This window comes from Lycium ferocissimum, chromosome 8, assembly GCF_029784015.1.
Source record: "Lycium ferocissimum isolate CSIRO_LF1 chromosome 8, AGI_CSIRO_Lferr_CH_V1, whole genome shotgun sequence".
NCBI classification, from domain to species: domain Eukaryota; kingdom Viridiplantae; phylum Streptophyta; class Magnoliopsida; order Solanales; family Solanaceae; genus Lycium; species Lycium ferocissimum.
Genome location: NC_081349.1, coordinates 15,978,106 through 16,050,194, shown reverse-complemented (window position 1 = coordinate 16,050,194; position 72,089 = coordinate 15,978,106). Strand labels below are relative to the sequence as shown.

The 72,089-nt window shown below is 35.1% G+C and overlaps 3 protein-coding genes across 3 annotated transcripts; 2 read left to right on the top strand and 1 right to left on the bottom strand.

Annotated features, from left to right (window-relative positions):
- Positions 1 to 3,841: 3,841 nt before the first annotated feature.
- Positions 3,842 to 6,353, top strand: LOC132067350 (U-box domain-containing protein 18-like). Its single transcript, XM_059460554.1, has one exon. It carries the CDS (start codon positions 4,036 to 4,038, stop codon positions 6,094 to 6,096), a length of 2,061 nt encoding a protein of 686 aa, XP_059316537.1. The 5' UTR covers positions 3,842 to 4,035; the 3' UTR covers positions 6,097 to 6,353.
- Positions 6,354 to 6,434: 81 nt separating this feature from the next.
- Positions 6,435 to 9,144, bottom strand: LOC132067351 (probable LRR receptor-like serine/threonine-protein kinase At1g07550). The gene is made up of 8 exons (XM_059460555.1): positions 8,400 to 9,144; positions 8,259 to 8,315; positions 8,057 to 8,167; positions 7,866 to 7,973; positions 7,496 to 7,714; positions 7,295 to 7,410; positions 6,948 to 7,208; positions 6,435 to 6,872 (listed from the first exon to the last, which is right to left on the bottom strand). Exons 1-8 carry the CDS (start codon positions 9,127 to 9,129, stop codon positions 6,663 to 6,665), a joined length of 1,812 nt encoding a protein of 603 aa, XP_059316538.1. The 5' UTR covers positions 9,130 to 9,144; the 3' UTR covers positions 6,435 to 6,662.
- Positions 9,145 to 20,901: 11,757 nt separating this feature from the next.
- On the top strand, positions 20,902 to 40,122 carry LOC132067349 (methyl-CpG-binding domain-containing protein 9). The gene is made up of 10 exons (XM_059460553.1): positions 20,902 to 21,664; positions 28,712 to 29,342; positions 29,482 to 30,534; positions 30,644 to 31,237; positions 32,529 to 32,822; positions 32,909 to 33,241; positions 33,529 to 33,627; positions 34,602 to 35,042; positions 35,747 to 37,951; positions 39,252 to 40,122. The coding sequence occupies exons 1-10, from the start codon at positions 21,216 to 21,218 to the stop codon at positions 39,594 to 39,596; spliced, it is 6,444 nt and encodes a 2,147-aa protein (XP_059316536.1). The 5' UTR covers positions 20,902 to 21,215; the 3' UTR covers positions 39,597 to 40,122.
- Positions 40,123 to 72,089: the final 31,967 nt, after the last annotated feature.

Here is a 72,089-nt window from a genome sequence, read left to right as displayed (position 1 = left end):
TTAGTCAAGGCCACGAGTCCGTTCGTAATTATAAAGGTACTAGGAAAGGCGTTCCAAACGTATTAAAATAGACTGACCCAAGTCAAATATGAGATTAAGCATGAATAAAAATTACGCCTACCTATCCAATAAACAACTCTTATATTTTACAAAACAATATATTATCCTTATATATAAAGAAAACTATTTGTATCCGGATATCATAAATCCGAACCTAGGTATCCTATATATATAAGGGATATATTCAATTCTTCTCAAAACCAAATGATATGCAGATGACAGATTTTGAATACGGGAATAGCTACTAAATAAACGGTTCATGCAAATACTCATACATTGGAATTCGAAGTTCAACTGTATAGTACAGATCCTTAATACTGTGATGCCTAACACCTTCCCCAGGGGATCATCAGAACCCTTACCTGGAAATCTGGATTACGAAGGATTTTTCATTGTATTTGAATAATCCCTTCACCCCTGATTTTCCTAATTTCATAAAAATTAGCTGGCTACTCTTTTCAAAAAACAAAGTCCGAAAGAGCACCAACGAGTTCGTAGTAGCTTTTATGCCTTAACCAGCGTAAAAAGCAAACTGTAACACCTACTACCAACCACCTCCGCCATCAGAACTAGCACCATCGCCAACTATCCCCAGCACCATTGTCAACCACCACACATCTTCAGCCATCGCACTAACAACGCAAACTACTAATATCAAACAACTCCACCATCACAATCACAGCCACCACCACCACTACCAATATCCACTATTACGCCAGTCACTATAACACCAACCATCTCCACTATCACAACTATCACCACCACCCTTACTAGCGACTAGCACCAACCCTTATCACTACAAACCATCTCCACTATCACTAGCGAACATAGATGTTTTATTTTTTATTAAATAATAATTTCATTTTATTAAATTTTTATTTTTTTAATATTTCATTACTTTTAGTTTGAATTGTTTATTTATTATGTATAATAATAAATAAATTATACACATTCAAATGTTGAAAACAAATAATCTTAATCATTCAGTGTTCAGATCTAGAGACAACATCTTAATCATTCAGATGTGCATTCAAATTCAGATCTCTTAATCTTAATACATACAAATGGACCTAAGACTTTGTTATAGATCTTAATCATTCAGATCTATTTAGATCCATTAAGTGATTGTAAAATTATAAAAACAAAAGCACTTAATGATTAGGATCTGAATAATTAAGATTCAGATCTATAAACAAACACTTAATATCTGAGATCTAAATAATTAAGATTAAGACATTCATTAAGTGCAAACAAATATGGCTTTACTTTTGTCCGGACACTTATTGACATTGTTATAATCATAATTAACATGAGTTAGCAAGTCTACAGCCAATAAGAATCAACCCTTTCACCAAAAAAAAAAAAAAAAATACTCCCTCTGTTCCATAATAAGTGGTGTTTTTAGCTTATGCACATCCATTAAGAAATTGCTCACTCCTAGAAAATTATGAGTGTTTTTACTAACATACCCCTAATTAATGCCTAAGAAAAGGAAAAACTACTTAATGATTCTTGATTATAAATAATGGTAAGTTTGGAAGAACAAGATCAATTTCTTCTTGAAATTCTAAAACACTACTTATTTTGAAACAAAATGAAAAGCCTAAAACACTATTTATTATGGAACGGAGAGAGTATAATTTTCATAGAGCTCCTCGAAAATGGAATATAAATTCCAACATATCACAAGATCATATATTCACATTAAACGAAGCCTCCAACTTCGATGCATTATACAATTTTCATAGTACATCTATAAATTTTAATAATATGTACATCGAGTGATTTAATGCTGAAATTTTGCCGGTGCCTCTTATCTGTCCTAGTAATTGCTGACTTGTTTTTATTCCCATTCCATTATTAAATTTCATAACATGCATAATGCCAACTCATATAATACGTACTATTCCAGAATCTGAAGAAATAAAACTGTTCTAAGACCAAATTTTAAGTCATTGACCCTTCAAAGCACTCAAGAGTATAGCCTAATAATTAATGAAATTGAATAAAAAATATAAAAAATACTAAGTAGGTGATTTTTCTAATCGCTGAAATTTTGGTAGTCAGAGTAACTCAATTACATGTGCTAGTGATAGGTGATAAATACCTATAAAATAATTAAGGTACGTATGTATAAATTGATTGTTATTACGGCATTACATATAAAAGGAAAACGATCTAGATTAGCCTTTATACTTTACAGAAAGGTCTAACTTTACCTTCCGTTAGAAGTTTGGCTCATCCATGTTCTCATGGTTACAATTTTGGCTCGAAATTACCCTTAGTTACCAACGGCGGGGTAATGATTGAACCAAACTTTTAACCGCAAGGAAAAATTCGGACCTTTTCCTTATTATATACTTTTTTCGTTTCAATTTATGTGGCTTATTTCCAAATTCAAACTAACTAATGCTCTGTGTGAATTCAGACATAGAATCGTCATTATTTTTTAAATAAAATTTACATATATAGAAACTACATAAAAATACTATAAAGTCACAACACTTAACAATTCAAAATATTTAGAAAATATTTGAAAAAATGATGGTCAAAGAAAATATCTTTTGGCTCTTCAAATAGTAATTAAGACACATAAATTGTAACGGAGGGCGGGGGGATATTTATTAGTCTTTAAATTATCATATAAACTTGCCACGTGGCTACAATGTCGCTACAACCCGAAGAAATTCAGCTAAAATGCGTCTTGGCTAAAGAAAAGAGAAAAAAAAAATCTCCTTTTCTGGTTCTTTGTCAGCTCCATTTTGGCGAATTCGTTTTGAAGTTTTGGAGTTATTTTAAAGATGAAGACTGATGATGTTCTTCTGAAGAAACTATCATGCATGGATGAGTGGTAATGAAAGTTGTGATTTGTGGTGATGAATGGTGAATGGAGGAGCGGATTTCATATATATATATGAGATTAATAGAGAAGATCAGGGCGCAATTGCTAACGACTAATTAAAAGTGATGGAAATGTAGTAGACATGAGTTGTGAGGGCAAATTGGTTGAGGGATGGTAGAATCGGTACCGTGGTTGATGTTGGAATGGTCGGTGGTAGCATGGTTAAAGTAAAAGAAAGAATGTGCAGTGAAAATAAGTGGATTCTTTGTATAGTCTATTTCGTCGAAGGGCAAAGTTAATAGCTTTCACATATACCATATATAGAAGCCAATATGGACTTTTTCCCTACATAATATTGGTATGTTAGTAACTAAGGGCCATTTCAAGCCAAAATTATAATGACAAGGAGACGGATGAGCCAAACTTCTTACGGAGTGCAAAATTAGACCTTTTTGCAAAATATAAAGGCGAATTTGGACCTTTATTATTTATAACATAGAATCATAATATATTAATTGGACAATAATCAATCTCCTCGCAACCTTTGATTTACACCAAATAAACCTCTCATCAAGTCACTTGCCTTCTTTCTTCCTTTTCAAGGCTACTTGACTTCAAACATAAACTATAGCAAAAATTTGCTTAACTACACATTAATTAGCATGTCAATAATGTCTTTTCTTTCAACATGATAATAATGTCACTACTACGTTAATAATTCTAAAGCGTCGGCAACGTCCCTTCACGTACCCTTCTTCCTCCACGAGGTTCCCCATACTACGTGCTGTACTTTTATTATTTTATGGAAGTCTCCATGAACCATCCTTTATAAATATCCTAGTCAACTCTCCATCTCAAGTAAATTGTCGAAATCTAAACCATTCGATCTCCAAACACCCCTTGATCCTGTAACACGTGTCCTTCCATAAATTTTTTCAACTAACAACCTATATATATAGAGCCAACTACTTTAACAATCTCATACACAAACCTACTAAAAGTTTGTTCACATAAATCCATATACACACTTTTCCCTTTTGTTCATATATACTTTATCTTGTATAGTTCCTTAGATTTGATCTTTCTTTTTGTTTTCTTGATCTCCTTTCTTGATCTTTTTTTCATTTTCCTCAATGATCAACAAGTCTAACGAATTCACTCGCCGGATTTTGAATTTTCCGGCTATTCGTCCTAGTGAAACTGTATCTTTTTCTAGCCTTGTTACATCTTTGATCCAACTAGGCCAAACAATATGTGAATACAAGTCAAAAACTTTCTTTACCAATAAGAAGAATGCTCGAAATTCGATTCGTTTGATTGAGGATATTCTCATTGTTCTTAAAGAAATCCCAAATGGGGTTTCAAGATTTGCATATTCTAGCATTTTGAGCTTATCAGAGATCCATTTTATCTTCCAAAAGTTTCAGTTCTTGTTGGAAGATTGTAGCAGAGAAGACTCTAGAATATGGATGTTAGCCAAATCCGAGGATGTTTCTTGCCAGTTTCAAATGCTGGCAAGAGCTGTTGCTGTGGCACTTGATGTTCTTCCTTTAGATGAAATGGATGTTTCTGTTGAAGTTAAAGAAGTGGTGGAGTTTGTGAGAAATCAAGCTTTTAAGTTGAAGTTTGATGTGGAAATGGATGATAGGAGAATGGAGGGGAATGTTTTGAAGATTTTGGATCAACTTGGAGATGGAATTATTCCAGAATCAAGTGATCTAAAAAGGGTTCTTGATTATTTAGGGATTAAACATTGGGGTGAGGGCAATAGAGAAGTTAAGTTCTTGGATAATGAGATTTTGTTAGAGGGAAATACAAAGGAGAAAAGAGATATGGGGATTCTTAGTAGCTTAATGGGGTTCATGATTTACTGCAGGGGAACTCTGTTTGAAGTTTTGGATAATGCAGCCACTAGACAAATCAATGGAGGGAGTACAAATGGAGATCAAGTCATCAGGTTCTTGAATCTTGATGATTTTAGGTGTCCAATTACTCTTGAAATCATGAGTGATCCAGTGACAATAGCCTCAGGTCACACGTATGATCGGTCTTCGATCCTCAGATGGTTTAGAGCTGGAAATTCCACTTGTCCAAAGACAGGTGAGAGGTTAACGAGCATTGATTTGGTTCCTAATTTGGCTTTGAAGGTGTTGATCAAACAGTATCGTTCCGCGAATGGCGTTCTGTTTGTGGAAACTGCGAGGCGAAATCGCGATGCTTTTGAATCTGCTGCTACAAGTAGTGTGGCTAATGAGCAGGCTATGAAGTTGCTTGCAAGTTTTCTAGTAGGCAGGCTAGTTGCTGGAACATTTGAAAAGCAAAATAAGGCTGCTTTCGAGATTCGTTTGCTCACCAAAACAAGCATTTTTAACAGGTCTTGTTTGGTGGAAGCTGGTGCAATACCACCTCTTCTGAATCTTATTACTTCAAGGGATTCCTCTTGTCAAGAAAATGCAATGGCTGCTTTACTGAACCTCTCAAAGAACACTAAGAGCAAAAGCATAATCGTTGGAAATGGTGGTTTGTTCTTGATACTTGATGTGTTGAAGGAAGGGCTAAAGATGGAAGCTAGACAGCATGCTGCTGGTACATTATTCTACCTTACATCAGTAGAAGAGTACCGTAAAATGATCGGAGAAAATCCGCAGTTTATTCCATCACTTTTGGAGCTGCTAAGAAATGGCACTGACCGTGGAAAAAAGAATGCCTTGGTCACCATTTTTGGCCTCCTAATGCGACCCGAAAACCACTGGAGAGTAATTGCTGCTGGATTAGTCCCCTTGGTGGTTAATCTGTTGAAATCTTTCGAAAGGGAAGATCTCATTACAGATTCTTTAGCAGTTTTATCGACTCTTTCTGAAAGGCTTGATGGAGCAATGGCTGTTCTTTATGCTGGAGCTTTGCCTATTATTGTCAATGTTCTAAATTCTTGCAATTCAAGGGCAGCAAAGGAGCACTGTGTCTCATTGTTGCTGGCTTTGTGTATCAATGGTGGGGCAGATGCAGTTCCTGTTTTAGTAAAGAACTCATCTGTGATGGGACCTTTATATTCCCTACTCACTGAAGGTAACTCAAAAGCAAGCAAGAAAGCTAGTACACTCATCAGATTATTGCATGAGTACAATGAGAAGACCTACTCTTCTGGATTGATCACTCCAGTTTTTATAGAGGATCAATTCATTAATGTGTGGTAATTATTTTTTTATAAGCATCCATCATGTATATATATACACCATGGTGTAGGATGCTTTATTTTCCTTGAATGGTGATTTGGCTCAAGTTTTTAAGAGCTAGTCACTACACTGCTGCAGCTTCTGTTTTTTGAATGAAGCTTTTGTATACTTGTATCTCTATAGTTTCTGATGTTAATGTGAATTGTTGTTATGTAAACATCAATCCTTGTACTCTTCAAGTGAATAAGAAATCTTGTACTCTTGGACTACTTGTTTTATCTGATTCAGTTGGTACAATCAGTATACTTGTTTTATCTTTGATTGTTCAGCTACATTCCCCCGGTTGGCACCTAATTGAGATCAAACTGTGTATAAAAGGAAACTTAAGTAATTGTATACAATCTTGGACGGAGGCGGATGGGTCCAACGAAAATCATTGCTTTCTGCTTGATCCATAAGTACATATGTGGGGGGGGGGGGGGGGGGGGAATTATACTTGTGTATTAAACTCTTTTTGAACCCACTGACTATAAATTCTGGATTCGCCTCTGATCTCGGGTAGGAAAAAAACAGAAGTGGACTGTACATTAAGGATGGACAGACTCAACTCTTGTTGATATATCAAGAGCCTCTTCGAGCTTAACAACCACCTGTTCCATAGATGGTCTTTGCTGCTTAAGCCCAATGCTAGTCAAAGCTAGCTTAAGTACAAGTTCAAAAGCCTCCATTGAGAATTTCCCCTCCATTTTGGAATCAGCAAATTCTTTGATGTTCCCACCTTTAGTCAAGTTTTTCGCCTATGATTCGAAAAAGGGGCGTTAAAAAAAAGAACTTGAAAAGAATGCAAGAGAAAATGGAGTTAGTACGTATACCATTTTACTTAGAGGCATTGGATTGTTCAAATCCAAGTTGATAACCCTTTGTCCAGATAAAAGCTGTAGTAGCACTATCCCAAAGCTATAGACATCACCATAAGAATTAACGTGCCGGTTCTTTTGGTACTCAGGATCAACATAACCAAAGGTTCCTCTCACTTCGGAGCTAGCATATGAGTGGCCAATGTTAATAATTTTGGACAAACCAAAGTCTGAGAGTTTGGCTTCAAAGCTCGCAGATAGAAGAATGTTTGCTGGCTGCAAATTTCACCAAAAAAGAGAAACATAAACTGAGAACTTTTAGAAAATGAAGAGCAGATAATGGATGTAAAATAAGATTTAACCTTGATATCCCGGTGAACAATTGATCCTTGAGGATACGAGTGGAGAAAGAGGAGACCGTGGGCACAATCAAGTGCAATTTCTAGTCTTCGTCTCCACGAGAGATATTTACTTTTACCTGCTCATCCGGGGTATAGAAATCAGGACAGTATACAATCTAGGTCAACAAAAAGATCAGAAATTTCCAAAGACAAAAAACATACCAAATAGCCATTCGGAAAGATTTCCATTGTGGCATAGCTCATAAACTAGAAAACACTCGTTTGGTCCATCATAGTGGCCTAGCAAGGATACAAGGTTCGGATGTTTGATATGCGAGAGACTTGTAACTTCTCTAACAAATGTTTCCATCTGTTCATCCTTAATTATGTGCTTAATTGCCACATGTTGTCTGTCTGCCAGAATGCCTTTGTATACTTTTCCTGTAAAACATGATCATTTCAATATCCAACTTTCAAAAGGAACCAATCCATAAAGAGGAGAATTGGAAATTCTAATTTAAATTGAGGATCTTTTATACTTAAAACAATAAGGAGACTAGGCCAACTAGTACATCATTCGATTTCGTCTTACCAGCTATGCCTTGACCTATGAAGTTAGACATGTTAAGATTGTCAGTCGCGGAGTAAATTTCTTTAAGGGATAGTCCACGATAACTTGATTCTCCGGATTCATCTGATACTGTCAACAAGAATCAGAATTACTATGAGCTAAAACATTCAGAACAATAATCTAGTCAATGATTGTTGATGTAGAGGGCTTACTATATCTTCCACTTGATGGTTTAACTTCAGTCTTCCTTTTCAGTAAGATCAACAACGCAACGATTATTATTACCACAAGCCCCACTATACCACCAATTAGAATCCAAAGATCTGCATATTTAACCAATGCTTAGCCAAAATAACACTCTTTTTGTCCTGAAACCCAGTGGTAATTTTTATGAATATAAATTTCAAGATTTACCAGTTTTAAACTTAGTTCTACGTCTAGTTTCATTTCCACTCTCATCTGCAAAAGATGCTGCACAGTACAATGATCAATCAAGAATCAAGATCACAGTTAAATATAAAGCTTAAATATGTTTATAACAAGAAGTAGACTTACCTAAAGGGAGAGAATTATCTCCTAGGCAATGAAAGATTTTGTCAATCCAACCCTCATCAGAAACTCTTTGGCTTGTTAACAAAATCAGCACACTAAATCTACAAATGTCATCTTCAAGTTTCATTGAATCATATTTCGACGTGGAAGCTATTTCTCTCCATGTCCTCAAACACTGATTGCATCCTCCTTCTGGATCCATTAGCTTACAGTCATCTCTTAGACTTTTCAATTTGCTTCCTAACTCGTTCACAACATCGACATCTGAATAATCAGAGCAGCCTCCTGCACCACTTGTCAACTTTTCAATGCCACAGCTAAAATTATCAGTACTATTGTTATTCATCAAAGTTAAGCAGTCCATCTGTTGTGTGGAATTGAGAAAGATAAGTCTCGTTTGGTTGGTCCAAAGCGACAATGCGCGTAAATATCTGTTGAAAGGTAATCCACAACAAGGTTGAGTTAAAAAACCATCCCAATTGCTGTCTAAAGTTGTACAGGTCTCCCCCGGTGATGATGATGAGGAAATGTTAATATCCAGGACACACTTGTTGGTGGTGGTTTGAGAAAAAACTAAGTCCCAAGATATGGAGAAAACCATGATGAACATGATTAATATGAGTGGTGCTTTGAAGCAATTCATTTTCTGAAATGCTAATGGGTACTCTACCTTAAGGGTGGAACCATAAAACCATAAACACAACCAAATAGAGGCTATGTCTATTTTCTTCATAAGAGAAAAGAATAAGTCAAGTAGATGAAGAAGTAATAAAGAGAAGGCATTTGGCTAAAGAGGGTATTTTTCTTGTTTCCCGTTGTAGAGGGTATTTTTCTCTAAACACATGATAAAATATTCCTATTAGACGCTTGCTGTTCAAATTTTGGAAAAAAATTTGTGCGTGTTCTCAGGCGATTATTACGTAGATAAGTTAACCACATAAAATATGCTTGCACCATCCTGTATACATCTACCTCAATTGGAATAGGTCTGAGATCTTACGGCTTATTGACCCTAATGTATATAACTAAAAGTGGTTAACTTATCTACGTAATGAGTTCTTGAGAACATGCACATAAACTTTTCCAAAATTGAAATTGTCTAATAGAAATATTTTATCATATGTTCAGGCGCTCAATCCGAATAAACTATAGCTCGAGTGTCTAAATGAATTCTTGACAAGTTTAAAGGGTTGTCAGGTGTATTCCGCCTTATTTAATCCATGATATGACATAAGACAACAACTTTATTTCTGCGCAAAGTTCATTTAAAATCTAAGATAATCTACTGATTTAACATTTGTAGATTCGTAACTTAAGTAAGATGACATAAAAGACAAATGCCGGACATGTCAAAATTAGAAAAATATTGAAATTTGATGTCACCTTGTGTTGTAGTGTTTGGTTGACGAAGGACTCGATCTTACACAAATAGAAAATACCAATTTATTTAATCAACGACTCAACTAATTAACCATTTGTGATAAAGTTAGAATCAATGCAATCATTAGTTTGCATTTAAAGGAATAAAAGCAATAAAATAAAATTCAAAATGAAAATAATCGACCTTCTTTTCTTTGTCCTTGTGTTGCCAAAGGGAAATAAAAATTATAAACCCCAAGAAAATAAAATAAAAACGGGAGTCAACCCTCTTGGTAAATACGGGTATACGGCAGAAACAAGTAACGCCAACTAGTACATCGTTCGTTTTATGTTTGCATTCCTATTTTAAAGTGAAAAATACATTAAACCACCCTAAAATAATCTATTCAGTTACTTTCATATTCAAATTATTGAACTATAATTTTCTTAATTAAAATCTCTCTAGAGGGTCAAGTGACATGGAAATCCCACATGGCTGCTGTTTTTTCGATAATTTTTGGCTCTCAAGTGTATAATTAAGAGAGTGAGCCACTTTTCGTGCCACTTGATTATAATTCACGATATTGAGAACACCTAAAACAAGTAGTATAGTTTAGAGGGGTTTAAATGTATTTTGCCTATTTTAAATATGTGGAAATAGGATGTAGTAATTAGCGTAACATACTAGTGGTAATTAAGTAGCCGAGCTAGAAATTTATATACGGGAATTAAAAAATAATAGATTGTCATACCTGAGATTTAAACATGAGACTTAGAGTAATTTGTCAACTCTTTTCACTAGACTTTTTTCTACATATCGAGAGAATTCAACAGTTTATATATAATCAATTTTTTTTATTTGCACAGAATAATATTTTTAGTGAAGAGAATTCAATTGGATTAAATTTCCTCCATTTAATTAGCTCCGGTATTGGTACATATAGTATATTGGAGGATCAGAGTGTCATGGGACATTCTTTGGGAGAAATAAAGAAGCTTAAGGAGTAATCCGTGCTACTTGGTATAATATTTTCTGGATTTAAAAAAAAAAAAAAAAAAAATTCGTTTGTGTAATTTACGATGAAACGAATGTTTAATACATGAACCTGTATTTGTCTTGCATATAGCAACTTTCTGCAGAATAATTCATCATCTACATTGCTCTATTCCGGCATTAACACTGGAATATTATAATATCTTCCATTATTTTTATCTCTTAGTTTGGGGCCTAAATAGAAAATAGTGAATCGTGGTCCTTCAAATGGGCTGGTCTTGCCCACCAAATGGGTTGGTCTTTAAATTTGAGCCTTTTGATAATCGAACTTATGCCCAGCGGGGTAAAGTTCTTTAAGAGCAAATGTCATGCGGGACATAACTCGTGGAATGCCGAAATATAAAGTTATAGCCCACAAAAAAACTGTTTGTTACGAGGGCGAAAAATTAAAGACCAAGCACAAAATAGGTACATAAGTGCCAATGACCCCCTGATAGTAAAGAGGTGGCCTTTTACCTAATTTATTTGAGAATTTTACATTTTAGAAGCTCTAATTATTATTTTATCCGGTCACTTTCAAATAATTACTTTACATACTCAGAGGTGGATGCACAATATTTGTGCCGATTTCATCTGAGCTCAGTACTTTCGACGAGGAATATAAATTCATGTGTAAAAATTCATGAAATTGCAATAAATAGTAGATATAAACCATAACTCAAAAAATACAATGGGTTCTGTGCTAAAAACCATATTAATATTGAATGCATAAAGCTTAAATCATGAATCCGCCGCGGTATAGAGCAAGATTTTTTTAATTTTATTTTGTAGCAAATTAAGGGAATATGTCATGTGTCTCTTGATTTTAATCTTCCATTTTGATAAAAGAAAACTTAAGAATTTGATGAAAACAAAGAACAAAGAAAATGGTGGTATACATGACATACACGTGATACACATATGACTATATGATATACAAGTGAAATATTGCGTATGTTATATGTATATCACTGCATGTATATGTATGTTGTTCCTTTTATAGATTGTTTTTTTTTTTTTCCCCACATAGACAGTTTGTTGAACTAGCTAGTATTCTTAGCACATCAGTTAATTTTACTTCTTCTAATATGCGTGCAGATTATCTCTTCCTGAGCAAAAAGCAGTCTTAATTGTTATTACTATTGGTGCCATATTTCTATCTGAATTTTATCTTCAAAGTCTTTTAGTGCCCGGCCATGGACAATTTTCACTTTTTTCCAAAATTCTATTCGAGAAAACTGTTTGGACATAGAAATGTTACAATTTTCCGGAATTTAACTTGAAGTTGTTTTCATAGTTTTCACTCCATATCTCTCATAAAAATTCAAAAAATAACTCCACTTTGTATATATCCAAACACAACTCCAATTTCTAAGTACCATTTTCAACTTGAAACCAAATACTCCTTCCGTCCTAATTTGTTTGAAGGTTGACTTAATTTTAAACATAGATTCTTCGAGTATTTTATAATAAAATTTACATATTTGAAAACTACATAAAAAGTATTATAAGTTTGCATAATTAATAATTCACAATATATAAAAAGAGTTGGAGAAAATTGTAGTCAAAGAAAAAGCTGTTTAACTCCCCAAAAGTACTACTCTTTGCAAATTTCACAATTTTTGTATCCAAACGCCACTTAGAAAGCGTTCTGTGCGGCTCAATGGCCTATGTTTATCTTCAATATTTTTCTTGTTTCTTCTTTATCCGTCAAGTTAAGTGGCTTAGCTAATGATGAAGCATGAGAAAGATCTCTGTGGGAACTGAATTGACATATCTCATTATATTGTGAGTGGAGAGCTCTTAGGAAGACAAACTATGAAAAGACAATCATCACCGTTCGTAGTAAATGACAATTACAACTATATACTAGGTACAATTAGAAGGTGTGAAGAATTTGGCAGATAATACTTGAGACTATAGTGGACGGATGTCGAATGGCGAGTCTAGAAATTTCGCTAATTAAGAGCGGCGTTGAAGATTAAATAAATAAAGAGAGAGTAATGTTTTATTTATTTTTACAGTATATTTTTTTTTATAATAGGTATTCAACAGACAACTCTTCGATTTATGTGGCTTCGCCATTAGGAGAAGGGAATGAAGTTCAAGGTACGAGGGTTCATTGAATTCCTTCGTCAAAAAATTATATGGTACAATTATGATTACATAAAATTTTGGTTGTATACACGATTTTACTATATACTATGGTTTAATATGACTGTATTAAGATTTTTGAGTGTCAACGGGTTGGACTGAATTCGGGCATGTCAAAATGGGATGAGTTAATAAAATAGGTTACTTGGGCTGAAACGGATTGGATTGAAATGGGCTAAAAGCGAGTCATAAACCAACCCGCCCAATTTTTATTAAGTTTTAAATTCTTTGTTTGTTTTCTTATATAATTTGTTTCAGTGCCTAATAAAACTTTTTTCCTTATATTGTGACTATATATAACATATCAAACCAAAAAATATCTTTTTAAAAATATTTAGACAAAGTTTCTCATGGCTCAATATAGACTCCATATCAGCCCAGTTTTTAAATGAACTGAATTATGTGGGTCAAAATAGACTGAACCAATAACTAAAATAAAGGGGTCATTAACCCGCCCAAACCTAAACATGTTGGGGTCATGATTTTATGAGTTAATTTTGTCACCCCTATATTATATATATGTCGTTGAATTCTATTGATATGGAAGAAACTTTTAGTATAATGGTAAAAGGGGTTCAAAATTATTTTAGGTCACAAGTTCATTCTTCAGATCTCAACTATGATATTCTTTCTAAAAAAAAAAATCCCTAAATAAATTTTCGGTTCCGTTATGTAAATATGGCATGGGATCCATCGAGTCACGACATGTGCTCTTCTAGCACGACATAAATATTTACTTGGCTTGTTTTATACGGCAGTGCTCTTCCATTGAAAAATATTTTTCAAGATATTTAGTGCAACCAAACAAGAAAAAATAGGAAAACATTTTCCACCATACCAAACACACCCTAAATTACTCTTATTTAATAAAAGTAGATTGATTGTTTCCTCTTAACATTGTACATTCTTCATTAATATTAAAAGTGTAAGTAAAAGTAATAATTAAATTTAGTCTTAAATTCAAATAATAATTCTTCTGAGATACTCCTTAAATACCAATTTATATGGCGCTTTTCTTTTCTTCGATCTAAAAAAGATTGACACATTTTTATTCGCAACAATTTAACTTTAATCTTTACGTTTTACGCTTAACAAGATGATTTATAACCACACAAATATCTTTGGCTTGTTTTAGACTATAAGATTCAAAAGTCTTCCTTTATTCCATAAATATCATATCCAGTCAAATTATATCACATAAATTAAAACTGAAAAAATAATTTTTTAAATTAAAGCGACAATTAAAACGAGACACATGCAAATTTTCAGATATTACTATGTGGTAGGACAAACCCGTAGCGCACGGCGAGCGTGGGAAAGAAGTGCGGCATTATAGTTCGAAAGAGTCACGAGGAAAGAGAGTAGACCGCAAAGCAGTCTTCCTACGTGCTGTGGGACCCACACTTTACCCATTGTTGTTGTCACTCTCACGCCTCTCCCCTTCATTTTTTAGCCTAAATCCATCACCTAACCATTTGGACCCCCCCTTTCTCTCATTTTACCATTTTAACACTTTGCGTTTTTCAATTTTTTTAGGGGAGCAAATACTAGGTAAATATTGAATTTATTATTTGTATCGGGTGTTTATATCAAACTGCGTCAATTTATCATAGTTAGGTGTTTAATGAGGTGCTAATTTATATTAGTTAACCATGATTAAATTTTAAAAAGTAAATATTAACAAACATATGACGTGCATCTATTGATTTGGTATAAAATTTTAGCAATTTGGTAACTATTAATTATTTGTCATTTTACTATTTATTATATCGGCGGAAGAGGAGCGGATACTAGGTACATATTAGTTATTCGTAACGGGTATTTATACTAAATCACATAAATTTATCATGGTTAAGTGAGATAATAAGCTACTAGCTATTTATATTAATTAATCATGATTAAATAAGAGAAAGTAATTATACAAATACATGACATGCATCTATTGATTTGGTGTAAAATCCCAGCAATTTTGACCCTCTTTCTGTCATGCATTTATTGGTTTAATGAATTTGAACTCTCAAACTCAATAACCAAGTGTGTCAGCCCTCAACTCCTTAGTTTCATTTATGCTCTTATGGTATACTTTTCTTTTCTTTCACTGGTTAGGGGTGTTCATAATTCAATTGAGTCATTTTTTCTAAATTGGAACTAAATCAATTTAGTCGATTTTTTGGCTATTAAAATCAAAACCAAGATTTTTCGAGATCGATTTTTGTAATAATGGTAACATTTTTTCTTTATCATATTATAACATATGACCTAGAGTATCACTTAAGAGAAAGAAAAAAATAACTAGAAAGGTATTGAGATTACATGGTATTATGCCATTTTTGTCTAGAGAGATTAGGATAACCTAATCTTTTTATAGTATCAAAAAATTTCATTTATCTACCCTAGGTATCTTGAATGCATGTGATTTATTGTTCAAAGTGTGCATGTGTCAGTAAACTAATGCACTTAACAATTCATTCCGATTAGATTAACAAGTTTACAAGTTTTTATCTTATTTAACTTACAACAAATTCGCTCTTTTTAAAAAAAGAAAACATGTCTCTTTTCATTCTTAAACATATTAGCTTCTGCTACTTGTTTTTATGTGAGTCGCAAAATTTTATCATGATTTATATCTACTTCCATCTCTTACTATAACTTAATAGAATTTTGTGATTTGATTGCAATATTTTTCTAAATTTATATAACCTTTTGGATAACCATAAAACTTACTAACTAAATTTATGCTTTAAATTAATTCACCACATAGATTAATCCGGGTCGATGAAAAAGTAAATATTATTTAAAAACGTGTGATGATTTAGCTTTTTCATGTTTAAAAAATAATAAATGAAAACATTATGAAATAGTTCATATTCACTACTTATGTCATTATGAAATAGTTGAATATTTGAGTTGTAACACCTCGTGCTTTCGGGTTAAGATTTGACTCGTAATATGTGGTATAATTGAACCAAGATAGGAGGTATAGTAAGAGTTTTGAAACTCATAAAAGGTATAAGAAGAGTTCTTAAGCAAATTAATGATGGAAGCTACACTGCGGACCATGTTTTCAAGTGAGTTTTCACAAGGCCTCACTTCAAGCGAGCATAAACCCCTTATTATTTGGGAATTTGGGAAAACCTCCTGATGAAAATTGTAGCTCTTTGAAATACCTTTCTATTCATATAAGGCTCAGGTCAAACGAATCTCTGTACAAAGAGTTATGATCGTTTTACTGAATGTCGTTATTTTTAAATAAATGGAGTAATATGCAACCGCAAATATGGCATGCGGGCCACATCTTGGGCTGTAAGTGAAACTTCAGAGAGCCACATTTCGTCTTAGTTTCAGGCATCAAAATACGGCCCAACATACAGACCGCATGTGGCAACATGCGACCGCATGTTGGCCATAAGTGGCCGTATTTGGCCGCCGACAATAGTTTTATAAGTTTGATTTTTTTGAATTTTTTACTTCATTCTTCACTTTTTGAAGCCCTAGCTCGACCATTTTCTCTAATGTTCATTCTTCTACAGCAAGGTAAGTCCCTCCTAAGTATTTCTAACAATTTCTAATCAATATACATGAATTCAACGTGAAATCATATGCTACCAACCTAAGGTTTTCAAGAAAACCTTCTCAAAGGTTCAAGTGGAGGTTTTGGGGTTTCTTCGAGTTTTGGAGCGATTAAGGTATGTAAGGCTAACTCTCTACGTGCGGGAACATTATTATTCTTCCTCGTGCCACGTTCTTTCATGATTACTACGAATTCACATCAGAGTTATGCCCTAGTTTTACGAAAAGATTTAGAGCTTCTAGAATTTAACGATATAGCTTTGTAGTTCATTCACGCATGTCATTTCGAGCGTCGTGAACTCAATAAATTAGTCTATGTATGCTCATGTTTGATATTTCATGAGTCTCAGTTATAAACCATGAAATGTCTATGAACAGCTAATACTCTAAATTTCATGTCTAATGATAGAAATGCTCAGAATCCATGTTAGAAATGCAGTATGATTCCCATGTTTAGAATATGAACTATGAAATGACGGACACATGTATTTGGGCCCGAGGCCACAAATTATACATGCTTATACTTGGGTCCGAGGCTACGATTTTACATATATATGTATAATTGGGTCAAAGGCCACAATTAATGAACTTAGATAAATAGGTGACTTCCCCAATATTCAGCAAGTGGTGATTGTGATTATGATCCCTATGTTCAGTTTCAGTAATCCTTATATTTCAGTTTTAGTTCAGCTTTTAGTATTCAGATATATCTTGTGTTTCTGATTTGGGCACCCTTTTCTCCGAGCACCTCACATCTATTCATTCTTTCAAATAGTTTAAATACGAGTGCTATTCCACAGTACTTATGTCCCTTTTGCCGTAGGCGCTGCATTTCACGATATAGGTACTGATTTACAGGACGACAGGACTGCTCGCTAGGATTTCTCTCGTATAAGCTATTGGTGAGCCCCACTTCATCCAGATGTTATCTTTATTTCATGTTCATGTTCATGTCATGTTAGGCAGTAGAGGTATACCAGGAGCCTTGTCCAGGTAAATAGTTTAGTACTCGGACACATGTTCAGAGGTTTCATAGACTGATTTAGTATGTCATGTTGGGTATTCAGTCATGTTTAGCCATGTCTGTTACGTGGTCATGCTTTCAGACTATTTCCGCATTTATACTTTCAGACAATATTTCCGGTATATGATTATTATTATTATGTTCAAGTGATATTCATATTCTTAATATTTAAAGCATGTTTTAAATCATATTCCGCATATAGTACATGTTTCGTGTTGAGCCAGTGCTTGGCTCGGTCACTTGCAGTCAGGCATCGAGTATCATGTTACGTCTACGCCTAGGTTCGGAGCATCATGAGCCACACGACTAACAATGCAAACATATAGCACTTTTAACTTATATACAGTGTTATGTAGTCAACTTTGTAAATTGATTAGCAATCACCATTAATATATACTCCTATGTTTTTCTCTTATTTCTTGCACATAACATTTTCTAAGTTAACAATAAAAACTTTAGTTGAACAAACAAAAAGTTAGCAACAAAATAATTTTATAATATTGAATTGAGAACTTTTACTTGAATTTTTCCTGATTTAATATAAAACTAAACTAAAAACACAAAAATGTAAGTAATGTTCATGTTTCTTTTTTCATATTTATAGCGTCATTTAAGCAATTTATGTTTTTTATAGTATTATAATGCACATCGTTTGACTTGAAATTAAATATTTGTCTGTTTATGATTAACTACAAAGTAAATGAAGTCTACCCAATTCCCTAACTGTATTCACCAAATCTAGATAAATATCTTTTCATGTATGAGTATTATACTCGTAGTTTCTTGTCATGGTTCATCTATCTAACAAAAGTTATTTATTTTCTGTTCCATTTTTATGTGTTTTATAGTATTATAATGCACATCGTTTGACTTGAAATTAAATATTTGTCTCTTTATGATTAACTACAAAGTAAATGAAGTCTACCCAATTCCCTAACTGTATTCACTAAATCTAGATAAATATCTTTTCATGTATGAGTATTATACTTGTAGTTTCTTGTCATTGTTCATCTATCTTACAAAAGTTATTTATTTTCTGTTCCATTTTAATCCTCGTTTTAGCTTAATTCCCCCCCCCCCCCCCCCAAAAAAAAAAAATTGTTAATTTAGGAATTTGCGGTTAGAGTTTACTATTATCTTCAATTATACCCTTAATATTAAAGAAGAATGCACGATACCTTAGAGAAAATAAAATAATCAATCTACTTTTATTAAGTCAGATTAACTTAGTAACTATACATTATATTTATTATTTTCTTAACGGGTGTGAAATGTGCTAAAGTATCTGTTAAAATGGGATGATAGAAATATTTATTATGTCATAAGCTTTTGCAGACTAGTCATTCACATTAAATTTATAGTCTTACAAGAATCACAAATCAAAAAAAGGAAAAAACTCTTCATTACATTTAGATTACATAATCCTATTATTCATAACAAATGCCCAAATTCATAAAAGGTAAAAAGTTGATGAGATAGTAAAACAATTTTCTAGAATTCAAAAAAAAAAAAAAAAACACATATTTGACTATACTTTTCAAATAGTAAACTATTAGGCAAAAGTCAAAAATCCAACTGCCAACTACTCAAAACATCATCAAATTTATTACAAATATCCTTTTTTAACTTCAATTTTAAATATCTTATTTTTATATTTTTAATTAAATATTACCTAAACGCCATTTTTAAGTGCCACAATTACTATGTTATGAACGAGTTAAGCTCCATATACATCAATATATAGCTTTTCTGCCCTATTGAGATAATTTATTGATTTATTTTTTATTTAATTTATATGTACTAATATAATATATCTTTATACTATCAGACGAACTTTAATTAATCATAAGTTATCGTAATTAAATTTACCGTAAACTATTACTCTCCTATTAATGAAAACTACCTTATTTTGATGATATAAAAATAAGATGTAACTTAAATTTCTCATGTTATAGACATTTAATGATTACTCTTCTATTAATGAAAATTACCCTATTTTAATGGTATAAAAATAGACATAAATTAAACTCTTCATGTTATCGACATATAACGATTACTCTTCTATTAATGAAAATTACCTTATATTGATGATGTAAGAATAAGATAGACGTAAATTAAACTCCTCATGTTATAGACACTTGCACTTATATATATATATACCGACCTTTTAGTAATTTAATAGTATATGTGTTTTTTTCGGATGTCCCCGAAGGGATTGATAGTATGCCTTTTATTTTACTACAACAAAAAATTACGTATTTACTTTTAGGTAAATACACAAAAGGGTAATTTCGTCATTGCATTCAAAGTCCAAACCAAAGTACTACACCATACTTGTAGTCTCTTGTCATTGTGTATTTATCTCACGATTTTTATTTATTTATTACGTTGTAAGTTTTTATAATACATTATTGTTATTTACTTTAAATTTGTAATCTTACAAGAATCACAAACCCAAAAAAGGGAAAACTCTTTATTACTAGTAGATAGCATAATCCTATAATTCATAACAAATGTCCAAATTCAAAAAAGGTTAAAAATTGAAAATAAATTTTTAAAATTCAAAATAACAAAATTACCACCCATTTGACTATACTTATCAAATAGTGAAACTATTAGGTAAATACCGAACACTAAAAAGTCCAAGTTGTAACTATTCAAAATATAGTCAAGAATGCATTGCAAATATCATTTTTTAACACCAATGTTTTCCTAATTTCAACTAAATATTGTCTAAATGCTAACGATTTTCAAGTACCACAATTATTATGTTATGAACGATTTAAGGTATATACACTATATACAACTACCTTTTTACACTATTGAGAATCAATCATTAATTTATTTTTGATTTAGTTTAGATATACGAACATAATATATATCTAAAGCAAAAAAATAAAATAAAATAATATATATCTTTATACTACCTGGTGCATTTTAAAATTAGACATAACAAATTATTTACTTTATTTTCTACATTACCATAGTTAAATTTAATGTAAACCATTACTCCCTATTAATAAAATTTATTTTTTATCGGATGTTCCCGAAGTGATTAGTTTATATATACGAACATTATACATATCTTTATACTACTACCTTGTGCATTTTAATTAGACACAACAAATTATTTACTTTATTTTCTTTATTAATCATAATCAAATTTACTTTACACTATTACCCCCTTATTCCGGGTGTTCCTGAAGAGATTGCTAGTGTAATTACAAAAATAAAATAAAAATACTAGTACAAAAATAAACATTTATTTTTAGATAAAATAAAGAAAAGGGTAATTTGGTCATTAGAGCAAACCAAAGTACAACACCATCTCCAGCATCTCTACGACCCCTTTTCTCCATTTTCGAGAAACCACAAAAAAAAAAAAAAAGCCAAACCCAAACACAAACCTCTCTTCACTTTTCTTCTTCTCTTTCGACCAGTACAAACTCTCTCACTAATACACAAATTTGTCTCTTACCAATTTACGTTACACAACATACACATCTGTTTTTTGGATTCACAAAATCCCATTTTTGCTTAAATCACCTATAAACCCCTTTTATATATAGAGCACCTCTTCTTTACATATAATGCTTGTTGATGTCTCTGAGCAAAACAAAAAATTATTTCACTCTCACAATAATAATACAAATTTCTACTTCTTGTTTTTCAGAAGAAAATGAAGAACAACAATCGTCCTTTGCCTTTTCATATCGATCTTAACGAAGCTCCTTTGCCTTCACCGAGAGAAAGGGTTGTTGTTTCCGCTCCATTCTTGGATAACCCGGAACCCACCCGGGTTAAAAATGAACCGGGTCAACCCGACCCGGTTAGGAATGTTCGGGTCTGTAGTTCTTGCCAGTCGGGTTCGGGTTCAGGTTCTAGGAGGTGGGGTCAGCAAGAGGAATGGAAGTGTTTTAAATGTGTGTTGAGTGGGGGTGGTGGGGTAAGTGGGGGTGGCGGGGTAAGTGGGGTAGGTGGGGTGTTGGATATGAATGCTGTGCCGGTTTTCGATATGAATGCATCGCCGCCACGGGAATTGATGGAGGAAGGAGAAAGCATGTGTGTGGACTTGAATGATGAGTTGCCTGTTATAAGAGAATTGGAGCAAGAACGTGTGGTGAACAAGTATGGATTTTACTTCTTTATTTATCCTTTTATTTACGTATAAACACGAATCGTCGATTATTTATAGCAATGCTTGTTGTTATGTATATGTATATATAAAGGTTTAAACTTTGTGAGTTGTGTATATCTTGGGGTTTGTTGATGTGATGTCTGTTGATTATTTGTAGCAATGCTTGTTGTGTATGTGTATATAAAGGTTCAAACTTTGTGAGTGTGAGTTGTGTTTCTTGATGTTAGACTGTGATTGGATTATTTATAGCAATGCTTGTTGATATATGTACATAAAGGTTCAAACTTTGTGAGTGTGAGTTGTGTATCTTGGGTTTCTTGATGTTAGACTGTAATTTTTATTGTATTTGATTGAATTTTTGGTTTGTTTTAAATAAATGTTTGGTGTTTTAATTGCTAGATACGGTGTGGTACTTTGATAAATGAAATAGTTGTGTTTCGACATAGGTTGCTGAACCTCATTCCACGGAATTGTGGTTTCAGTAGTCTTTGATTGGATTTCATTTTTTCTTTCTATTGTTTCTTTGATATGTTATCCTAAACTAAAGGAATGAAAATAAAAGATTCATATTAAGATCTGATGACAGCATTAGAATTCAATCTCTTTTTCATTGGTTTGTCTAGTAAGTCTTTTAGAAAGTGGGGATAGGATTCCTCTCTCTCCAGTCCCTACTATGTGAACATTTTTGATAAAGAGTCCCCTATTCTATGTCAAGTGTCATCTGTTTTAACTAATCGATGGTGTCACATCAAGAGGGAAAACAAGTACTTGACTGTCAGTGTATTGACTTCTTCCAAAATGCAAACGATAGCAGTGCTTTGATATCAGACCAATTTGGTGTGGCCTCAACTTAAGTTGGAAGGTCCTTGCTGACGCCTCTCATCTTCTAGATGCTATCTTAGTCCCTTTATGCCATTTTATATAGTGGTATTTGACTGGACTGGTAGTTTGAGATGTTAATTCGACTTTAGCGGTTAGTGTAATAAAATATTAAATTAACATTGGGAAGTTAGTCTGATAAAGTAAAAATTATATCAACGACTATGCCTCAGTCCTAAATAGGTAGGGACCGCTGTATGTATCCTCATTGACCTTTTCTTACTCCAGTTAGAACTTACTCTCAGGCCAATATTATCAAAAAAGTAAACCTAAGTTTTATATTTCAGTAGTTACGTGAATTTGAATTCCTTACAATTATGGAAGTTTTTTTTTTGAAATGATTAATTGAATGGTACAAATTTTATGGTACGTCTAAAATGGAGTCATAGAAATTTGATATTTAGTCCCAAAATGCATATTGTCTTTTCTCTCACACTTCCAAATTATTAAGGGTCTCTGTACCTATATATATGAGGTATGAGTTCTGATACTTGCAAAGGTAGTCAGAGAGTCTGATAAAATCTGGAGAAATTTCTTTTGGATGACAATATTATTAGTGTCATTTCCTCGAGATGCGAAGCAAGGAGTCATCGCGTTCTGGGGGCAGCCATGAGCCTTAGAGAAGTGTGTGCTTCTGACAATGTCGAGCAAACTGATCCTGATGTGAAAAGTTGAGTCTTTGAATCCCATCTTTGAGGAGTTGGATAATATCAACGTTATTGTATACTAGACACTCGAATTAGTCATTGTAGTTGCAATTTGATTATTATATTTCTAGATTCATATATGTTTGGCAAGTTTGAATTTTCCGTGACATGTGCGTTTCACTTCAAAAAATTGTGTGCATCGTTTCTTGTTTTTTTCGCTTCAAGCCCAATGGACCTTGTCTTTCTTTGCATTAGCTTTTAAACACATTGCTGGATGGTAACAAAGAAATAAATCATACCACTTGGAAGGATGGTAGATAGTAATCTGAATCAAGAAGGGTGATGAATGGGAATGGGGAATTTGGAACCTTCTTTTGGGCCAAGTGAATGAAGATTTAAAACTTGACCGCCAGAATTTGCTTCTAAATGGTTATGGAAGTACAAAAAGGAGGAAGAGGTGACATGGGAAGAAGTAATTTAATTGAAGTATGGTGAACGAGCCCTTGTTGTACCAGAAAGTTAACACTTCACATCTTATCCGTAGTGGCAAGATTTTATAGCTTGTAAATGTTACCTGTTTCAAAAAAAAAAAAAAAAAAAAAAAGATTTTATAGCATGTATTGAAACAAATGCAGAAAAGGTGAACGTAGATCTGTATTTGCATCGTCCTGGACAATTGTGGGACATTTTAGAATATATTTTGGGGTGAGATGGGTAGTGTGCCAATGACTGTGTAGGAACTTTTTTGCTGTCAGATGTAGAAAGAACTGATGAAATTGTGTGAGAACAGTCTCAGCTTCTGTGTGTTAGGTGGCATGGATGGGGAAGAATCATAGATGCTTTGAGGTGTGTACTTTCGTCATTAGTTCATCGCACCGGGTGTGGCCTAGTGGTCAATGAAGTGAGTTGAGAACCATGAGGTCTCTGATTAAAATGTCAACACATAATAGTAGGTCATTTCGTCTCATTTGTCCAAGCCTTTATGGACAAAGTTACCCGGTGCTTGTGCTGGTGGAACGTAGCAGGTACCCCGTGGAATTAGTAGTGGTGCGTGCAAGCTAGCCCGGACGCCACAGTTTAAAAACAAAACTTTCATCATTAGTTCATCATTAGCAACCTAAATAACTTGGAGAATAGTTGCGTGTAAGCAGTAGAGTGTAGAACAGGAAGGTCAATGTTGAAGATTTCATATATTGCCAAAGGGAAGAAAGAGCGTGAGATCTATACTGTTTTCCAAGTATAGATTAGGAATGCAGCAACTAACACATTGTCAAAGGGAAAAGCGTATTAGATCTATACTAATAGAACCAGTTTCAAAAAAATAAAATAAAATGCGTATTAGATCTATACTATGTTTCAAGCATGGCTTAGTAGTTTAGCAATACTGTTTAGCAATATATTGTCAAAGGGAAGAAAGAGCATGAAATCTATACTGTTTTCCAAGTATAGATTAGGAATGCAGCAACTAACACATTGTCAAAGGGAAAAGGCGTATTAGATCTATACTATGCAGCAACTAACACATTGTCAAAGGGAAAAGGCGTATTAGATCTATACTATGTTTCAAGCATGGCTTCGTAGTTTAGCAATTGGGTTGTTCAATTTTTAGGAAAAAATGTTAAAAAATAAATAAATTTGATTCACGTTTGCAAAAACAATGTTCCTTCGTTTCTGATATTTTTACCATGGATTAATTCAATGAATGAGAACGAATCAACTGATTGATGATCATAATTATCTTGAATATATTAACCATTTTTTATTTTTCGATCGCCGGGAAGGGACAAAAGAAAGATCTTGTTGTTTCTTCAACAATTTCTGATCTCTACTGGAGCAATTCATGGAAGGCAGAATGCAGTCCCAAGAAGAGAAACTCAAAATGCTTTCCCTGAAATTGGAACTACAGAACTTGGCCAAGGCAGATCCTTGAGCATATCTTCTTTGGTACTTCAGTGAGGGAAATTTTGATAGTTCTTCTAATGGATATTTATCCCATTCTTGTTGCTGCTTTGAGAAATGCCATGTCTTCAACAGAGAAAAGTGACCTTAACTCTGTCTTTGAGCTTTATCTTTGATCTTATAATGATGATATGGGTATAAAATGTCTTTAGTAGGACTTTCCAATTATTTTGTAGTTCTTCTTATGGATGTTTGTCCCATTCTTGTTGCTGCGTCATGCTTTCAATGGAGAAAAGTGATTTTAACTGTGTCTTTGAGCTTTATCTTTGATCATATAATGATGATCTGAGATAATATCTTTAGTAGGACTTCACAGTCTCTTTTTTGAAACTGGTAACTATAGGACTTCACAGTCTCTTGGGTGTTCAAGATAGCTTTTTCACTCAATGGAACTCTCCATCTTCCATTTCCATGAAAATTTCCTATTGCATCTTCTCGCGTTATTCCTATTCCTTTTTGGTCGATTCTCATCAGCCAGCCATAACCAATATGCGCATTCAAAATTTGCATTTCCTGGATTATCAGTTTTAAGAGCAGTTACATATCCTTACAGTACCAGTTTCTCAAAAAAAAAAAAGAGCACTTACATATCCTTTGCACACTCTGCAACGATCAAAGCCGACAAGCCCGTAAGCTATGTTGCTCAGACTCTTCAAAGTTGCTGCTGCATCCGTTTCAAATCCTCCTAAAATGCACTATTTTGGAGGATCTGACACCCAGCCGACGGTAAATTTGAAGAGTCCGACCAACATAGTCTGTAGGATATATCATCAGCCCGTTTGGCTTAGCTTATAAGTTGCTGAAGACAGCTTATAAGCTGTTTTCAGCTTTTTTGAGTGTTTGGCTGGCCAGCTTATAAGCCATTTTGTGCTTAAAATAAGCCCAAAAAAATAAGTTGGCCCGTTTGGCTTAGCTTAAAAAAAGCAGCTTATAAGCTGCTTTTTTTAAGCCCATCCAAACAGGCTTCTTGTGTCTATGCTGATGGTCTACCAGTGATTCAAATTTTAGATGATTTAACCCTTAGTGGCAAAATCGATTAAGTACCCCCAGAGGTAGACTATAAACTCCATTTCTATCCTCAGGAAATTACTCCTCACAAATTTTTTCCATATAATTTATAGACCATACAAGTGCTCGTTGAGCCCATGTGAAGGTTTTGGTTAAGATATGGCAGATCCCCCCAAGTATACAAATGGAACCTAACCTTACATGTCCTTTGATTATATCTTCTAAATCTTCCACACTAACAATCCATCCTTCCCCTCCAAAAGGGAATTTTTAATAAATAACCAAATATGATACTAGGGCTAAGTGTCAAGTTGGTAATTTTTCTATCAAGCTATGTACCAGCATGTAATTTTATAGTAACACTTCTAGCGAAAGATGTTCTTCAGCATTCCGATACTAATAACCTAAAGGAATACAACCTCTTTGAGAGAAACCATATATAAAGAAAAGGTATGAAGTTGAACTACTCTGCAAACATTGGGCAATTGGTTTTACACCTGAGGCGAATGGAGTAGTAGTTTCATGTGGGAAATAAACTAACCAGCTATTCTCATTTCTCTCCTTTTCCCTTTTCCAGATCTCATTCCCCCCTACAATACTTCCAGTAAATAACTTGCTTTGTGGACAAACTCATGGATGAGGAAAAAGAGCGTCGATCCAAAACTTTCTTCTTTGGTCCTCCAAAGAAGAAATGTAATTAAGCCCATACAAATAAGGTTCTCTAGTAAATACAGGAATGGAAAATTTTGTGCTACCATATCCAGAATCTTCCGATAAAATATGCCTTGCCTGAATCCAAGCTAAGCTTAATTACTTGCAACAGTTTCTTCCCTCTTTTGGCTTTCATGGTGAAGATAAAAATAACTAGTCGCAAATAAATCAAATGTTCAACAATCCAAAGTTAAAAGTACTATCCGTATGATTTTCGTTAATGAAAAGAGACAATATCGTGCATCATTAGATTTTTTATTCTCAATCAAATAAAGACAATTGCTGAGTTGAATAGGTTCAATATTGGGCTGAGAAGTTAAAGTCAATGAGTTACTTCAATGTTAGCAAAATGTATGTATTCCCTATAATCTAATATCCGTTCTTGTTTTGTGCTGTCCAAACTTTTGTCCACCTATGATTGGATGTTTTGAATGAATAACTCCTCAAAAGTCATTGCTATTAAGTTTAATACAGTTACTGGTAAACCTTAGGCCTTTAATTCAGTCACTGCTAGCAATCGTAAGGGCAACTTTTCAGTCATTGCTAGCAGTCGTAAGGGCGACGTGTCTTCCTTCCGAAATAAGTAGATGCAACTTTTTTGCTGACACCCGTTAATAATTACTCAAATCTCTTGGTAAAATAAGGTATCTACTTTTATACTACAGTCAAAAGTATCGTCATCTCCATTTTTAATTCATTTCTATTTAAGTCTAACCAATGCCTCTTACCTAACATTTAAGGTAACTGCAAATTAGCTCGATTTGAACATAGTACCTGTTAAAAGTCCCACATTGATGGGTGGGAGGGAAATTTGTATCCTTATATGGTCTTGGGCAATCTTCACCTCTTGAGCTAGCTTTTGGGGTTGAGTTAGGCCCAAAGTCCAAATTTTTAACATGGTATCAGAGACAGGCCCATCCAAATCTTGTTTCACCCGATTGGGCCTCCATCATATATTGTCCACACACCAGATGTCAAGTCCTGGGCGTGAGGGGAAGTGTTAAGTCCCGCATTGGTGGGTGGAGGCAAATCTGTATCCTTATAGGCCCAAGGTCCGTTTCTAAGTGCCGCATCGGTGGGTGGAAGGCAATTCTGTATCCTTATAGGCCCAAGGTCCATTTATTTAACAGTAACATCTTGATTTTATGAAGGGGCCTCAAGATGTTTCTCTTTCTAATTCTTTTTATCTTTTAGGTTAACAGTAATACATTAATGAGATACCGTCGTGGTGTCCAGCCGATTTACTAAGTAAAAGTATACAAAAGGGTTGCAAAAGAAATGCAGCACCCTGCCGGCTGCCGCTTTTCAAATTCAGTTTGAGATTGCTGGCCATTTCCTGTTTTCTTTCATTCTTTTGAGATGGAATTCTTTCTTTTCCCCTTCTCAAAACAACAACATACCCAGTGGAATCCCACAAAGTGGGGTCTGGGGAGGGTAGAGTGTACGCAGACCTTACCCCTACCTTGGGAGGTAGAGAGGCTGTTTCCGGTAGACCCTCGGTACAAGGACAAAATAGCGATGAATTTACTCTGACTAATAGAGAAGGAACAATAATCCATTTGGGCATCTTGCAGCAGAATGTAGATCTTAGAACTTAGATCTTATAGATCTATCTACTTATTAGTGCGATTAACAGTGTATACTAACTTTGCTTCAGAAATCTAGGTGGATTAATAGTGTATTTGGATATTAGTGCGATTTGTCTTCCATAATATTGAAATGCGGTAGATCAGGTTTATTTAATGCTTTGGGTTCACTTTTTCCCTCTACGGGTTGCTTTAGGAGTAACTGGGACATATAAACTGATATTATGTATATTGCTGGTGTTCACAGATTCCAAGCTATGAAAAGTTTCTCTTCTACTGGCCGTTCCTTCAATGCCCCAACAAGCTCTTTTTTGGTATATAGGGAGAATGGATTCAATTTTCAGAAGGCTTCCTCACTTACAGGGGATATTCGTAAGTCACAATTGGAGGACACAGCTCTCGATAGACCTCATTCTGACCGGATAAATCTAAGCATAACAGATCCAGTATTGATGTATGATTCAAGGAATCGTGTATGTGATTTTACTGCAAAGAAATTTGTTCTACCAAGAACGCGTGAAATTTATCTTCAAGAACTTAGAGAATATATTGCTGGGATGAAAGGCCATCTAGATGATGGCTGGCATGTGGATATTAAGTATTGTGACAAAAGATGCAAGACTTATCCAGTATATGTTGGACCAAATGGAACTTCCTTTGAGTCGCCTGATGATGTTGCTCAACATATGGGGTTGTACCAATCTGTGGAAGTTGATGGCGGTAAATTTACTTTAGTTCGTGAGGGATTGCCAAATGTCTTTAGAAGTAAATTAGCTTCAGGTTCTGCTAAAGCCCGCAAGTCTGAACAAAGTCGGAATTCTCCTGGGGGCAACTTCTTCCGTAATGGTGGCTCTATAGCCAAGAGTATATATCCAAGTGTATGTTCATCCTATTACCAATATTTAGTTTAATACTGCCATGCTAGTTTTTGCATTTCTAATCTCCTCATAGTCCGAAGAATCAGGTAGTCTTAATTGCTTGACATTTTTACTGACTTACGTTTGCCTGTTCTTTCAGGATGGCTATCCAGTTCAGTTTCAGGACTTCTTTCTTATGCAAGCTGGAAATGTTGACCCTCGACCATCATATCACAGCACTGGTGAGATATGGCCTGTGGGTTACTTGTCTAGCTGGCATGACAGAATTACAGGATCTTTTTTTACTTGTGAGGTTGCTGATGGAGGTGATCCTGGCCCAGTTTTCAAGGTCAAGAGGTACCCATGCAGCCTGCAGTCTATCCCAATTGGTTCGACGGTCCTTTTAACATCTAGATGCGATTCTCGTATTGGCGAAGATAATGTGGAAAATGGTAATTCTGTAACTTCTATGCTGGATGATGAGGAGAGTTCTTCCATCCAGGTGATGCTAGAAGAGTGCGACCCACCAGATCTGAATTGTGACACTGAAAATATGCAGTGGCTGAATTCATTACCTGGAAAGTTTGGAAAGGTATGTCCTGGTGTTATTGGGCAAGGAGACAGTGTGGGGGAGTTTGTTGTGGAAGGAAGATCTACATCTTCTGTGTGGGAAATGGTTTCCCAGCATCTTCTGCATGCATGCATTGATGCTTATAAGCAAAAAGGTGTAATCCAATTCTGCTGTAGTCATGAGGTATATAAAATGGATGAAAAAGAGCTGAGTGAAGTAGGTTCATTGTCCAAGTTCTCTTACTGTGGTGGCACTTTTAACTTTCCAAGATTAGTGCAGAGCAATTTCGATTTTAAAATTGCTTGTGAAATGTTAGTGAAGTGGTTAGAGCAAGACAGATTTGGACTAGATGCAGACTTCGTGCAAGAAATTATAGAACAGCTTCCTGGTGTATCTGCATGCACTAATTATAAAAGTGTTAGTAAGAGAAAGGACAACACAACTCTGCAAACAGTCAGAAATGGGTTCCTGCAGGCTAAAAGAAAGAATCACATGCAGGATGAGAGGGAAGCTGTCGAATCTTTGAGAATTTCTGGAACACGCAAAAATCATATGGGGGACGCTGACATCAGGCGTCCCTGTATTGCTGGAAAGCCGCTTAGCACAAAGATTCCTGCATTTTTGATAGGTGACACTCTCCAGGTATCTTGTAACTTTCGAGTTTGTTGTCTAGAAAGGAATTGGATGTTCCCATATGCTTACTCTTTCTTTTTTGAATCTTTTTCATTTTTATTTTATCAAATGTGTTTAGGTTTGGGAATTCTTGTTGAGGTTTTCAGAAGTCTTGGGGCTGGAAGCTCCACTTTCATTTGAAGAACTTGAAGAGGAAATAGTTGGTCCATGGACAGATAAAACAAGTTCAATCGAAATGCCCACACTCGAGATTCAGGATGTCAGGGAGATCGCCTTAGCAAGAGGTGAAATGGACTCTCTATCTGGTAGATTGGGTTTTCATCAATCTATTGGATTTACTCGTTTGCTTTTGGCAAAGATTCATGGTCTACTGCTCAAAGCTCTCGTCACCGAGCTGGTCTCAAAAGTTGCTGTCTATGTCGATCCGAATTATGGTGCAGGAGGGTTCAAATCTAGAAGAGGCAGGAAAAAAGATGCTGACAATTTAGCGACTCTCAAAAAAACGAGACTTGATATGCTTCCCATTAATGAAGTTACATGGCCTGAAATTGCTCGGAGGTACATGTTAGCAGTGTGGACCATGGAAGTTAATCTTGAGTCTCCAGAAATTGCTTGCCGGGAGAGTGGGAAGGTATTTCATTGCTTACAAGGTGATGGTGGGACACTTTGTGGCTCTCTTACGGGAGTTGCTGCATTAGAGGCTGATGCAATGGTAAGATCAGTTCATATTTCTTTCCTTGTGATGGCACATGGTTGTTTCTTGATTTGAGGAATCTAAATATGTACTTTTTGTTGCCCTTTTGCCTTGTTTTCATGTTGTCATTAAAGTAATCTCTCTTCCATCACAATACTTGTGGTGATACTATGTCATGTTTTGCCAAAATCTTTTAACTGATTTCACATAATAAGATGATCAGAATCTCAAGATGTCATTAATTTTAAAAATGCACATGAATTTCCATTTTGTGAGGCAACATCTAGCCTAACTTGGCTCGCTAGATGCTGACCTAGTTTAAAAAAAGGATGGAAGTAATAGTTGATTATGGTGCATTAAGAACATGCGAATATGCAGAAATGCCTACATTTTATGTGCATTGCTATTATACGTTTAACAAGTTAATGACAATTGTAAGCTCATTCTGTGGAGTAATACTTGTTATTTTGGTGCAATTTTTGACGTGATGTACAATCCGTAGAAGATGGAATGTGTCCCCTTTAAGCCGCAATGGTAAGATTTACACCTGTTGCATGTAGGCTGTAGCATTCTCATTCTCTATACTGAGAGTATTTTGATGATAGCTTATTGAAGTGTTGGGGAAAATCACCCACATACAAGGTGTATACAAAAATATTTTGAGTCTTACAGAAATTAAAAAAAAAAAAAAATGATTCTCCACAAAGAGTATTCAATCATCAATATCAATTGAGTATCATATTTGCTCCAGAAGTGTACAGAAAATCAAGTGTGCCAATAAATTCCTCTACAACATGTTTGTTTTAAACTTGTGATCCGTAAGTGTGCCAATACTATTGATTTATTAATCGTTAAGAAGTGCAATTAGTATTATTATATATGCTTTGCTTGAGATATTTATTTTGGACGCGCCACCTTGTTCTTTCTATTTTTCATGTTCTGTGTTCTTTATTCCATATGGGAACACACTTAAAGAGACCTCTTAAAGTTATTTCCTAAAAGCTTTCCACTTTTACCTTGTCTTTAGAGCTGGATATACAGTCAACTTCTTGTCAATGTAATATAGTTTAAGCTTCTTGTCAATGTTAAATAGTTCAAGCTTCTTGTCAATGTTAAATTAATGTGTTTGTTCTTGTCATACCTGCTTTGTGTGTTTCATACCCTACTTGAAGAGTGAATTTCTTGTGTCCATTTTGTAGCCATCTGGCTGTTGGTAAATGTATACACATTGTTGTCTTCTCAATATGCTTGCTTCTCCTGTTATCTGAGGTTTGTGAAAATTAAAACATTCTCAAGTGTGTGATTTCAGCTTCTTGCAGAGGCTACAAAGCAAATATTTGGATCACTGAAGAGGGGAAGCATTTTTGTTTCCATTGATGAGAAAGAATCTGATGCCAAAGGAGCCGACGCTGATGATGGAAAAGTCCCGGAGTGGGCAAAGGCGCTGGAGCCAGTACGGAAGCTGCCTACAAATGTGGGGGCTCGTATCAGGAAATGTATCAATGAGGCTTTGGAAAAAGATCCACCTGAATGGGCAAGGGAAAAATTGGTGTACTCGATTAGTAAGGAAGTTTACAAGGGAAATGCATCAGGGCCAACCAAGGTGCAGCATGATGAATATCTTGAATATGTATTAAATGTGTCAGCTTTGTAAAACGACTAACCTTTAATCAAAATAACTTGATGCAGAGAGCAGTAATTTCTGTCCTGGCTGATGTTAACAGTGAAACTACTTCTTCCAAACCTGAGAAGGAAGTAAAGGTAAAGAGTTCTACCTCTGTGTCTGATATCATTATGAAACAATGTCGGATTATACTGCGGCGAGCTGTCAAAGAAGATAAAGATAAAGTCTTCTGCAATCTCTTGGGAAGATCTGTTCTGAACCCTAATGATGACGATGAGGGGCTTCTTGGGCATCCGGCAATGGTATCTCGGCCTTTAGACTTCAGGACCGTTGATCTGAAGTTGGCTGCTGGATCCTATGGGGGATCACATGAATCTTTCATCGATGATGTGCGGGAGGTAATTCTTTTAACATGTATATATGGTTTCACTGATACATTAAAGAGAGGTCCAACTCTGGTTTCTTAAATAAGATTGCATTTGCAGTATGTATAAAATTGTGTGTAGTTGTTGCCACAGCTATATTCTTAGATATCTGGGATTTACTGGATCATTTTACTTAGAAAGATGCATGATTAGTTCAAGTTTTTGTGGCAATTTTTCATTTGATCCTTCTCTTTTTATTTCCATATCTTTGATTTAATGGCAAGAAACGATCAATATTGCTTATTCTTTTCTTCTTTTAGGTTTGGCATAATATAAGGACTGCGTACTGCAACAAGTCCAATTTGCTTGATTTAGCTGGATCTTTGTTGCAGAAATTCGAGGAAGATTATGAAAAAGAGGTTTGTGTTCTAGCCTTTATCCCTATTTTTTTAAGCAGGAAAGAATCGCTTTGCCTTGAACTATTTTATATGGTTGTTTCTTCTTCTTCTTCTTTTTTTTTTTTTTTTTTTAATTTACGGTGTAGTAGTAGTACTAGTTCCCTTTTAGATAAGCATGATGTTTCTTCCTATTTAGGCAAGAGCCGAAATGATATGGGTGAAAGTAATTCAATACTTCAGTTGAGGAAAGGAATCCAATCTAAAAGCTAGTCTTCTTTCATCCTAAGAGTCTGATGCAGTTAGCAAATGTCGTGGTAGTTCAGTTCGAAGAAAGGAAGTTGAGCCACTCCGCAATCGGCTGAACTCCTTTTTTTTTTTTTTTTTTTGTAAGGTAAATAATTTTATTAACAATTGGGGAAACCCCGTATACAAGCCCTATACCAGAAGAGAACCTACACCATAATATGGTTCTCAACAGAAGAGATCCAATCCTCCATACAAATAGGGACCCTCATGAGTACGTAATAAGTCAACCTCCTCTCAGAGTGGAAACGAAGAATACAAAATGTTTATTATTTCAGTATGTCAAGTGCGGTATTGGCTTCTTGAAGCCGTGGACCCGGTAGTACTTTCTGGTTGGTGCATGTGAAAAGTTAAATTATTCCTTGTCTAATCATTTATATATCCTGGCATGAATAATTAGTCAATGTTTCATGAGATTGCTCAGAGGTGCAAAAAGATGAGCAGTATGATACTAGAGTTGGTCGATTCACTTTTTTGTGCTTGGATTCAAAACCCTTTAAACTATGATATTGTTTTTGGAGGAAATTTGTTTTTGAAATTTATCTGACTCACTCAGTTTAGTTTTTTCAGTAATCTAATATTTTGGTTGAGAGTTGAACCTTTGCTCCATTGAGTTTGTGATTCAACTTCTTTGCTTAAACCATTGTCATTGTTGTTGTTTAACTAAGCTTTGGCTTGGTCATGTCTCCCAGGTTCTTCCCCTAGTCCAGAAAATCGAGTGTTCAAATGACAGCAGTTTAAGCAGTGAAGCTGCAAAAGCGAGAGATGAACTCCTAGCTCATGTGAATGAGAGCCTACTTCCTAAAGCCCCTTGGGAGGAAGGAATCTGTAAAGTATGTGGCATGGATAAAGATGACGTCAATTGTCTTCTTTGTGATAAATGTGATTCGGAGTACCATACGTATTGCTTAAATCCTCCGCTGGTTAAAGTTCCTCGGGGGAATTGGTATTGCCCCGATTGTGAAGCTAAGAAATCACAGTCCCTGAATGCTTCTTCTGGTTCTCATATTATTCGTCAATGCGTTAAAAGGAGGTTGCACAGAAAAAAACTAACTCTCAAGATTATGGACGCACTTTCTCGATTAACAAGCACAATGGAGTTGAAAGAATATTGGGAACTTCCACGGGAGGATGTATGTTCTTTAACTTTCTTCTGTATTCCTATGTTGATGTCACAATGTTAGGTATATGTTAGCCTGTTTGCTGTTGGAAGATGTACGAAATAATATCTTTGCTTGATCCTAGAAATAAGTATTTGTCTCACTTGTCTCCCTTTCTGTTTTTTGCAATGTCTTCCAAGTTTAATTGACTTGTTAATTATATTGGTAATGGTGGAAAAATGTTTTGAAGTAATTATTGGAGTTTGTTTCCAAATGTCTAAGACATTTGAAATATCTCACATTAAACTTCTATAACATGAGAAATATGCATGGAATTATCAAACAAGTGTGTAATGATTTGTAGACATCTGAAATTCATGTCATAGAAAAGGTATGGTTTGTCTACATAACTCCACTCTACTCTGTAGCTTGCACACTTTACATGCTTGCACTGCTTGACTTGAATGTGTAGCATGCTGAGAGTAGAGTCTTCAACCTAATGATATCAGACATTAAAATTTGTTGCTGGCTTCTGGAAAAAACTGAGCTTTGTGCGGTATATACATGTTAATGTTCAATTTTCATTTGATTGTGATAAGGAGAACTGTGCCGCATGCAGAATTTTTTTGTTAAATTCTATGATTGCGTATTGGGCATAACATCGAAGTAGAACATGAATTATGTGCAGCTTTTCCTAACCTAATTTGACATGTACTATTTCTTTCTCCATGGTGCAGAGAATTTTCCTTCTTAAATTCCTGTGTGACGAGGTGTTGAATTCAGCCTTTCTTCGTGATCATATTGACCGAAGCGCCTCTCTGTCTGCTGAATTGCAGCAGAAACTGCGTAGCCTCAGTGCTGAGCTGAAGCTTCTAAAATGCAGAGAGGAAATTTTGACTGGAAGCCTTGCAAAACTGAAGAGTAATGGTCGGAGCAGTGGAGACGGAGGATCAGATGCATTAGCGTCTCTACGGTCCAATGACTGTAAACTGAAGGTACAGGAGCCTGACAGTGGCAGCCATAACTCGTCAATCTCTGGTGGTTGTAGACAGCTGGATGATGGCAGCAATCATATTAGAAACTCTCCTGATTCAATCAACCATTCACAGCATCAGCAGTTGTTGAAGGATGATACAGGGTCTCTGAATACTTCATCCCCTGCAAAAGGTGGTACTGAAGAAGCTAGTTTGCAAAATGACGTGTCCATAGCTACCCTCCAACAAGAAAATATTCAAGTTCCTGGCAATTGTTTGGAGTCCTCACAAAGTAGTTCAAATGGTGTGTTGCTGTTTGCTGCTCGTTTGGTGCCTGGCAATACTTTGTCAGGCTCCATGAGCAACCATATGGTTGAGCACACACCTACCACAAAATACAGCCGTCAGTGTTCCATACAAGCTGACCCAAATTTGGCGCAAGCATACCTTCTTGAGATATCTGATCTGAAGAATGAGATTCGTGCTTTGGAGGACTCAATTGCTGCCAAAGAAGTAGAACTTCAGGAGGTTTCTGTTAGGAAGGAATATATGGGACAGGATTCTGAGGGCAGACTCTACTGGAGTTGTGGCAGGTCTACTTCACTACAAATAGTTGCTAATGGCAGTACAAGTACACAGCCGGAGTCATCTCGACGTTTGTGGTCTTATGGTGTAGAAAGTTCACGAGAAAATGGTGTTTTAGATTTATCTGCTCCTTGGGAGAATATGGGCATGCCAAATCTTGATCAGTGGACATCTTATAAATCTGATGTTGAGGTTGAACTACTTCGTCGATGGCTAAGAGAGGATGACACGAGAGAGAAAGAATTGAAGGAGGCCATTTCGCGGTGGCAGGATAATAGAACCAAAAAATCCAGCTATTCGGACAGTCAAGTCCATAACAAGGTAAGACCGAGCACTTCTATCCCCTCTGAGGATTCTGGTTCCTGTTTCAGTTCTGATTCTCTCGTCACCAGAGCCGTTACTGCAATTAAAAAGAAGATTAACGGTTGCTTAGCAGAAGAGGAAATGGATATCTGCAAGGATATGGGTGTCAAAGTGAGAGTTTCTTTTGATGGTGGATTATACAGGTGCGAGTGTCTAGAACCATTATGGCCGTCTAGACCTCATTGTCTGTCTTGCCACCAAACATTTTCCAATGCTGAGGAACGTCTGAAGCATGCAAATGACAAGTGCAGGATTGATTCACCCATTCAGCGGAATGGGGAAACAAGTGAACAACCTCCTAAGCGGAAAAGAGCGGCAAAAAATGAAACACTGCAGGAGAATTCGTTGAGCAATATTGACGTGTCTCAAGCTTCCAAGAGCAAGAAGCTTGGTAATGGTGAAGCATCTAGGAGGGACAAGCATGGTAATGAACCAGCTTCTGCTGAAAATCAAACCGAACAAGAATGTCCATATAAGTTTGAGGAGATCAAAGCACAGTTCATCACTCCGACGTCTCTCAAGGAGCTGGTGAAGGACATAGGACTCATTGGGTCTAACGGTACACCATCATTTGTTCCATGCACATCTCCACATCTAAGTGATTCTGCCCTTGGATTGGTCTCCCAAAGGGAAAATGAGGTATGTGCAGGAAATTCTACAGATTTATTGTCTTCAGAGCAGGAACCTCGGAATGGAGCCAAAATTTCTACTGGAAATAACTTAGCTGTGGTTGGACCAATGTTTGAGAGACTAAAATCTGCAACCAAGAGGGGAAGAGATCAGTTCTCTTCTACCAAGGATAAAGTCCTTGAATTTGGGGATAACATGTACTTTATTATTCCGGAATCCTCACTGCGTCCTTTCATCGGTTACGCTTCTGAAATTTTGCGGCGTCTTAAAATCAACTTGCTTGACATAGATGCGGCTTTACCTGAAGAAGCTTTGAGAGTGTCAAGGTCACAATCAGAGAGAAGATGTGCATGGCGTGCCTTCGTAAAATCTGCAGCTACAATTTATGAGGTAAATGTTTTGCTCGTTCGATTGAAGCTTTATAGACTAAGCAGGCCGTTTCGAGTTTAGTGGTGCTTGCATTATGAGAGACCTTAGGGGTCGTTTGGTTGGTTTGCTCGGGAGATTTGATCTCCACATAATATCTTGCATTTGTATACAGTTCGGTTCTTACTTCTCTTTCCTTCTTCATAAACAATACCTGCATAAGTTACACATGGATTGAAACAACTAATGATACAACCCACCCTCCTAATGGTAAACAAATTTTTATTTTGATTGAAAAGTATACGCATATTTTTAACTATACAGTATATAATATTTTTTAATACATTAAACCAAACATCCAACAAGAAATAATCCCTGCATTACTATTCCCTGCATTACATACCCTGCATTCTATTCCCTGCATTATATACCCTGCATTCTATTCCTTTACTTTTTAACATTTCCAAAAAAAGAAAAAAAAAAAAAAAGAAAAAAATTGTCTCTAAACCAAACGCCCCCTTTCCCGTTCTTGTCAAATGAAGGATGCTCTTCTGCTCAAATGTTTTCTTGAGTTGTGTGTGTTTTGAATTATGTTCAGCTGAGCTAGTTCATGAGGATGATTTTGCAGCTGTGTGTATATACAGTTCATTTATTTTAGAATGTTTCATCAGAGGAACATTCAACTCCTTCCCAACTGCCTTTATTTGTTAATATGTGAGTTCCTAGATAGGCCCCCAGGGCTTTGGGTCAATTCATAGGCAAAAGTGGGATGTGTTGTCGGCATGCCATCTGGTCTCACTGAAGATTGGTGGGGCGAATATCATGAAAGACCTATTTTATCTCACCACTTGATGTGTAGAAACCGCAATAATGACTAGACAGTAAAAGACTTTTCAGTGACGAAATATCATGGAGAAAGCACCAAGAAGAATAAGAATAACGCATGCGCATATAGTAGACTTAAAGTCCTCCTACTAGTTGGACTTGGAATAAAGATTCTTTCATTATCAATTTCTGTTTATATCTTCTTAAGCTAAGAATGGACTTATATTCCAAAATGAAATTCAGATTCTCTGGTACTTCAGGGAGAAGGATAGAGAGGAGAAGCTTATTTTTCACTGATTTTCGAAGCTGGAAACAGAAGATTTCGTTGGTTATTAAGAAGAAGAAAAGTGTGTGCATTCCTAGATATAAATAGAATATATTTCTTGTGTTGAAGCACATAATAATTTAGTTGTTAGCTAAACCTCTCAGCGAATTTCTCAGTTTTCTTCTTTTGGTCCTAAAATTCTGATACTTAAACGTGCTCATTTATCTCCTTCAGGTGGTTCAAGCCTCAATTATTTTAGAGGACACCATCAAAGCTGAGTACTTGAGAAATCACTGGTGGTATTGGTCATCACCTTCAGCTGCAGCAAGAATCTCGACGCTCTCAGCCCTCGCTCTCCGTGTGTATGCCTTGGACTCTGCTGTTTTGTACGAGAAACTTTCGTGTCAAGATGCCTTGGAGACAGATTGCAAGGAAGAAAGAGAACCTCCTCATAATCCTGTCCCCACAAACACAGCCAGTCCTTCAAGGCAAAAGCTGCTCGACCCCGAACCTGCTGAGACTTCGAGACCCAAGGGTAGCAGGACAAGCAAGAGGCGAAGAGATTCATGTGGCAGCTAAAGCAGGAAACAAAAGTGAAGCAGATCATCATTATCTGCAGTTTTCCCAAGGAACTCGCTGTACCAGTGGTTGAAACTGTTTAAGCAGAAAAAGGACTTGCATAAGGTGTGCAATATCCTCTATCCAAAACTCCTGGAGCAGGCTGTGCACTAACTTCATCTATTGTTTGGCGAACTCGAAAGATGCTGTTTTGCTTTGACTTGGAAGTTAACCAAATTCTTCCAGCACATAGCCTCTCTTCGAGTATACATACAGAAGGCCTTTATGCCGATAGGATTGTGCATTTGGGCTTCATACAAATTTGGGGTTTGGGGGGTTGGGGGGGTGGGTGGGGAAGAGGCAGGCGTGTTAAACTGTTCCATCTGATGTACATATAATAGCAAGTTTGAGCAGTTGTTAGTGGCATCATGTATATAAGTTTTATAGAGACGAGTAATGTTGTTCATCAGAAACCTTCCTGATAAATGAAAAGGCAGCCAAAGTCTTCTGATATCATACAATCAGACGACTTTGTTTTAGTTAACAATGTCTTCTGAAGGTACTAGATTTTAAGTGATTTAGAAGTGAGTTTATTAATCCTAGAATTGGACCAAATTTTTGCTGAATTGGACGAATGTATGTGCCCGTCTAGATTTAATCATATGGGATACATATTTGTTGCCTGCGACCGGTGCTACATATTTCTTAATAAGTATCATCACATTTAACAGTAAATATTTGCCTGCATTTGACAATTTAACCTTGAAAGTCTCACATGAGATACATGTCACTGAGCATGATTCTAACTGACGAAAGTTTATGTACGCGTTACATTTTTTGGATTAAACGGTTTAATATAGTTATCGAGTGCGTGTAAGCTATTTCCACACCAAACTTTTGTCTGGAAGTGATGAAGTGATGATCAATTTAAATTATCACTGTTCATCTCTTTTCTGTAACATGGCGAGAGAAAGCAAAGGGCAATCAGGTGCGCTATGCTCTCGCTGCGCGATCTATAAGTTGTCGTACGCAGCCTTACAATAGAAGAGTAAACAGAAGAAAAAACAAATGGCTGCTTTAGGTTGCAATCGTTGTTAAAGTTGAAGGGCACCAACACCCCCCTTTTCACTCTAGTAGGAAAATATGGCCCTCCTTTTTAACTATATCAGCATACAATTGTTATCGAAATAGAACCTATTTAATTTCTTGAGATTTCGAGATTCTACTAGTATCTCCCTATACAACAAGTGTTGTTGTATTTACTCTTATTTTATGTGGGCACCTCTAATACTCGCGGTATTTAGGCAGATTTGAAATTATATAATTTGCCTAGTACTATCTCCAATGTCGGGTTTCCTATATATGCATTACTCAGTAAAAAATTCATAGGGCATCCTTTGACACCTGCATTTAATATGTATTCACCTTTTAAAAAAGTTTTCACATATACTCACTTTAGATGTGCGGTGTCTGCAGTGAGGCTTGACAAATTCTTACTTCAGCAAGTTATATATGAGTGAAGTTCATACATTTTTACTTGAAGTTTCGTCAAAATGGTTGGACTATAGTTATTTTTTCCTGAATTTAAACTATATATGACTGTTTTTTTGCCTGAATTCAGTCATTTTTGCTTGAACTTCAACGATATTGCATGAATTTCGGACATAAATGATTAAAGTCAGGAAAAAATGGTAACTTATCGGGCAAAATAGATCGAACTCAGCCATATATGACTGAAGTTACGTTCAGGCAAAAATGACTAAACTTTAGTTAAATGTGCCTGAAGTAAGGCAAAAAGGACTGAATTTCAGCCATATGTGACTTAAGTTCAAGCAAGAATGATTGAAGTGAGTAAAAATGACTGTGTCTGATGTGGATACACGTGCAAAGTATTTTAAAAAGCAGTCACAAATTTACTGATGACATCAAAATCGGATATCCATGCACTTCCCCCACATTGCTCCCCCCAAACAAGAATAAAAAATGAAAAAGAAAGAGATGCGATTTCCCAGAGCAACGTATTTGAGCGACAATAATATACAGACAACAACGCAAAGTAAAATGAAGATCAGTAGTGATATTACTTGCAGTACAAGAACTAACTTAAAAACAAGTATCAATTAAAATTTGGTCAAATGGTATAACACATATTACTTCAATGCTACTACCTCCATCAAGGAACCAACGGTACAATTATCTTACAGGGATTCCCATATTTGAATTGCACAGTACCTTAATAATTTTAGGAAACACACGTTTTTGGAACTAACTTTTCCATATAGGAATGGGATTTAGAAAATACATTAGAACTCCTTTTCCGATTGGAATAGGGAAGCTTAATCTTGCCTATATATATTACATTGTTCCTCTACTTGTTCTCGCCAGGTTTACATTACATACTTCGTTATCAACTAAAACTTTCGGTTTTTGTTTATAGTAATACTTTGTTCAAGCAAGATGAGTTGTTGCAAGAAGCAAAAAGAAATGTGGGAAAAGCAATTGCTCGAAGAAATCGAAAAAGCGAAGAAGTCTTTGCACTCACATGGCCAGAGAGAAAAAGAAATTTTGTTGCTGCTTGGTGAGGAAGAATTTGATGAAGAACAAATGAAGAAGAAAAAAGAGATGTGGAGAAAACAATTGGATGAAGAGATGGAAGAAGCAAAGTTGAAGTTATATTCACAACAAATGAAGAAGAAAAAAGAGATATGGAAAAAGGAATTGCGCGAAGTGATTGAAAACGCCAAGTTAAACTTACCGTGCCAAAGAGACTGTTCGAGGATTGCTATAGCAAGCACAAAATGGACTAGATTTTGACTATAGTTTGAAAGGATTTTTTCTTTTTTAATTATTGATTGATGTAGCCCGAAGAATACATAAAAAAAAGTGGATTTCAACTTAATTAAAGTATTAGTAAGAACTGTTTTTGGTGTGTAAAAGAATTATTTAGGGCTTGATCCTCTACAAAATATTTGTTTGAGATTGTTTTCTGTAACTTGAACTGTTACATACTAGCATATATGTTTTGGCAGAGCAATATAGCTTTATATGATTACAAGGCTCAAGAATTTTTTCTTATTTAATTGGACCAAATTTTGGCTGGATTGAACGAATGTATATGCCCGTCTAGATTTAATCATGTCGGATACTCCCTTGAGATCTTAATTTTGTCAACATTACTAAAATTATTCTTCCCAAACTACTACTTATCAATTTACAAAATCAAGAAAGAATTAATTAAAATTTTCCTATTTTGACCTTAACAATAATCGTTTTGAAAGTAAACAATATGGACAAGATACATAAATTTTAACTATATAGAAGAGTGAGTTTGCTCACTTTTTCGTCATCAGTCATGGCATTTTCGCAAATAAAGTGAAAAGTGAGGGTAGACGACTAAAAGGTTTTATTAATTCATTCGATTCGCGTCATACCAATGATACAGTTGCCAGTGTGTGTGTATGATGACAAGCAAATAGTTTGTGCCATTTCTGAAAAGTGGGTGCCTAAACGTGGCCCCACTAGAATTCAAAGAATCAAGACCATCAATTTCTTTTTCTTTCTTACTTAAAAAAAAAAGTAGCATGACATCTACTGTAATTAATTATTTTATTTTGCTACTTTCAATTAAAGTAAACTATTCCTTCCGGATAAAAGAAAAAAAAGTGTCTACTTAGCTCTTTTTTTTTGAGTCAAAAAAAGTATTCACTTATTAAATCAAAAAACAATTAACTCTATCTTTTCAAATTTGCCCCTATTAAGTATTATGTGATCAAATCACAATGTCTATTTAATTAGGAATAGTTTGTCAATTTACATTTTTTTTTGAGTGAGTAGTTTTTTAAGGGGTGTATAAATGGCTAAATAGACTCTTTTTTTTTATCCGGAGGTAGTAATAGGTTCAATAGAAAAATTAGATATGGAATTTTAAAAAATAAGAATTTTTTTTAAATGTTATAAATATTAAATTAAGATTATGTAATATACCTAAACTCTCTTCCAATTAAAGAACCAAATAAAAATGGCATATTAAAAATAAAAATAAGATACTTGAATTGAAACGCAAGAATTAGCTATAAATTTAAATAGAATATGTATTATGAACTAATAAAATTTTAATTTATTTTTCAAATTTACCAAATTAAAATTTGATGAACAAGTGTTACTTTGGGTCCAATTTATAATACTGACAATATAATCTTTTTACATTTTAAAATTAATCAAATCAATTTTTCATCTGTTATAACAGATTGCTTGCATTATTTTTCAAATTAGTTCATAATTGTTAATACTAATATTATTTTGTCTCAAATAAGAAAGGGAAAGGAGTTCTTTTTATGTAAATTGTCTCTTTTTAAAATATTAATGAATTCCATGTAATATTATATTGACAAATTTAAGTTTTCACAAACTTTTTGTGCATAACCAAATATAATACTATGATATTCTTTTTAACTATTTGGTCCCTGCAATTATATATTCTAATTAATTTGATACATAACTATATGTCACGACCCAATTCGCGAGTCGTGGTGGCACCTACACTATCCCTTCGAGTAGGCGAACCACATTACTAATAACAAGTTAAATAAGCGGAAAATTAATTAAGAATAAGTTATCAAGTCTTAAATACTTATCATAACAAGAAATGTCACGACAACCCAAAACAGTCAAAGGGTACAAGAGCGCTAACATAGGACGGAATAGAAGTACGAAAATACCCGAAGGCTACATATTGTCCGTCGAATACAAAAACGAGAAATGGATAGAGGAGGTCCTTCGGGGGCCACGGATGAAAAGGTAGCCACCTGAATAACTAAAAGATGTCACCCTACGTATCGACCACGGGCGGGGCGGAGTACGGATCGTACTCGCACTCAACAACGGTGCAAGAGTAATATCGTACAACACTTGTACCGGTAAGCATCATAGGCCGACAATGATTAGATAACGCATCATAAAGTCGAAACCAACAAGTAGCACATAGAAAACGGTATGGTCACGTATCGTATACAAAGTAAGGTGTAAAGGAGTCATGAAATCAACTAAGACAGAGATATAATTCACCAAATGATCGATCAAATATATGAGTGGATGAATGCAATGCAATACAATAGTCACCTCTCACACTGCTCTCGTACACACATGCTATGGCAATGCCTCATAGTCATGACCCATGGGGGACCCCGAAGTCCATGTACCACTCGTGCTCTCCAGCGTAAAACCTCGGAGGCTATTAATCACTCTCAATCTCGGCAAAGACCTCGGAGTCTCTCTTCCGTCACTCTCAATCTCCGGCAAAGACCTCTGAGTCTCTCCTCACTCTCAATCTCCCAAGCAAAGACCTCGAGTCTCTCGATCACTCACCTCACCAATCATCACAACAATAATATAAAAGACATGTCATGCATGATATCACCTCAACAATATCACCAATATATAGTCAACCAATACAAGTCATATCAATGTTACCATTCCTTTACACATGGTGAGTGAGCTAGTATAAAAGATGAGATACGAACGGTGTGATAATCGAGAAAAAATAACACATATGGCGACAAGCCCATATAAGAACTAACAAAGCCAAACTAGCCGGAATTCACTCTCCTTACTTTCGAAGGCCTATATGTCATTCCCGTCACTTTCTATATATACATACGATTCTCTAATCGTAGTCTAACTAAAGTAGACCGTAACCTACCTCAACGCGAGCGAGTGCCACGAACAATCAAACTAATGTCTTCCTTTGCAAGAGCCTCGAACAATCAAAATCTATAAAAAATATCGATCTACGTTAGAATACGAATCTAAGGACACCCATACGTTAAATTTATATTCGAGCCCAAAAAACGCACCCTAAAAAGTGGCCTTGGGCCCACAAGGGCAAGATTGGAATTTTTATTTGAAAAATAATTTCGCCCATTATCTAAGGATTATATATTATTAAAATTGGTCAATTTCATCCATAAATATACTATTAAATCATTAATTCTCCTTTCTTAGGATTAGGACTCGAAACCTTTAATTACTCCAATATCTTTAACCCGGACAAAATCGACTTTTCGTAATTCAAATACCATGATTCCGAAGGTATTCATATAATTCACTACCAAAATACTCAATTACATATACCTTATGTATTTAAAATTTAAGTGGCAACTAATAACACAAAGACAAAATTCAAAAATGGAAGTAAAATAATGGAACCGAGGACCTTCAGCAAAAGAATAAGAACATAATTAAATATAGGATTTAAATATTGGTAAGACAAACATAAAGGACACTTTCTAAAGCAAAAGCAAATCTGAAAATTCCCTCCAAACGCATACAAAAACGTGTGAAGTAATCATTTCATTTTTTTTTTTTTAAAGATAACAATGAGGAAAAGAGAACAAGACAAAACGTGTTAATTCTTTGTACCCTCATTCTCAATTCTATAAAAAAAACCGAAACACTTTTAATAAGTAGCCACATGTATTATTTTATTTTTATAATCACTTGTATCATCATACTTATTTATAGCATAGGTGAGGACATCATTATGACATCCACTAACTTTCACCTAATTTTAATACCCAAAAACGTGAGATTGGTCTAAGCGAAATCAAATTACATCCCATGTGCACAAAAATGGAATTCTAACGTATATATATATCATCCAAGAAATACAACATCAATACTCGATTTATATTTCACATTTATATTAAACAATTGAAATATATATAATATGAACTAAACCCAAGTAAAAGAAATGGACCTTTAATTATATTTTAACTTCATTTTCATATTCCTAACAACTACCTTGATTATTAATTTATTAAATCCTTATCAATTTTAGTGTACAAACATTTCTAAATAAAAACCGAAGCATTTAATGGCTGGGAAGGAAGCGTGATTATCATTACAGATGTGATGATTTTCTAAGTTCATGTATGCTTCACTTGGGCTCTATAATAGATATTGTCTTCCAAACATATCCTTATCAAGCTAAATAAAGAACCAATTTTTATAATGACTAAATCATGGGCCACTTTTTAAAGCTTGTAGAAAGCGAAATTGCTACGGTGTATTCAAGAAAAGCAAGAAAATATGAGTCATAGATTGCCATAACTACCATACTAAAACTAAACTTCGCAACATATTCTCTTGTAGGAGTGTATAAAACTAATTGTACCATACCCGATTGCCTTTGTATTTGGTGGAAATAAAATAAAGCTTCTTTGCTCCTTCAACATTAATTGACAAAGCCCCTTCGTTCGTCCTTTTTCTCCCCTCAGGTTAGAAATCGCTGAATAATTTTTCCTTCTATTTTTCCTCTTTCTTTCGTAATATATCTTGCACAGAACAAGATTTTTCCTTCTATTTTTTTCCTCTTTCTTTCGTAATATATCTTGCACAGAACAAGATTTTTCCTTCTACTTTTTTCCTCCTCCTTTTGGAATATAACGTGCACAACACAAGGTTATGATGACTAAATGCACAAAACAAGGATGCATAAAACAAGGAATGCATAAAACAAGGAATGGTGGGCTGGCCTACTTTTATTATTATTCTTATTATTATATTTTATTTTTACATTTCAGATGCCACTCATTCCTGGCATCATAATGAAAGTGGCCTTCTTTATTTATTTTTCCTTTTACACATCATTCCTAAGACATCAATGGCCCTTTCACCAGATGAAATATATCGTTAGTCAGATTACTTCGCTCTTATTCATCATCTCATATAAACTATAACATGTATTCAAATCATATAAATAAATACAATATAGTCCCATACCCTTTTCGTAGTTTTAAAGTGCTAAACGACCAAACGGGTCGTTACACTATAAATCGTAAATAAAAAAAGCTTCAGTAAAAGAATTTAAAACTAAAACTAGATAGGATAGTCTAAAAATACGCTCATGATCTGAAATTAAATTTAGTATTTTTCATTATAGTGACTTAAATAATACTTTTTTAATTATGCATCATTTTATCATGAACAAAGAACTCGAAAAATAATCATCGTATCATGCTAACATTCTTTTTTATTATCATTAAGATAAATTACAAGCTTAGTTTTTTTCAAAAATGAGTTAGACTTGCTCCTCCGTTATAAATTCCACTACTGAACCGAAAAAAATGAAAAGTAAGCTCTTCAGCATAACAACATATAATAATTCATCCTTATAAAATTATAATTTCAGTTTATGAGCAAGAAATTAAAGTAATGACCTTTAGGACAATAATGCATAATGGCTCATCCTCATGAATAATAATAATAATAATAATAATAATAATAATAATAATAATATTATATTATAATTATTTTAACTATATAGAAGAGTGAGTTAGAAGCATGGGTTTAAACCCATGCTTCGTCGTCCGTCGTCCATTAAAAAAAAAAGGGTGGGCTCCATACTAAACAACACCAAGCAATATATAAAAAATAAAAATAATAAAAAAAAAGTAGAACCTACCATCTCCAAACTCACAGGAAAAAAAAAGTGGACCCCATATTAACAAAATCAAGCAATATAAAAAAAAAAGTGAACCCCATATTGAAAAAACAAACAATGTTAAAAAAAAAAAAAAAGTGCGACTTTGTATTTAAAGAAACACTAATATAATAAAGTTTTAGATACGGAGTACAAACTACAATGTTATATTAATCGTGTTTTGAACATAGTATATATATGCATAAAAACAGTGCAAACTAATAATGTCCAAAGCTTGGGTTTAAACCCATGCTTCGTCATTCGTCGTCCATTAAAAAAAAAAAAAAGGGTGGGCCCCATACTAAACAACACCAAGCAATATAAAAAATAAAAAAAATAAAAAGAAGAAAAAAAAAAGCGGAACCCACCATCTCCAAACTCACGGGAAAAAAAAGTAGACCCCATATTAACAAAATCAAGCAATATAAAAAAAAAAAAGTGAATCCCATATTAAAAAAACAAAGTGTTAAAAAAAAGTGCAGACTTTGTATTCGTAGCAAACACTAATATAATAAAGTTTTAGATACGGAGTATAAACTACAATGTTATATTAATCGTGTTTTGAACATAATATATATATGTATGCATAAAAACAGTGCAAACTAATAATTAATGTCCCCCCCCCAAAAAAAAAAGGGCGCCCCATATTAAAAAATCAAACAATATTCATGTAATTTCCAAAGTATCCCATTAAGTCAATAATGATGGATTCATTACCACATGCGTATCAATCCATTAGTGGGAGCAAATGAAATTATCAGACAACAAAAAACATGACCCCATATTATTGCTTTTCTTCAGAAGGTTAAGTAGTCAAACTATACAATTTTCTTTGTTAGGTTAAGTAATCTAGATATTGAACTGTTGTATTTGCTATTCCGCCATGTCATTTATTTGTTATGTTTACTAAAATAAATATACTTAAAATATTTATATTTTAAAATAAGATAGAATTTAATTACTTTTTCATTTTTGTTCTTAGCCTGATAAATGTGAAAAGAGATTAATGTCGTAAAAAAATAAATATCAAATGGAGTCAAATAATAAATAAGGTAAATTAGTCAAATTATAATTATAATTGACGTTTTCTTAAAAAACCATGCAAAAGACAACATGACAAGTAAAATGAGCTAAACCGAGAATATTTACCAAAAATTAAAAAAATAGTATTTCTTCGTTTAAATAGAAAATCAATTTCTACTTTGTTTCATTTTAAACATGTAAAATTAATTTAATAATTAGGATTAGAATTATCCAAATCAAAATTTGATAAAAAATAATAAGTATTTTACACCTTTAAATTAATCGAATTAAAATTGATATTAACGATGCTTAAATATTGCTATTGTTTTATCTCAAAGAGAGGAAAATAGTTTCCTTTTAAACAAGTCTTCTCTTTTAAAAAATATTAATAAATTTTTGCCGATTTTGTATTCGTAGCAAACTAATATAATAAAGTTTTAGATACAGAGCACAAACTACAATGTTATATTAATCATGTTTTGAACATAGTATATATATATATATACAAACTTATGTATGTTTATTAGCAACATAAAATATATATATAATCACTATCTAAACACAACTACATACAGATAGATACACTATAATCTAAAGTGCGTACGGGCATAGGCCGTCTAGTATAGTGTATATTTATTGAAAAGAGTTGCACATAAATAGTGTATACTTATTGAAAAAAAGTTAATTAAGGATACATTAGTAAAAAAACACTTCTTATTTAAGATTCCTTAAGGGGCGTGCAAAAGAAAAATGTGACAAGTAATGTGAGACGAAGGGGTACATATTTGTTGCATGCAACCAGTGCTACGTATTTCTTAAAAGATATTAGCACATTTAACAGGAATATTTACCCGCATCCAGAGTTAATTTACAACAAGTTAAACAATGTAGCTTTAAGTGTTTCAAACTAAAATGAGGTACATATCACAAAGTCATGATTTTAACTGATAAAAATTTGTATACACTTTACTTGTTTTGCATTAATCAGTTTAATATAAATACTGAGTGCGTCTAAGGTATTTTCACCTCAACCTTTTACTTGGAAATCATGAAGATGATCAATTAAAATTGTCAGTGTTTATCTCTTTTCGGTAACATGGGGAGAAACAGGAAAAGAAGAAAAAAAAAGGACATCTTTAGCTTGCAACCGTTGTTAAAATTGAAGGGCACTAACACCCCCCTTTTGACTCTAGCAGGAAAATGTGGCCTTCTTTTTAACTAAATCATTATTCACTAGTGTACTTATCCGCCCTTCAATATAGTCATAAAAAGATTAAATATGATTGAAATTATAGAATAGTTTAAAATTATTAGACGGAAATAATTTGTTACAAATATTATAGGTTAAATAACATCAAGAGAGTGAGAAGATTAGTAGTTAGAAAGAGGCGAAAATTGACGATTTCTCTGAAATCTTACAACACTCTGGGATATGCTGGATTTCATCACATCTCAATTACAAAATGCTATAACACTCTAGAATTTGTTGGATTTCATAACATCTCAATTACAGAATGTTGCAAAACCAGTCCACTCTCTGAAGTTTTAGGATGAGCAAGATGACATGCTATAACTCTCCATTTTCTTCATTTACTATAATTCGTTATTACATTTATAATGTCTCTCATTGCCCTTATCTATAACAACAATATCATAATTACTATACATTAAATTCAGAAAATTGACTCTTAAAATAATTGTTGGACAATTGATGAATTAATTAATAAACTTCAATCATATGGATGGACAAGAAGCAAAAATTTTACAATAATATTTGGAAGCCCGTATAATCTTTTAAAGGCTATAGTAAAAATAGAGATTTAAGACACTATGTGTGTAGATTTTAGTGTTATTTAAGCATATAATGAAGGATTGTAATTGAAATTTCATGAAAATTTTATATTTAGACATTTCTATTTGGAGAAAGAAGGAAGAGAAAGGCAAAAAAAAAAAAAAAAAAAAAAAAAAAACAAAAAAAAAAAAAAAGAAAAAGATAATCGTGTTTCTTGACCAAAGAGAGGCGATTCATCACCTCCTCATTTCTTGAATTTCTTATATATCTCCGCTATCTCGTAGGAGTAATAATTTTTTCTTAATCCGCTCGTAGGAGTAATAATTTTTTCTTTATCCGCTCTTAGGAAGCAAAATCATGATCATGTATCTGCTAGATTACGTCTTAGTATATTTAACTAAAATGTCGAATGAAGAAAATAATTTACATATAATAAATTTAAATATACAAGTTACAACCAACAAATTCATCCGACCATGCATATTGCGAATATTGTTTATAGACCGCACAACAAAAAATTAGAAATTCTCATCATCATAATTTTCCAAACATCGAGACTACAAGTCTGCAAATTTTTTTTAGTCATAACTTGTATAATAGTTAATCACTTTTGAAATGAAAGCGAAACAAGAAGCAATAATTAATATCAATATTCAAACTAACCAAGAACGAAATTTCTATGAACAGATCTTCTGTCCGTCTCTCTTTTCTCATATTGTCGCTGGCCTTTTTTTTTTTTTTTTTTTTTTTTTTTGTTGTTGTTGTCCAACGGGAAGTTTGCCACAGATTTAACGCCAACTTATCCATCTTTGTATTGCCGGAAAATTACTCCAACTTCATTAAAAAAGAGTGAAAATAAATTATAGAAGAAACTCAAAAACTGGATAGAATATGCTATCCAAAGAGAGGAAATTAGCTTATTTATGGAGAGGAAAATATGAAAAATGGAGCGGAATTAATCCTCCATTATCTCCACATCTATATCTATATATAATATAAAGCTAGGCATAGACAAGGTGATGTGGCACCTCTCTATGGCCAGCATTGCTCTTTATCTTTTTTGTGGTTTTTTTTGCCTTTTTCTCCTATTTTTTCTGTTTTTTAAATATTTAAAAGTGGCTAAATAATTACATAATTAACTGAGAAGGAAATAATTGCATTATTAAATGAGGGGAAGCTTGAAAGTTTCCAGCATATGAACCCACGATTTAACTGTTACCAGAAGCTTAAAAGTTTCCAGCATATTACTATTTCTTTATTGGCAATAGAAGAATGGGCCATTTCAAGGGTTGCTGGTTTCTTATTTTCCAGGTCCACATTTTTTCTTTCTTTCTAAAAGCTATTCCTACTGTTTTTGTTTCCGCAAAATGTTATTCCACTATCTTTTTTCTTTAGGTGTATATGTGGAAAACATAATACTTTATTATAAGAATTTTTCCTCCATAACTCATACGTTTTATGTATGGTTGGGTTTATAATTTTCGTCAGTTTTAATTTTCGTATTTCTTCGTCATTCATCATCTTCTTCCCATCTTCATTTATAATATCTATTGCTTTCTCTGATTGTACAACCTGACTTATTTGATTAGGGTAAGCTAATAGATCTTTACTTTTGTGTCTTGATTGCAGAAGAAGATTCACGAGACTTTTAGAATAATTTGGTATGAAGAGCATTACATCATCGAATACATGATTGTTCTCAAAACTCTTAGAAGCTAGATAAGGTATAGTTCCTTTGTCCCAATTTATGTGATATTTTTTGCCTCTTAAGAGTTAAATTATGTAAAGTTTGATCAATATTTTAATTTGAAACCAGATTTTGCCATATTGACATGAGAAGATATCCATATTTCAATTTTATAATACTTAGTTGATTTAATCCAACATAAAAGCCAAGTTAGTCACATAATTTGGGACGGAAGGAGTATATTTTTTTCCCTTTTAACTCAAGGTCTTAAATTGTCCAATTGTTGCTTTTCTTTGGTTTTAACTCTAACTAGGATGAATTTTTATTTTATTTGGTGACATGTAATTAGGGTCGGATTGAATTTTTTTTGACAGATTTATAGATTGGTATCTATATATCTGTTGTTACAGGATCTACCAAATCGACAAATTATAAATGTTATAAAAGATTCGAAAAGGGATTAAAGAAAAAAAAAAGAATGACAAAACAAAAGCTACCACAATTCTTAAAAACTCCCATGTCATTTCTATTCCTACCGATCTATTCCCCTTGCACCACTACATGCGAGTTTGCTTTTTAAATTTGAAATCATCATAAAAAATCGTGCTTTATAACCGTAAAATATTTCCGTATATTGAGGTATTCATTCCTATAAACTTTTTGTATTTTTTTTTTTAATTTTAGGTCGAGGTGATCAGAGAGAGGCTCACGGCTAACAAGCACGTGTGTTCATAATTTTTTTATGGACAATGTATTCAATATCTTTGTGTATTAAAGAAGAAAAAAATGGCTGGCTTTAAAATTATTCCTTAATATTTTATTGATCGGCATGTAAATATCATTAGCTTTCTTAAATTGATTTACTTCGTACTTTTCGATTTGTAATTTTTTGAAATTTTAATATTTTTATTTGTGTCAAGTCAATGTTCTTGTATAACATTTATAATTTGTACTGTGCATGAAATCTGGAAGAGAAGTTAATAATTTGTAGAAGAAAGAATAGGGGAGGCAAAAAAGTACTAATAATTGGCTCATAACTTCTTATAATTATGGTAATTAACTGTTGCATAGAAAACTTTTCATTTTGTATACTTTACTACATTCTTATTGAATATGATATATGGCTAATAAATATACAATTACTCGTAAAATAACCAAAAACCGTTTTAATTTTGAATCGTAAAAAGGAGTTACTACTAATACACAGTACGCAACTATTCCCTCCGTTCACTTTTAATTGTCCACTATTCTAAAAATAGATTTTCACTTTTACTTGTCCACTTTCGCATATCAAGAGAAAAATAATTTGTTTTTCCTATTTTGCCCTTAGCATTAATTACTCATTCCAAATCATTTTCAAATCCAATACAATTATACACCAATTAATATGGATATCATGATAAAATATGCACTTTATTTATTATTTCTTAAAGGATATACAAAGTTCATAGTGGACAAGTAAAAGTGAATGGAGGGAGTATTGTTTTGCAGACAGAACCTCTCTTTATTGCATTACTAAATGCACAGCCAAATACTGCAATTGAGAATTGAAAAAATAGGAAGAAGTGGAGTATTAGTTATTGAGCCATTTAATATTATTAGAAAGATACATCGAAAATAGAAGGGAAAATACAAAAAAATAAATAGAGAAAAGTAAAAAAAAAAAGAGAAAAGAGATAAATATGATTCTTGGCTTATGAGAGGTTTAAGACCGACAAACAAGTTATGTTATTATTGCCCTTTTTCATCTTTTTTTCTCCATATATTTCTCTTACTTTTCAGTACATCTACAATTGTTATGCTTATTAGCATGTGTTCACTTTTTGTGCATTTATCTGTAAAAATTTATTCCCTCGGAAGAAATAAATATTTTAAGCTAAATGTGGAGATTATCTATATTTTAATTTATTTATGACAAACTTTTTGTATCTTTTATGTTTCTTTCATTAAATCTATGATTCTTATATGTGTAAAACAAATTCTTTTTCGACCGCGCAAAGCGCGGGCAAGTACACTAGTTCAAAGATATACTAAAAGCATTACTTCAGGTTACAGAGCCTTCCATTTCTTTCATTCTAATAATTCACCATTACTCATTCTATATTAATACTGCGTCATAGCCATTGTTAATACTCTTAATTGCTTCATAAGTATTTAATTAATTCAGAGACGTGACTTTGAAATCAAAGAGTTAAGGAAATGATATTTTAGTATCTATCTTAACATCTTATATTTTACATAATTAAGAGAGTTATGACTTTTGAGGTTTTTTATCATAGCACATAAATGAGAAAGTAATAGAGAAAATGTCAAAAAAGGAAAAAAAATATAAATGGGATCCTTGACCAAAGAGAGGTGCCACATCATCTTTCTATTTCCTAGCATTATATTATATATAGATTTGTTGTTCGAAATAGAACCTATTTACTTTCATATGATTCCGAATTCTACTATCTCCCTAAAGTACAAAAAGTTTTGTTGTATTTACTCTCATTTTGTGGGGGATTTTATGTGGTACCTCTAATACTCGCGGTATTTTGTCTGATTAAAAGCCATATTATAATTTGATTCGTACTATCTCCAATATTCGATTTTCTATTTATGCATTGGTCGTAATAATTTCACAGGGCAACCTGTTTTGATACCGCTATTTAATCAGTAGTCATCTTTCTAATTTTTGCACGTATACCCACTTCGGATAGGAGGTATCTGAAGTTACGCTTGATGTTTGAAGTTACATATGAGTGAAGTTCATGCGTTTCTACCTAAAGTTCCGGTAAAAATGGTTGGATATCAGTTATTTTTTTACTGAACTTCTATTATATATGACTGAAGATTAATCATTTTGCTTGAACTTCAGCCACATGTGCATGAACTTCGGACAGAAATGATGGAAGTCAGACAAACATGATCGAACTTCAACTACATAAGATTGAAATCAGGCAAAAATGATTGAACTTCAGCCAAATGTGACTGAAGTTTTATTAAAAATGGCTAAACTTTAGCCATATGTGCCTGAACTATAAGACAAAAATGATTGAAGTTCAGGTAAAATGGCTAAACATCAGCTATATGTGCCTGAAGTAAGGCAAAAATGACTGAATTTCAGTATCTGACTATAGTTCATGCAGTAAGGAAAAATGACTAAACTTCAGAGTTCAGACATATATATGTGCCTGAACTTTAGCCACGCAAAACATCAAACTTTGTTAAGATGGACTTCATATACTTTATGTCTGAAGTGGATACATGTGCAAAAAACTTTTAAAAAAGGACACAAATTTAATGATGACATCAAAATCAGGTATCCACGCACTACCCCTACCTACATTGCACCACCAATGTTTTTTTTTTTTTTTTTTTTACTTAAAAGACACGAACCGAGAGTAACATATTTGGACAAAAATAATATCACAAACAACAATGTAAAGTAAAATGAAGACCAGTTGTGAAATTACTTAACAACAAGTGTCCGCTAAAATGTGGTCAAATGGCATAACACATATTACTACAATGCTACTACCTCCATTAAGAAACCCAACGGTAAAATTAACTTACGGCGGTTCCCATATTTGTCTTTTAACTCCTTTTTCGTATAGGAATAGGAAGGCCTAATCTTTCCTATATATTACTTAGTGTAAATTTCTAAATTCACTCAACTTACATTCTTCTACTAATCTCTTAGGGTTTAATTACTTCTAGCAAATATGATGCTTTGTTCTCAATCAAAGGTTACCTTTGCCCCAACCTCGAAGAAGACGGCTTGTTGCGGTAGGAAGAGGAACTTCTCTCAAGTTTCGGATAGTTACGATTTTGATATTGCGGTGTTAGAAAAAGATAACAAACTGCTTCGAGCTGCGATGTTGAAGAAACGTTTTGCAAATGTAATTAATTATCAAAGCGGAAAAAGAAGTTTTTGGTAAAGATTTCGATGAACAACAGATGAAGAAGAAAAAAGAGGACTGGGAGAAATAATTTCGGGAATTAGAGAAGGGAAAGTTAATGAAGCAGCGCCAAAGGACAGTGGAATTTGATGGTGATATGAAAGCGGAAAGAGAATTTTTGATGATAATCGGCGCTGCTTGAATATAATAATATCTTCAGGAATTGGAGTGCTAATTAGTTATCGCGCGTTGAATATGATGGCCAATTATATAAATCTCGTTGGCCTAGTAGTATTGTTTTGCATGATCTTTCCAGTTCATTGTGGTGTAATCAAGACAATCAAGTTATAACATGAACATATTCAATTTAAAGAAACAGTTCAATGAAATCTTAGCAAATATAACTATACTTTGATCCTAATTCTACAGATTAGGGTATATATATATATATATATATATATATATATATATATAGCGAAGCAGTGACATTAGAAAGAACAATTTAGAACGAAAGATAAAACAATTGATTCTCCTGAAAAGTTTATATTAGTTACTGGTACTAGGAAACTTGTGAACAAGATGATCAAGTGCAGCACTTTTATATATAAAACAACAATTCAAGTTTATTGTACTTTGATTTGTTGGTCTTAATATGTTACTTTGCACTCAAAATACGTGTATATATGTTGTATGGCTTCCATGTTTTTTTTTTCTTTTCAGAATCGTTTTTTCGGTTCCAAAAGTTGGTCAGTTTATTTTCATTGCTAACTGCTTTCTTGGCCAAGTCCTTACCATTTCTAGCATTTAAAGCAAAAAAGGTTTGTAAATACATTGATTTGAAACAAGTAAATTAATGTAATTTTGGATTTTGTAGTGTTCATGTATTAATGTCCTTTTCAAATCCAACATCCTATATCCATGATGTAAATTCGGTAAATTCTGGATCGTATAATCAGTTAAAGGTCAATAAAAGAGACCCGCTAAATAACTACGCTTAGAAATTGCGACTTAAAAGAAGCTGACCTAGGCCTGGTTAATGTGTAGCTTTCATATTTCATAGTGTGTGTAATAATTCTAATGAAATCTTTTCTAATGTTCTTGAAAATACATGCAAAAGTTGCTTGTAACTTCACAACTTCATTTGCTATTTGCATTTGTTTCTCCACATGATGACTGGTTGTATTTTAGGGTGTTTTTGTAATATCCCAAACATATTATATGTTTCATCACTCCATATAACTAAGATTTTCTTATATTAATTTTATTGATATAGTAACTAATTATTACCCTATTCATTCAATAAATAAATCTTAATTTGACTGAGCACGAAGTTTAATAATGTAATTAGGAAGAATTTTGAATGTCATTATCTTAAAAATGTATGTATGCCTGTATGGTATACCAAAAATACCTTTTGAATCGTTTAGTGTTAAACATGTCATGTCGTTAGTGTAAGAAAGTATCACTAAGGTCAAAATGGAAATATTAGAATTTAAAACTTACTAAATATAATAATATGACAATTTCTTGTATAAGATTAAAAATGAAAGTAATAAACATATAATTAAATGGAAGGAGTACCTTATATGGATTTTTTATTTATTAATGTTGGTTTTAAATAGAGATAAATTATGCGCAGAAATGATGAGAAAATGACCACTTAGTTGTTTAATGTTCAGATTTTAAAACAATATCTTGATAATGTCTTCAAATTTAGACGAGTTAATGAAAAGATAAAAAAAAAAAAAAAAAAAAAAACGTTATCACATCCAATTACAAGATCTTGATTTCTAATCTCTCTAAATACGATAACGGTAATAATTATATTTGTTTTTTTTAATTTATTATATGGGTTCTTAGAGTACTCATGGTATTTTGTTAGATTTGGAGTTTACAGTATATAAATTAACTTGTAATATCTTCAATAGTGCGTTTCTTTTGGTAAAAAAACATCTTCGTAGTGGGACTAATAGTGGGCATTCATACTAATTTAATATATGTATGCCATGTATATATTTATGGGGAAAGACATAGATTGCACCCTAAATTATATCGGAAATGTCGACTTCACTCTCCAACTAATCGAGCGATTTATTATTCCCTACACATTTAAAACGTGAATTTTATTTAACCTATTTGGGTATAATTCAGAGTGCAATCTATGTCTTTTTCCTCTATTTATATATAATTTTAGTTTGCAACCGTTGTTAAAATTAAAGGGCACCAACACCCTTCCTTTTCACTCTAGCAGGAAAATGTGGCCCTTTTTTTTTTAGTTTTTTTTTTTTTAACTAATTCATTATCCAATTGTTGTTCGAAATAGAATCTATTTACTTTCGGGAAAAGGGTAAAAAAATGCTCCTCTACTTTGGAAAAAGGCTAAAAATATCCTTCATTATAAATTTGGGTCAAATACCCCTCTCGTCATTAAAGTTTTCAAATATACCCCTATCTTAACAGAAATTCCAACATGACCCAATTTCATTTTTAAACCCGCTTCATTTAAAGCCGACCCCACTAAATAAAAAACGCAAATGGGGTTACTCGCTCCTGTGCCTAGTGGCTCCACATAAAAAACCCATATGCGACCAACTTATTCCAGAGTCCTACATCTGGAGCCACTAGGCACAGGAGCGAGTAACTTATATGCTTTTTTATTTAGTTGGGTCGGGTTTAAATGAAGCGGGTTTAAAAATGAAATCGGATTATATTGGGGATTTTCATTAAGACTGGGGTATATTTGAAAACTTTAATGACGGTAGGGGTATTTTTGACCCAAATTTGTAATAGAGGATATTTTTAGCCTTTTCTCCAAGTAGAGGGGCATTTTTGACCCTTTTTCCTTTACTTTCTTGTGATTTCGAATTCTGCGATCTCCTTGAAAGTACAATAAGTTTTGTTGTATTTACTCTCATTTTGTGGGGTATTTTATGTGCTACCTCTGATACTCGCGGTATTTTGTCAGATTAAAAGCCATATTATAATTTGAACTGTACTATCTCCAATATTCGGTTCCTATTTATGCATTGGTCGTAATAATATCACGATTCACGGGGCAGCCTGTTGTGACACCGCTATTAATCAGTATTCATCTTTTTGAATTTTTTGCACGTATACCCACTTCGGATGCGCAGTGTCTGAAGTTATGCTTGACAAAAAGGTCTGAGGTTTCGTATAACTGAAGTTCATGGATTTCTCCCTAAAGTTCCGGTAAAAATGGCTGGACGTCAATTAGTTTTTACTGAACTTCAATTATATCTGACTGAAGATTAATCATTTTAATTTGTTTGAACTTCAGCTATATGTGCATGAATTTCGGACATAAATGATTGAAATTGGGCAAACATGATTGAACTTCAGCTACATATGGCTGAAATCAGGCAAAAATGATTGAACTTCAACCATATGTGACTGAAGTTCTAGCAAAATTAAAATGCCGCGCTAAATTTCGGTGTATGTGCCTGAAGTAAGACAAAAATGATTGAAGTTTAGGTAAAATGGCTAAACCTCACCCATATGTGCCTGAAGTAAGGTAAAAGTGACCGAATTTCAATTTCTGACTAAAGTTCAAGCAGTGAGGCAAAAATGACTAAACTTCAGATATATGTGACTGAACTTCATCCACATGAAACTTTAGACTTTGTTAAGACTAACTTGAGATACAGTATGTCTGAAGTGGATACACGTGCAAAAATGAGCACAAATTTAATGATGGTGTCAAAATCGGGTATCCGCGCACCTACATTGCTCCACCAAAAAATTTATAAAAAGATACGAACCGAGAGCTAGTAACATATTTCAACGACAATAATATCACAAACAAAAAATAAAGTAAAATGAAGATTGGTTATGAATTAATTACTTTAACTAGAAGAAACAACTTACAACAAGTATCGGTGAAAATGTAGTCAAATGGTATAACTCATATTACTACAATGCTACTGCCTCCACTAAGAAACCAACGGTACAATTTACTTACGGCGGTTCCCACATTTGATTGCGCGCTACCTAAATAAGTTTAGGAAACACATGTTTTTGAACTCCTTTTTCATATATGAACAGAATTTGGGGAAGACACGTTTTAGAACTCCTTTTTTCGATAGGAATAGGAAAGCTTATCTTGCCTATGTATTTGTTTAGCTTTAAAATGGAAAACAATTGAATTTGTATGCGCTGCTAAGGATATATGGTTTAATTCAATACGAGATTAGACTACACGATAAGCGAATAAGTAAAATGAAATATATAGATCTGACCAAAATGTATACTGACTGGCCTCGGGTACTGGGAACCGAGGTCGAATCCCTATGATCGGATATCTGAACAATGAGTAACAAAGAGAATTTTAGAAAGGATGAATGAACTCAGGTAATTGTATTGCCTTGCTTTGTACATGATTTTTCCTTTATCTCTTGAGTGAAAAAATAAAGAACCCCCTAAAATGAATGGGGGCATTCTCTTTATATAGTAGAGGAGTCCTAACCCTAGTACAATTCTAAGTAAGGAAAGGAATCTATTGACAGCTGTTGTCGGGATTGGTGCCGAAATATCCGGCTGAAGGCGGGTATTCCGGTCTTCTCCTCATGGTGGTTAACCGCCTCCTCATCCTACCTTAATGTCTCATTCCGGATCGGGCTTGATGCCCGATTGAGATATACCGGTCTTATCCCGACCGAGCATGATGAACATAACATTCACGTCGGGAAGCCGAGTATACCCGTATCCTTGGTTTTACCCGTATACAGGTAGTCCCCCCATTTTCCGAGGTGAAATTTTGACTGCGGGAAATAGACCCAAATAAAGCTGAATAGCTGCACCCATCTACCCAGGACAAGACCTTCTAGTCAACACTTCATTCTGCCCGATGCTAGTTCATCATTATTTAGCCACCGAATCTTTATTGGGAAGCCGCCCTTTGTTGGAGTCCTCAATCTCCTACAAAACCTATTGGACTCTCCTCTATATAAGCCCATGTTCTTTTCCTCTGCCATGCATTTTTACTCTCCAACCCTAAACCTTGTTTCTCCAAATCTTGTTGTGATTGCATATCAAACTCACGTCCTTACCACAGTTATGGCTTCTCTTCCATTACTAACCCAGGGTGAAGAACAGTCTTCGCCTCTGCTGCCAACAGGGGCCATTGGTCATGACGAGGAATTAGAGTTTCTTGTCGATATCCTCCTATCGGGATTTAAATATACAGGTGACTGCAAAGTCTCTCACCATCTTGATTCGGTGGAGAATTTCGAATCCTATATCGATGATGCCACCATTACCGTAGTCAGGGAAGACTGCAATTTAGGCGCAGATGTCGACGTTTGCCCTGTTGGGAATGGAGTAAAAATAAATCACCATGTTATTGGTTACTCGTTGTCGTACGCCTATCCTTTTGCCATCGGGTTTACTGTCCCTGTTCCTCGAGTGGTCGAGGACTTTTGTCGCCGGTATCGAGTGTGTATCGGCCAGATCGCTCCACAAATTTGGAGACTTGTGTACAGATACTGGCTAACATAGCCGGGATTACCTTCACCCTTGATCATTTACTTCACATATACATACCTCGGGTGATCCGAGGGGGAATTATTCACCTATTTCCTTGGGGAAACCGAAGCCAAATTGACCCCGAGGACGATTATGACTGGGCGTGGCTTCATCGGTTTGTGATGATACGTACAACTCAACTTCATCATCCATCGTCTACCGATTTTCTAGAGATGTGGAACCCATCACCAAATCCGATTGAACCTGAGCTCGTTATAACTATCTTTGAATGGGTGGTTGCCCTTCTAGGATCTTTCCGTAACTCAGGTCGTTCCTGGAGGAGAATGGCACCCGAAGGGTGGAATGGCAAAAACCACGGTAACTTGTTAATCCGATCGTTCGATTGTCATTTCTTTGCATCGTATTTCAACCCAGTGTATTTGATTTTCAGGACTTCTGACGAGAAGATCTTTGAAGGGAAAAGTCGTAGCTGAGGATATAGCTTGGGGAAGGAAAACGTCGGCGCTGCCGAGGATACCTAGGCGCAGAGAGACTGGAAGTATCCCGGTTAGACATTCGGGGGTTGGCTCTCAGGTCCGAACTCGTCATATCATGGAGAACCGTCGGGAGATACCTCTTGGTGAACCCCTGCTGACAATAGTATTTGATGAAGAGGATTTGCCAAAATCGAGTATCCCGGTTCATATGCTCCCGATGAATGTTTTGGGGATATCTAGATGGTGTCATGTACCGTCGCAGCATCCCGCAGGATAAGCCGGAGTTCTCAACCTTTGGCTTACTATGCCAATTAGGGCAGTTACTATTTTTCTTTCTTTCGCCCCTTTTTTTTTCCAGTTTATGGCCGTAGAGTAGGGCCTTTTTCGCTTTTCTGACAGACCAATGTATCCGAGAAAGTCGGGGTTGTACGAAATGAAACAATTTTAATAGAATTTTGCGGATCGATTTTTTATCGGACTTCACCGTGTATTATGTTTGCGTTGTTTGAACTTGCTCTTTTATATGTGTCTTTGCAATATTTGATCAATTGTTATTTCGGTTGTATACCCAAAATTGAAACGTCTCGTTATCGGCCGCTACGTTTGCATACTTTACTCCTTGTATTCGACTGTACTTGGTTCAGAACTGCATCCTTTGTGGTCGAACGACAGCCTTACCTGATCACACTATTGGTGCCAACCGAGCCCTCACCGAGCCTCGTCGGGGCCTCGCGCGTGGTTTTGATGTAGAAAAAAGGGGGGCCTGGGGAACTTGTTCGAAAAACGGAATCGAAAATGACGGGGTTCGTATGCTTTGACGACTTAGAAGGGTGATTTGGTTCCTTTTCCTGTACGCTTCCCATGGATAGATAGGATCAAGGTCAAATCTGTCACATCGCTCTGCCATTGGCACGTGTCGAGACCCGGTTGGGGGCGAAGACGGTTACGGAATGCGAACCGACTCGGCCCCACTCTATAAAAGCAAGCCTTCCCCTTTCACTTTTTCACTTTTCTGATTTTTACCAAGAAAATTTTTACCTTCGTGTACTTGGATACGCAAACCTTCCTATCTTTATAGCTTCATGCCTTCTTGTCTGTTCTTTATCTCATCTTCAAACCTTCATACAAGTCTTCATACCTTTCTATTTCTGTAACAATGAGCAAATCTTTAAAAGCAAAAATCGGCGAGACCTCCTCGGCCCCAAAATCGGAGCCGATATTGACAGATTTTATCCCATAAGATTACGCGACCATCAGGGATTTCAAGGTTGAGAATCTTTCTCAACAAGGGGATTGAGGTGCCGATATATCGGATTATTTGTGCATGATACCCCCGAATAAGCTTGAACAGGTCAAGGAAGATCAAAGCGGGTGGAAAGGTATGGAGGTCGTTATTCCTGATCAGGATGAATCTGTAACTACCCATGTGGAAGGGTATTTAAGCGTTCATACTTATATTTTTACGTTTAGTACGCTTGATCATGTGATAGTGGATTTTTGCAAACATTATGATATTTGCCTCAACCAGATTCATCCGTCATTTTGGAGAATCGTTGTACTCCTCCGTTACTTTTACTACGAACGTGAATATTACCTTTATGATGAGCCATCTCCTCCGACTGTATAGTCCCTGAGTTTTTCGAGGGGGTATGACTAAACTCACCAACCGAGCCAAAAAGGCTCCCTTTTTCGGTCTTGATGAAGATAAACCGAGGTCGTGGCGATTTGTCCGAGTCGAACGGGGGGATCCGATTCCTCGTCGAGAAGTTACCATTTCCCGAGAAATGGAACCCAACCTGTAAGTAGCTTTACTTTGGTACGGTATGGTCATATGTATGAACCTATACTGAATCTTTGATTTTACTCGTATGTTCATAACACTTGTTCAAACCCTCAGTGCGGTTCCATACATTAATGAATGGAATTGGAAGATATGTTCCTAACTTACCTATGCCAACCGCAACTGGCGGCATTTGTCTCGGTCCCGATGGAAGGCCGGGAATCACGGTAAGTCCTTCCACCAGAACGCTGCTCCGTCCTATTTATGTGCTATACTGCGCTTGACAAGTTTAACCTGTTCTTCTTTCCTTTACAGGTCTTTCAAAGGCCACCAAAATCCGGGGGCAAGAGGTTGTAGAGGCTTCAGCCGATGAACAAGACATCGAAGCTCCTGACCAAGGAGATAAGACCGAGAGGAGGAAAAGACGATCCTCCGAGTCTTCTCGAGCTCTTTCCGGAACCAGGAAAAAATCGAGGCTCACAACCAGAGAGCCCTCTTCGGAAGATATCTCGGCCCGGGCCTTGGACGCCGATGTTGCTGATCAACTATCTGATCATTTCGATGATGAAGACCAGGTGTTGGTCAGGCGCCAGCTTACCGACGAGGGCATCAATCAAGAGCTGACTGGCTCTATAGAGATTACTCCACCCTTGGTGGAAAGCTCAATTCCGGTACCGGTAGGCTCGAGGGATATCCCAAGATCGATGGATGTGGGGAGTGTTAGGTCAAAAATCGGGATGTCCAAAGATGCCACTGTCGATCCCGCGCCCACTCGAAGCTCGGGGCGATTCCCGGCCGTAGCCGCTGGATCGAAGGCGCCTCCTTCTGTATCGGGTTCAAAGGCACTTTACATTCCGCCTTTATATGGTATTGGTTCTGTCGTCCCGATACAAGCTGTGGCTTCGGCTGAGACCATTATTTGCATACAAGACTCGCCCCCTCAATTAGTGGATATTCCCACCGACGATGCTAAGGCCAAAGGCAAAATGATCGAGGGGCCAACAGGGCCAGAAGAGACAACCGGTTATGGGAATTACGAAATACCTGCATCTGGCGTGTCAGGCTTTGAGCACTTATTCATCCCCGTGGCTAACCGTTTCGGGGTTAACTCCGGTCCTAGAATGGAGAAAATTTTTCCTGCCCCCAGTGCCGACCCGAATCGAAAGAGATTGATCTCTTTTAAGGTGTTGGCCGATATAAACATGTTGTCGGGGCCGGTCGGGGTGGCCAGCTATCTGTACCTTCTGGTGTCCCAAGAAGATCGTAAGAAGATGGCTGAAGTCAGCGAATCATGCCTTTTCAACAAAGCTCAGCAGGCTTTGAATCGAGCATGTCCAGTTCCTTAGTTTTTATGCTTAGCTCTATTTTCTTGCCTCATTTTAACAACTGCTTCTCTTTTTCTTATAGGCCTCCGTGCTTCATCATGCAAGCTTCCATCGACTTAGGTCGGAAGTTGATCGTCTCAAGAAGGAGCTTAGGAAGAAAACTGAGGAGGCGGATGAGCTCAGGGATCTTTACGGGCAGAAATTGGAATATATCTCGACTCTCCCGAATCTCTCCACCCTTAAATCAAATTTGGCAGCAGCTCGGAACGAGGCTACTGAGGCCAAGCGGGAACATGACCAGCTGGCAGAGAAGGTAAGGGCTTTCAAAGTTTATAGTAAGCCTTTAATAGTCGATGCTAATGCCACTCCCTCTCAGGCCCAAGCTTATGTTAGCCAGATTGATCAACTTCGGGCGGAGCTCGATGGGACCCTCTAAGAAATGAGAATTGGTGCTGTTGCTGAACGAGATGCTCTTAAAGAGCAGCTTCGAGTGGCGGCGGAGCAAGTTAACGAACTCAGGTCAGCACTTGCTGCGGCCGAGGGGGAGCGGGATAACCTTCGTCGGGACGTCACCGATCTGCGGGCTGTACATAAAAAAGCCCTTAGTGAAATCTCGAGCTATGAAGATATGTTGGACCAGTATAAAGCAGATGTGACTGCTATCGAGAATGTTAGTGATCTTCGGGCTGAGTACGTACGATGTTTATCCCAAGAGAGGACTTTGAAGAAATTCAAGCCATTGGGGTGGATTTAACACACCTAATCAAGGAGGCCAAAAGGCTCGAGGCGGAGGAAAAGGCTGTGTTCGATCCTGAGGATTCGGATAACGACCTCAAGTCAGCCGGGGAAGAGACCGAAGGTTCGGGTGAAGATTAGGCTTAGGAGCCTTATGTTTCTTTTTGTTTTAAGGCCGTTTGTTTGAGCCTTTGTAAATCCTCTATATATAAAAAGAAGATTTTGATTCGGCCTGTTCATCGCTTTTTGTTGCCTTTTATAAAGTGTCCCTCAGTTTGATGTTTGTTCGATTCATGACATTGCCTTGGCTTGTATTATTGCTTCAGCAAGAATAAAGTTTGAAGTGGTAATGATTAGTGATCTAGTGCATGCTGCTTGCGAACGACTTTATTTGCAAACTTAGAGGTCTCCAAGTCGCGTGATATGATCGGGTTTTTAGTCCGTGTCGACTTTGATCGTTGTTTTATTTATAAATGGCAAGATAAAGCGGATCACAATATATTTGTGTTTTTAGACCGTAGTCTTTAACCGTTTAGACCATAGTCTTTAATATTTACGTATTTCGCATATTTAGGAGTCTGGTCCGGCGAAATGCAATATTGGCAATAGTATATTATCTTGATCGGGACAAGATTTTTATTGATGGACGAAGATGTAATTCCAATCATTTCCACACGATTTAATCGATCGTTCTGTCCTTAAATCTGGTCCTATCGTTCAAGCCTTGGCTTTACATACTTAGCTCAGTGTATAGTAGTCCCCTAGTATTCGAGTTCGAAATATGAGGGCTCGTGTACTATTGCTCCGATATGTGCAATCTCTAGTCCCCGATTTTTGATCGGATTGCTTTATTTGCGTAGCACGCTGTTCGGCACTACCTCATTAAAAACCTTGTCGGAAAACCCACTTCGGGGCAAAAACGATCGAAGGAAAAAAGAGTACAGCACGTGCTTTCAGTCTTAAGTCTATGACTCTCCGGTTTCCATTGTGTTGCTCCCGATGCCCATTAGGTTGTATGCCTGCATGGTTAGATTTCGAGAAAAAGAAGAAAGGTTATTCATACCTTTAACAATAATACCTCTTTAGGTGTGCCACGTTCCAGTTATTTTTCAACAGTTTCTCGTCTTCGTTCTCAAGATGATAGGAACTTTTCCCGGTTATTCTGGTGACTCGATATGACCCTTCCCAATTCAAGGCCAATTTTCCTTCGTGGGGGTTCTTGGTGTGGAGTGTGACTTTCCTCAGCACTAAGTCCCCAGTCTGATAATGTCTAAAGTTAGCCCTTCGGTTATAAAATCTTTACATCCTTTGTTTTTGTGCGGCTATCCGAATATAAGCAACTTCTCTCTTTTCGTCCATGAGATTCAGACTAGCAGACATTGCTTCATGATTCGAGTCTTCAGTGGCATGTTAGAATCTTAAGCTTGGTTCACCAACTTCGATGGGTATTAGAGCCTAAGCTCCGTATACCAGGGAGAACGGAGTTTCGCCAGTGCTTGATCTTCAAGGCGTGCGGTAGCCCCAAGACCTCGGGCAGAACCTCTTTCCACCGGTGCTTAGAGCCGGTTAGTCTTTTCCTTAGATTCTGCAGTATAATCTTATTGGTAGATTTAGCCTGGCCGTTCGCGCATGGGTGATATGGGGTGGATAAGATCTTGTATTCTTCGAAAAACCTGCTGACTTTGCTGCCTATGGACTGCTTTCCATTATCGCATGCGATTTCCGCGGGTACCCCAAATCGACAGATTATATGGTCATAAATGAAATCAATAACTTCTTTCTCCCTGACTTTCTTGTGTGCCTGTGCTTCAACTCATTTAGAGAAATAATCAGTCATAAGTGTTGACACCCGATTTTGTCCCGTCTTCCCTAAATATTTATTTACATTTCTACTATTTTTGGTAATTTAAGCAACAATTATTTATATTTTTACTATAATTATTAGCTTTTATTAATACTGGCGTTCATTATCCTGTTGCAGTCACTATTGTTATTTTATTACTGTCACTAATATTACTATTATCGTTATTATTATTATTGCCATTTTTACCAGTATTATTATTATCATCATTATTATTATTATTGTTATTTTTATTAGTATTATTATAACCCGCATTATAATCATTTTAGCATTTTACCAGCTTATGCACGCACATCGCCTTTATCTTCGCGTATTTTAATAACGTATTTACTTACTATTGAATTTTAAATATATATTATCGCACGATCATTACTAATATTCTATTTTCATCGGAGTACTAATAAATACATACTTTTCATATTAGTGGATATTTTAGCACACTTAGTATATAATTATTTAAAATGGGTCTTTTATTTAAATTTAGAAACCAATTACTCCTTACACTCAGTCCGCGTTTTTAATTCATCAGACCCTAATCAAAACCCCAGATCAACAATATCATTTTCGGACTAGCCCACTATAACTTAAAACAACTATCAACCCAATATTTTAATATAACCAGCCCAATATTTTAATTACCCAGTCCAAATTTGCACCCGACCCGGCGGCCCAATTCTCGTTCAAAACAACAGCTAGGGTTCCTTTTTCATTCTCCTTCAGCCGCCCCACCCCCTCTTCTCTCTCTCTCTCTCTTTGCCTTCGTCTCTTTCAGCGACCAAAATGGAAAAATCACAGCCCTCTTTCACGGTCACAGGCCATGCGTGGCCGGTTCGGGAAATGAAAGTTAGTGCTCGGTACCCTTCCCCACCAGGATCTGACCGTTAGAAGAGGTCAACTTTGTTTTCTTCTTCTTTCTTTTTCTGCTTGCATCTGAGTAATCCTTAATGGGTTTTGGCATTTGCGAGTTCAAATTTTGTCTTTACCAGTTCCTTTTTGTTTTTCGGGTACAAGGGTTTTAATGGATTTTGTCCATTTTCTTTCTTTTTCTGATCGGGTATTTGAAATCCGAACGTTGACTTGAACCAAAATCCCGCCCTTTTTCTTCATTTTAGAACCCGAAGCAAACCCTAATTGAGGGTTACCCCCTATAAATATGGGCTTCGAGTTCCAGGATAGGGGTCTAAGTTTTCGCCGCACAAAATCCCTTTAAGAAAAAAAGAGAGTTCGGAAGCCGCACAAAAACCCCTCCAAACAAAGCATAAGTTTAAGCCACCTAAAAATCCCCTAGAAAGTTTAGTTTATTTTAGCAGTGGTAGCATCGTTTGGTATCGAGAAAAATCTAAATCATTTGTGTTTCCGCACTTGGTTCTGTTTGGGATCGAGGAAATACTAATTCGGCGGGTTCAAAGTGTTTCGAGGTATATCGGAAGCTCGAGCCTCACTTCGCTGCACCCGAAGAAGGTCAGTGAACTCTCCCCATTTTTAGTTATTTTCAGTATTCTGCGTGTTTTAGTTAATTTGTGTTTGTGTGTTAGTTAATATCTGTGTTAGTGTTTGTTTAGTTTAGTTGAGCTTAGTCTTAGCTAATGTAGCATAGCATCAGTTGATCATGTAGTTAGTTTAAGAGTCATACATGTTGGGATTTGTTCATTTATTAGCTTGCCCCTATGTGTTAGTATAGTCTTAAATATAGTTAGTAATTGTTAAACATATGTTGAGTGAGTTTATCTAGTCATCAGCATGCCTGTTTGGTTTAAATCTATTCATGCTCAATTTTAATAGTTCTTTAAAACTTTCTTTGGCTTTCTGCTTAGACAACTGAATGAACAGTTTAGATGTGGGATTGATCGATTGCTGGTTGCTTATGGGTTCAACTGTTTTAGTTTGATTTAGGCAGTTGCTATTTCACTAAGCGTATGTTAATTTAAGTTAAGCATCGGCCTGTCTCCTGTTGCCATTTAACTTAATCATCATCTAGTTAAAATCTAGTCAAGTTGTTAGCATATGAAGTAAATCTAATGTGATTTAGTCCATGATTTATTAATAAGGTACGAGCTGGTTGAGATATGTAAAGAATCTCTATCCATTACATGCCGGTTATGATTTTTTTTTTTTTGCAGTTTCGGATACTACTTTCTCAGTGTTTTGTTTAAATTAGATATCATATGATTAAGGCATTGATATGGCTCCTTTAAGTTTTTTAAGAACAGCTCATTTTGTCATTATTATGAAATGGGATAAGCTTTCATGTAGTTTAAACTCAAATGTATCAGTTTGGTTGATAGAATTAAATGTCCCTCTCTTTTGTGATCATGAGCAGGAGCTTTAGAGAATCATTGTTGTCTCAGGGAAACAGCTTTAAAAATCCCAAGAAATCTTCTTCTTTTTTACTCATTGTCGTTTCGATGTAGTTTGTTTAATCGCTGGTTTCATGGCTGTTAGATTTAGGTTGGATAATCCCCATGTCGTTTCGATTTAGTTTCTGCCCCTTGCCTTAATTTAGATTTATTAGGTGAAACATGTTATGTCTAATTTGATGTGGATCTGTACGAAAGTTATAAAGCTGTATCGACTCGTTGGTGAGTTGGAGGATATAATTCGGCCTCATATTTGAGTCTAATGTTGCCGAGAGTTGTGTCTTTTCATGGGTTCTGTAAGCTTCTGCACTTATGATATGTTTCCTATGTGCCTTATCTGCCTATAGTTTGTTGGATGTTCTAGTCTTTGTAGTCATCTGTTTTGCGTGTTCTTTACCGGCAGTGATGATATCTTGCTTGACCATTAGTTTTGCTTGTTTATGTAAAAAATAGGAACTGAAAATGTGCCTAAATACCGTAAATATTCCCCCTGAATTCAGCAGGTGCTTTGTATACCACAAATCAACCATGTTTAGACTCAGCACGCGCTTTGTGTTGCTAGTGCATTTCTTTTAAACTCTGCCTGTGCCATATATGCAAAATGCCCTATTTAAATTCTTCAACTGGTTGAATATGGTGAATATACTTAGTCTATATTATGTGTATCTTCGTGAGAGTGAAGCATGCGTCGGCAGATTCCATGTACAGTCCAGTTTTCATTTCAATTTGGTTATGTTTATTTCCGAATTCATGTGTAGTAGGTATTCCTGTATGTGAAGTATGTATACGAGTGTATATTTTACGTGTTCGACCTTGTTTATTCGATTACATTCTAATCCTTTTCCTTTCATTTTTGCATGACCACCGCATACGAGTCCGAGGGACTCGTTCCTCTTCCACATTCGGCGTTGGGCTAAAAGCCCAACATAATATTCTCGAGTCATTTCCCTATCAGGCCCAGTCCGCAGCAAAACAAAAAAAGGGAAATGGAAATTCTGGGCCGAGGCCCAATAGCAATCAGATCCGCAGCAACCCTGGAAAATGGGCAGAGCCCATTTGATTTTATTTCAGCCTTTATTTTGTTTGGTGCATTTAACTTGTGTTATTCGACTAACCCATTACTTTGCTTTATTTTCTTAGCTTGGATGGAATATAGGAGAATTGGCATAGATAGCCTTAGAAGTAACGGGTAGTTAATTCAAGGAAAACTAATAATTAGTTCCATAAGTTTCATTTTCTTCTTTTTATATTAAAGTTATTTACAGTGTCTATAATATTCACTTTTAGAATAATTGATTTTCAATAGCGTAAATTCATATTTTTGAGTTAAAGGAATCATATTTTATTCTTATTATCTTGGGAATTTTAAAACGCCACTAACACGCAAATAGGAACTAAAGAATATTTTGTAATTTTTTTTAAGGTTTATCCAAATTATGCATGTTATTAGCCGAATGTAGTTAATAAAACATAATCTTGTTTATATTTCCTAAACTGCAAAATTAATTAATATCTCATCATTTGAGTTGTTTCAAATATTTGTTATAATGTTGCATAAACTTGCATTCTCTTCTGCCTATATGCAAATTATCATATTTTGCAAATCTTATTTT

Coding starts and splice junctions, on each gene's coding strand:
- LOC132067350 (XM_059460554.1), top strand. CDS start 4,036: ATGATCAACAAGTCTAACGAATTCACTCGCCGGATTTTGAATTTTCCG.
- LOC132067351 (XM_059460555.1), bottom strand. CDS start 9,129: ATGAAGAAAATAGACATAGCCTCTATTTGGTTGTGTTTATGGTTTTAT. Junction 8,316..8,399: donor AGATAATTCTCTCCCTTTAG/GTAAGTCTACTT, acceptor TGTACTGTGCAG/CATCTTTTGCAGATGAGAGT. Junction 7,209..7,294: donor TTGTTCACCGGGATATCAAG/GTTAAATCTTAT, acceptor TGAAATTTGCAG/CCAGCAAACATTCTTCTATC.
- LOC132067349 (XM_059460553.1), top strand. CDS start 21,216: ATGAAGAACAACAATCGTCCTTTGCCTTTTCATATCGATCTTAACGAA. Junction 33,242..33,528: donor TCATCGATGATGTGCGGGAG/GTAATTCTTTTA, acceptor TTCTTCTTTTAG/GTTTGGCATAATATAAGGAC. Junction 33,628..34,601: donor AGGAAGATTATGAAAAAGAG/GTTTGTGTTCTA, acceptor CATGTCTCCCAG/GTTCTTCCCCTAGTCCAGAA.